Consider the following 72089-nt stretch of genomic DNA (forward strand, 5'->3'; position numbering starts at 1 on the left):
GCTATTCAAAGTGTGTAAAATAATCAGTTAAAAAAGCCAACAATGTCACAAAATTCTCACAAATCTGTGCTGAACTCAAAATTACCAATATTTTCGTCAGATATCTTTTAATTTTTAAAAAAATTCTTAAATACAGAATGGTTCTAGATATGAAGATAAATATCGCAGATTCTGGATAATGATTTGTCTAAATTTTTTGAAGAAATATAGATTCAATTACGAAGAACTGTGGATTCAAATCGAGGCTTAACAGAATCTTAAACATTAGAGAAAATCAGTTAAATCAAACAATAAAACTAAAACATTAGAGGACAATTTACTTTCGAGATCAGTAAATGATTACGTGTGTAAATAATCTGAAACAAAAATAACAGGTGAACACAAATACCAGAATATATTTTTAAATATCTTTTTTATTAGTATTAAAAAAATATTTCCAGAAATGGGAAGTACTTTTTACATAAAAATGAAATTAAATGAACTTCACGAAGAAAATTGATTTCTGTCATCATATGATCCGATCAAATCATGCAGTTGTAGACAACAAAAGAAAGAAAGAATATAATGCAGTAATCGTGTTTTCAAATTTCTTGGGAAAATATGTTCTGCTTAAATATACTTAAAATAAAGAAGGATTTATTTCTTATCATGTTTTGACATTTTCATTAGAAAAAGCGTCGCCATAAAAACATCATATTTTGCAATTTTTTCCCCTATCTGTATACAACTTGAAAAAGATCACGACAGCATATAATTGAAAAATATACAATAATTTAAAAAAAAAAATTCTATCGCATTTATTAAGTTTATATGCACAATGGTAGAAAGCAGAGCAATTTTTCCCTGACGATTTTCGATAATGATCTATAAATTACGCCTTTATATGTTAATTACCAAATTTCATTTGCCAAGTTTTTCTGTTTTGAGTTATCATGATCAGAACCGGAGCGTTAAAAAAAAATTACATCCATTTTTTTTTTTTTTCACATCGAGTGAATCATCAAAATCTCGTGATCAAATTTTTTGATGATGGCAATACTTTCTTTCTTTGTGTTTCATGTGACAAAAGTAAAAAAAAAAAAAAAAAGTGAATAGAAAACTTTTTAAAACATTATTAAACAAAATGAATAGATATATTTATCGAAAATTGCAGGGGGGGGGGGGAAATAAGCTACCGGATGTTGTAAAAAAAAGTACAAAAAATGACGCGCTTTCTTTAGAAGCCTTACAACTACTTCTTTTACATTCTATTTTCCTCGTGGCTTTCTTTTTGAAATAAAGCTATTTAAATCATTCGTAATTAGAACTTGATATTTTTCTGAAAAAAAAAACACATCTATCTCGTCTCTAGTGAATATACATAAAGGTAAATCACAATAATAAAAATTGAAACAGACTGAAAGAATTGCAGTTTTATATACATCGACAAAGACACATGAAATTTAATTAGATGCTTATCATATTTTGGGCACCCTTACAGATAATGATCAAAATATAAAATCTCTGATATTACGGTATACAGATGTCGCCATAAATCTGTGTGTTAATATCAAACTAATTGTATGTAGCCTTTCCATATCAACAAATATTTAGTTGCAGAAAATGAATAATATCATAATTGCGAAACTTTCCTTTGTCCAATAGAGCCAAATCATTCTCACGTCATATTTGTCAATTGTGTCATCCCTGTTTAATTACCTATCGTTCAGAATAAAAGAACAAGAAGAAAGAAAGAAAAGGAGGATAGAGTAAGACAAAATACAATTACATATCGGCTGTAGTTATAAATATATTTATTCACTATTATGTCGCTACAAAAAAAAAAAAATGGCTCAATTAAATGTTTTTTAACGCGTAAGAAAAGATTAATCCATAATGTTCTAAAATAAAATTCATTCAGAATGTATCAAAGACACCAACTAAATTTTTTGAAAAAATACTTAGGATTAGCAAAGAGTTGCTTAAAAAATCCCTAAGACTTGGTGATCTAGAATCAATCTCGAGGAAACGATATTCATTTGAAAATTTTCCACCGGGAAAAAGGCTTAATACCAGAGAAAATTAGCATTAATACAGAGTAAATTAGCATCAATTATAAATTCCTCCAAATTTTACTGTTTCGTTTTTAAATAGCTACGATTCACTTGCCTCTTTTATCTGCATTTCGAAAATATTTCTGTAATTTTTATTAAAAACCAGCCAGATCTTAACAGTAAGGTACGAAAAACGACAATCGCTCAAGCGTCCTTTAAATTTAACTTAAATCGATAATATAGATTCAAAGTGAATATCAGACATCTTGAAATTGAGTTAAAGAATTGTATCTTATAGGGAAATATAAATTAAAGGAAAATTTAAGCACTACGCGGTACTCTATTGCCTATGTCAATATTGTTAGCTAAATTCAGGACCTCTCAAGTTTAGATCAGCTTGATTGGCTTCTCGGGAAACAAGGGGACCTTTCTTTTACCCTCGTGTGAAGATTGCGCATATAGAACAACGTCATTAGTTTAACGAGTGCTCAGATTTTTATTACAAAGGAACTGGAAACCAAGGCAAGACAAATGAATGATAATACAAGTGGCGGGGGGAGGGGGGTCCTGCCTATACCAAGTAACCTAGAGTAACAGAATCCCACAAATGACCATTTTGTTCTTCATTATATAGTAAAAAATATGAGTATACATTTTGGATGCCTTTTATTGTTCGCCCAACTGAAAACAAAATTTAGATACAAAACTGCAATTTTAGTAGAGAGACCACAAGCTAAATTTCATTTATCTAAATTGGTGTCTTTTAGAGATCGCGTTTATATATAATCGAATACAATGACTAACAGATGGTGAACCCGCTTACAGCGTTAACTTGGACTAGATGCATAAAAAACAAAGACATATTAAAAAATTTTAAAAAAATTATCAATTGTTGAAGGCAATGATAAACATTTTTCACAGATGATTTTTTTTTGTCTCAGCGAATTATTTTGCTTTGGAAGCTTGCAATGGTTGTAAGCAAACGAAAAATCGATCAATCATGTATCAGTTAATTAACTATGTTTTCTATTACTAAACGATTAGTTATGTTTTTGGTTACTAAACAAAATACATAATTTAATTTAATCAATTCATCACTTTTAATGAAAATAAATGGAGATTTTACTATATTTTCTATTCTTTCGATTTTTGTAAAATCAGACCGAAATGGTTGTTTTTAAAACTTTTTCAACCTTATTTGTTGCACCATAGTAGAAATCCTATTTCTAGTTATATGCATTTATTTCCGTCTTTTCTATCTCCTAGTGACATCTAGTGTTCAAAATATAACTTAAATGACGACGCAGAAAATAATTTAGAATTTTATTACAAGAACAGAAATATTTATTTAACAGCAATTAAATTTTCTGAATATACAAATCATAATTCTGAAAAATAATTGTTGCCCAAATGATAGAATTCTTTTAAGTTTAGAAAATTTAAGGACAAATACTTCCACGGCAAAAATAAAAGCAATTATTATACACTGTTATTTCTCAGTAAAATGCGTTCTGGTGTCAAAATAAAATTAATAATTCTTTATCTTTTGCTATGAGTTAATGTAAAATTGAACCAGTCTTACATTCTCAGTACTATCTTGTGATTATTTATTTTTTAGAATATGAAGTTGATAAAGGATTGGGTAATTTAGCTGAGTAAGAAAATTTCTTCAACGATATGATAATTTCTTATCAATGTTTCATGAACTTGCATCTGTTTGAGATTCCATGAAAATAACATATTTCATAAAATTTCAATCCCCACGAAAGCTTGAATGAATTTAATTCATGATTTAAAATCCTTCTTATCATGAGCTGGTATAAAAATTATGAATAAAGCCATTTGATTTGTTATTATTTATCTGAATAATAACATAATTAAGACATTATGTAGTTAATGTCAAACGATATACTCAGGTTTGCTTTGAGATTATTTTAATTATTTTATCACTTAAAACGACAACTTTTTTTTTTTTTTTTTTTTTGCATGAAATCAGCTGTGTATCGTTTAGAAATCTGTCTAAAAACATATAATTCTAAACAACAACTTTTTATATAAATTATTTGTGTGTTCGAATTTTTTATTTTTTCAAAAGATTGAATGAATATATTTCCATACTTTTCCGAAAAAATAGTTTTCTTCTTTTTTTGCTCATACAAAACTTTGGTGTCAGCTGATAGACAGATTAATACATGCTTGTAATTAATAATTGCTTACATATTAATATATGCTTATACACCCATTGTCGCTTGAAATTACAATACCTTCATGTCTAATTGTTTAAAAACAAAAACTATTTTTGTATAAAATATTTTAATACTCAAAAATCCTTTAAAAGTTCTAAACGTTTTCTAATTAAAACGGGAATATAAATTAACTAATCAATTGTTAAAAAACCCCGGTTTTTAATTTCCCCCGTAAATCATTATTATTCGGTATATGCTTAAAATTTTGTATAAGAAAATTTCTAAGCTGTATTAGTGTTTAAGAGCAATTTGTTGATATACGGGGGTCTAAAATATCTAATATTTTTCACATAGAAACTAATTTTGTGCAAAATAATAATACACAAAATTCTTTTATCATTTAAAATCTTTATTATTTGCTTTTAATCAAAATTAAAGTGTCAGTTGAACCAGATGATTTTTAAAAATTATCGTTAGCTAATTTTCACCATAAGTTATTGATATTCTATATGAGAACTTCACATTATGTTCACAAATACTGAAGAAAGATTAGAATGAAAGATTGAAAAAAGTTAAATAATTAAATTTTCAATAACAAAAAAAAAAAGATGAATATATTTCTATATTACAAATTAAAGCATTTCTCAGCAACTATATTTTTTCATAAAACTAATTTTAAAAAAAAGACGAATCTTTCATTCTATACTAATTTTTTTTTATTATTATTATTTCCTTTATTTTTAAGAGCACATTTCATAAATTGAAATGGAAAGCACTCGTACTTACTCATAGAAAGTTATACTCAGTAAAATATTTATATTATTAGACGCAGTAGATTCTAACAACAGCTGTATGTTTTATAATGCTCTTTGTAATTTTGTTATATCGTGTAATGCCACCCTTGCATTATAAACACAAATGTGTATGTCATTTGGTATCTAAATGTACTTTGTCCCACGTTCTGATGTGATGCCATGATTTTTTACCTCCGGCAAGTTGCGAAATATAGACAAAAATAAATATTAATAATGCGTTTAAAACATAACGAAACTAAAAACATTAAAAAAAAAAACTGCTGGGTTTTTTTTAAAGAAATGTTTTTGTTTTCCCTTACATCCACGAAAATTTAAAATGAAATTCTGGTTTAAAAATTTAATTCTGTTCTGTCAAAATAATTCATAAAAATATCTGAACGATTTTTTACAGAAAGCGACATTTCATAGCTAATTTCATTTTTTTTAAATGTATATAACTGCTTCAACTGAGAAAAAGGTATTTGTTTTATAAAAAATAAAATATGTACTTTACCCAATGTCTATAAAATTTACTTTTTAAAATTTAATTTTGATATGCGAATATTTATTTTGTACCATTCGCAGTCTCTTGTCATTTATGGGGGAAAAGTATAAAACAAAAATATTGTAGGTTATTATTTGGAAACTGTAAAAGTATTTGATAGCAATTTTTAATAGCTTATTTAATTGGAAAAAAAAAAAACACGAGCTATTTCGAATAAAGAACTTCTTTCCATTTTCAGAAAACTGTGTGCAAACTTTTGTGCGATTTTTTTGGATGCATTGACCGACATTAATGGATTTTTAAAGATCAGAGTGACAAGAGTAACATTTAAAATATACACAAGTGTAAATAAAAAAATCTTAATTAATATTTTGAGTAAAAAATCGGACCGAAAAATTGCACCGAAACTGCACTGAAAAAGAATTATTTCATTATTGCGAAACATTTTTGGAAAATGTCTGAAATAATTCTAGGAATAACTGCTATGTTAAATGATAGACGAATGAAAAAAATAAACAAAAAATCAGAATAATAATAATAAGAAGAAAAACATTCAGAGATATTTTGATATTTTTTTCGTTCAAATACATTTGATTCATAATTCGTGGAACATAAACCTGCTGTTTCAAAACATCTGTTCGTAAAAAAAGGGAGAGGGGAATAAAATTGCCAAAGAAGAATCGGAATGGATTGTCTGTGCCATAAAAATAAAAGAAATAATGGCTCCAATTTTATTTTTCTCTTATCAGAATTCAAAACTAATTCAGAATTTTCTGTAACATTTGTGGCGGTTTGATAGAAAAATTCAGTTAGAAATGTTTCATGATAGTGAGGTTAATAAAATAACAAATTTTTTGGAAGTTATTATATAAAAATAGTGATTTTTGGATTTTTCCAAGTTTTAGGAACAATCAAAATGCTCTAAAAAGTAAGTTATATATTTTTTCATTAGTATAAAGAAAAAGTTGAGCGGTGAAATGAAGAAATGAAGTCAATGATAATACAAAATACTTTATTTCCATTCTAGTTAATAATGTAAATTCAATCCTAATAACTTTGTTTTGAAAAAATGGAACCAAAAGATTTTATTTTAAATTTGCTAATAAGAATAATAAAAGGGAAGAAGAAGAAGCTTGCAAACAGAATTTGAATTTCGAATAAAGCATGTTTAAAATGTTAAAATTGAAATAGAAGTTAATGTGAAAATGTCATATCAATTTTCATTTAAAATTTTAAACATTTAATAACTGATGTCTTGTACTTTTATAGTTCTTAAATAATGCTGCTCAATAAAAACATACACGTTTTAAATATGCAGTATCAGAGGTTTAAACAAAATAACAATAAATTCACCCCTCTTCGTAAAAAAACAACACCGAAAATTTTGAAAGTTCTGAGAAAAGGAACTGACTTATTCAAACTTTTCGAGATAGTTTTAAATTTTATGTATTCATATTTCATAATTCGTAATTATGTTCACATATCAGTTCTGGTATAAAAATTGCAATGTTACTTTGTTGGTTAGATGACAAATATAAAATTGAAATGCATCAGTAAAAAACAAACTAACTTGAAATGAATAATTTTGCTACTTTACAAAGCTACATAATTCTTTTGAAAATATTACACGCTTTGACGGGTAAAACAATTTGTCAATGTTATAGTTCGAATTTCTCTCTTTATTTAAACCCCAAAATTTTAAAATTTTATTCGAAAAAATTTTGATGTATCCTTTTTTTTTTGCATGGTTTAAAATACATTATAAATTTTAATACAGCGCGTTTAAACACTTCAGAACTTATTGAATATATTCTTATTAAATAAGTCTTCAACTAAGAACTAAATTGCCACTTTCAAAATTATCCATATCATCCAGATAGAAACCTATAAATTATGCCACAGTTACATTACTCCCTAATAATTCTATACTTTCTAATTTTTAATGTTACAAATATGATTAAAGATATGAAATGTACTGTCATTTTTCGCTATATAGAAGTATATCACATTTTCATTCAAAACAGTTTCCATAAAAGATGGCGGATAATGTTTTTTAATTATTCTGAAATTATTCATTTCATTTTCTGCTGCTACCTTTAGAAGTACAATGCAAACTTATTTCTTCAAAACTTATTCGTACTATCTTTAAAAATCATAAATAAAAAAATGTTATTTTTTCTCTCATTGCTATGTTTTGTTATTTGCACGGCTCAATTTGGCCCAAGGTGTACATGAATGTCTTACATCATATTTTATATTTTTCCTTATATTTGGCTGATCCGTCTCATCTTCATGTTTGCCAACTTTGTCAACTGAATCTTGATCAAGATCAGAATTCATGTTTTTCTTATATAGTAAAGTATTTGGTAATGTGTTTCTGCTTTTCGAGCAATTCTCTTGGCAATATTTTTGAGAATACATATATTTTGAGTTGGGTTCTAACATGGATGGTGTCGATATTCTGTTTGAAAAAACGAACGTTGAATTATCGACATATCCGTAGAATGGTTTTTGAAAATTCGTAGAATCATTCCTCGAATTAGAACTCGTGCACCATATTGGAAGAGGATGTTCTTTTGCAACTCTATTGCCAGGAAATGGATTTTCATTTCTCTTCAAAATGTGATATTTCGGTTGAAGTTTTTTATGCATATTTTTGTCTTTTTCAATAGAATTATTTGCTTGGGAGTCATACCTTCTCTCTGAATGGTTATTGAACATATGAACTTTATTGTCCCTGAGCGGTAAAGATCGAGTTGAGTTGTCATTGGAAATATTTATTTTTGCTTGATATGACCGGTTGGGTGACAAATAATTTTGCTCATTCCGAAATTCAGGAAAATTTTCGCATCTTGGAGATTTTTTAGTTGATCTTTCTCTGCTTGACTTCGCATTATTCTTTGTTTCACGTCTCCTGACAAACTTAAAATGTTTATCATTATCTTTTTCTAACTGTTCCTTTTGTTCCAACCATATCCTTCGCCGCTCAGCTTTTCTTTGCACCGCTCTTTCTAGCAACCGTTTTTCTTTTTCCTTTTCTATAATCTTCAGAAAATTCGTATAATTCTTTTCATATTCTAATTTTCTACGTTCTGAAATTTTTTGAATGAAAGCATTTAAATCATCTTTCATAGTTCGCATTCTATTTTTATTTTCAATATTACGGGATCGTTCTTCATAAAGTGTTTGAATTCTACATTTTTCGTCACATTCCCACATTTCAAGAGCTTTAATTTTATCAACTTCGTGCTCTTGTTTAAGTAATGGTATTTCTTCAATTCTTTTAGCTCGTTCCATGTGGTTAATGGTTCTTTCTTGTTTACGTAATCTGGTCTGAAATTCTTTCTTTTCACGTCTGGCATATTCAATTTGCTTAGCAAGTAAGCTTTCTGGATCGACAGACGATAATTCATTTAGTTCTGATTTTTCAATCATTTGTCCTAAGTCTGATTTCTTCAAATTCTCTATTTTTTCACGACATATTAGATTCTTAATTTTCTCTTCTTCAAAGATGCGACGCTGATTAGCTCTTTCTTCTGCTTCTTTCTGTAATCTTTGTCTTTCAGCCTCCTCTTCTTTCAGTTGCTTTTCGGCGAATTTCTTTCTTTCTTCTTCTTTTTTAAACTGTAAGTTTTCAAGCATTTCCTTATGCTTCTCAATAATTTTCTTTCGTTCTAAAATGTGTCTTCGTTCTAAATTTTGACTTTTAAAATATTGCTCCCGTAAATGCATAACATGTGCTGCATTTTCAAATTTAAAACTTTCAGGTCTAATTAAATTATTTATTTTAGTTAAGGAGCTTAAAAGTCGCGACAAACAACTTACATTTTGATTCTCTGACAATTCATAGAGTTCAGGTCCATATATTGTACTTCCATTCTGAAATAAACTGAAGCTATTATTAAATCGTAAACTTTTATTAACTTGATCTATTCTAACTGGAATGTTATATTTGCGAGCCAAATCAACAACAAGTCTTTCTACAAAACATGGTTCGTTAAAAGGTACTAAAGAAAAGAACTTTTTAAGGGTAAGTGTTTCATAAATTTTAGACAATTGCGATAGTAAACGAGCAGTTGACACTGTAAATAATGATGGGAAATACTGTTTGTAAACAATTTGGTTATCTAGCTCATTAATCGAATTAATTAATTCTTTCAGTTTTATATTCATATTTAAAGGGTCTACTTCTTTTTCTAAGAGATTAAATAGATTTTGAATCTCAAGATATGAAGACTGAAGAATATTACAACTATTCAAATTTCTGATTAATAATTTTCTTGTTGGTATGCTTGAAAAATTTAATAATGCTGATATCAAACGATGCTTTTTTTCAATCATAGCAGAGTTATTTTCTGTAACTGAGTCTGTATTGTAATCTGAATCAAATGGAATAGACAGAACAGCTAAAACAACTCTCGAAGATAACGTTGATATCTCTGAAATGAAGGTTTTCTTAGCTTCTTTAGAGAATGAAAAATATTGAAAAAGAGCAGCAGCGTGAAACAAGAGATCATTGCCTTTCCAAAATAATATCGAGAGCTTTTCATAGTAAATTGCCATTATTTTATTATTTATCGGCTGTTTAATAATGCCCATCAACAAATGAATATCTTCTGCAACTCTGAAAGCTTCCTGCCATAATTCTAATTCAAGAGCTGCGTTTAACTCTGAAATCCCAGTTTCCAGATACAATGCAGTTATTTCAGAATTTTTATCGTCTGTGAAAAACTGAGAATGGAATTTCTGCAAATAGTTAACATGCATTCTTAAAGAATTACAGAGCTTTCGGAATTCTGATTTACGGAAGTATTTCAAACAAAATTTAAACGCATTTTGAATTATGTAATGATAAAATTTTTCAAACTGAGTATTTTTAAGAAGCTCTACACAGATCCGATAGCATTCCCACATAAATTTAATCCAAGATAACAACAGTATTTGATTACGTTGAGTTTCATCAAAATCAGAAATTTTGGTCAAATTCTCAGGAATCATTGCTTGCTCGAGGGTATGTAAATCAACAAGAGTCATTTGTAAATTATTTTTGAGAGTGATTTCAATCTTACTTTCAGTAAGAAGAAATAGCTTCTTCACTGCGTCTTCCCAGGATTTAATATTTACTCCTTGGCAAATAATTCTATATAAATATAGTCCATCTTTAGCAAATCCAGATAATTTTCGTTCTACACAAATTTCCAGTAACTTGTTGATTATAGCTTCGTGAACATGTTTAAATAATCTATTCTTTCTATTCTTTAGAGCATCATATAAACAATCCATTGCTTCATCTTGTTTCCCTAATTCATAAAGTGCATCAGCTCTTTTAAGAGCATTTTCAGGATTCTGATAAACATTTAACATTTCTTTTTAATTTTAGTTGCAATGAAAAAAATGAAATTTTTCCCCCCTAATACATTGCTTTACCAGAGCATTTCCGTTAAATCATGGAAATAAAAATTCTAAAAAAACGCGGATAGGAATTTTCGTTCACATTTCTTTTAAAATCAGCGAAAAGTAAATGCTACAGAATAACGATTTAGCAACTTCAAAGAGCAGTGGCAGTTTTATCAAGATAGTTTTTCAACTGTATCGGAACGATTTATTATTTATATTTATGTTTCCTTTCGGTTGAGTTGTTTGAAGCATGTTGTTATTGATTTACGTTGCCATTTTTTAAATTAAAAAAAACATGGGTCAGATTTATTTTTTTAATTTAAAACTACAGAATTTAAATAATTTTAATTTTTTTACCACATTTTTATTTTGTAAACAACTTTCAAAACAGGATAAAAATAATTCTTGATTCCGGATATAAAGCTTGATTTCTGGAAAAAATCAAAGATTTAAATAATGTTTTAGAAAATATTAAAGGCAATTCTGTTTACTTTTCCTAAATGAAAAAAAAAAAAAAAAATTTGCAAATAGGAAATTTTTTTTTTTTTTTTTGTAGTTTTGATATTTATTGTAAATTCTAAACCATAAGAATTCTGAATTATATTTCCATTACTGTTCAACTTCAATCACATAAACAATCACAATCATTTCAAATGGAAACTAGAGGGAATGATATTTCGAAGAATTGTCGCATAATCCCGAATAAAATGCTGTTCCCTCCCTCACATGAAAGTGTGCGTGGACTTTAAAGAATTCTACGAATGCCTTGTATGGCATTGGCGAACAACAATTACGAAATATTTGTCTTTGATGTGAATTTGGCATCTTTAATGAATCTATCTGTGATACCTGGCGATTTATTCTTGACATGCTATTGGTAGTACCAGAAATCCGAAATTTGTGTTTTAGAAGCATTATTTTCACCGACTGAAACCAATATTTGGTACAGAACTTCAAATCACATAACAAATGTCATATTTTTATGTCATTTTATTTTTTTTAAGCGTGTGAAAGCACAAACCGATAGAAAATCAATTATTTGACCGATTTTGTTCCAAATTTGATAGATATCTACACTTTAGTTGTTAAATCCATGTAACTATTTTTTAACTATCTAGCACTCCTCGTTTTATAGTTATTGTGTTAACTTATATTTGGACAGCTGGACAGAAAAACTTCATCTGAATGGATTTCAATGGAAATTTGATAGAAATCTCCATTTTTTGTAAAAATACCATATAATAATTTTCATCCATCTAGCTCAAAGAGTTTTAGAGTTATCTTTATTGCAGACAGACAAACATAATACCAAACATGTGTTTTTCGAACTCAGAGAGGTCTAAAGCGTGAAGATTCGTCAAAATCTCGAGCTCGATTTTTTTCGACAATAACAATATGTACTTTGTATAAGAGAATGTAAAAAGTGTCTTAAGCAAATATTACCACCACCAAGAACAATAACAATAAAAAAAACTAGTTTATTATTTCTTATAAAAAAGTTAATCAACATGATATTAAATACAAAAATGTACTGTTTGTTAAATCATAATTATACGTTTAGATTTTCTACAATAAATAAAAGCTATTTAAAGGCATTTTTCGTGTTATTATTATTATTTCGTTTTTCGGATTCGTTTATTAATATACCGGATTATCAAATAGCCACGTTACACAATTTTGCGGACAATTGATAGTTTATTGCTCTTAAAATTTCTGAGAAATGTAAAAATATTTACATTGAAAATATTTTCTTTTTCTTTTTTTTTTTTTTTCTTTTTCAAAAGATTCCATAATCTGATCAAAAAATTAAATTAATTTCGTCTTGAATCTATAATGGTAATTGTTTTGAATCAGCTCAAATCATTTAGCAAATCAATATGTCATAGATTATATGTTGGAAAAAACAGAAAAAACGTCTTTACAAAGACATCATTTGAAATTGATAATGGACTAATTGATAAATAAAAAACGAATTAATGATTTTTTTTTAAAAAAAGATTCATTCGGCCTACAAAAAGAAAATTATTACGACTATATTTTAAGATAAGTTCAATAGATGGCGCTACATTATCAACGAAACTTCCTTGCTTAAAAAAGAATATTCATTTGAAATTTTGAAAAAGATAGGAAGAAAGTTAATAATTAAATAAGTGGTGCCAAAGAACTTTACTGCACCTTCTGTAATTTACCATTATTTTATAAATGCATCAATAGAAATTGATGCAATGTTGTTTATTAATGATGCTTTTTAATTATGTTTTAATGTTTCCATATCTTGATTCAGTTAAAGAGCGTCAAAAGAGACGGAGAGAGAGAGAGAGAACTGTTGCAATTTAATGTACTCTTAAGACAGTTTTTTTTTCCTTGAAAAAAAATTAATTTTTTGTTATATTTTTTAAATGATATAGATTGTTAGAATAGAAATAACTATGAAATGGAAATAACTATGAAATACAATTATTCGGTTATATTTTATATATTTTTTGAGCATTTTTGTTCTTAGTATCTGAACTATATTTGATATTAAGTGTTGATTTAAATATAAGTTAATGAAATTTAGCCAATATTGTATTTTAATCATTTTAAGTATGTTTATTTCTTTATAAAAGTTATTTTAAATCCTGTTACTTTCATCAGCATCCTAAGTTTTCTTACTTCTTTTCTTTTCTTTTTAAGTATATTTATAGTTTGAATTCATTCTCTTTAACCATAATTATTTGAAAGATTTAAATAAAATGTAAATAAAAATAAAAATTTCATTTTTGTAGTAAAATCAAAAATTTTTTAATAAAGTAATATGCACCAACTCATTTATCAAATACAATATTATTGCTTAGTATGTTATGCATTCTAAGCAATTGCATTCATTCTATTTTACACAGCGTATTTACATAACGTCAACATTTCGTATTCAGAAATGAATTCCATTGACACTGTTGGTGTTTCTTTAAATTGTGATTAATAATACAACAATATAATATTCGGCATCATTTAAACTGCAATTCTAAGAATACTATTTACAAAATACATCAGTTGATATGAGTAAAGAGATATTTCGAGCACGAAGATGAGAAGTTCCAGCATAAGTAAGCAGGTTTTCGCCTCTTCTAAACAGTTCAATAAGAGCAGTTAAGACTGGTTAGCCGTCCTATCGCTGACGACGGAACCCTCCTCTATAAAAATCTTTCCTTATAAGAATTTCGTTAATATGAAGCTCGTAAAATGCATCTATTATGCGTAGCCCATCATGGTTATCTCCGGGCTTCTAATCATTACAAGATGTCCAAGTTTATTTGCAAACAGAACAGTGAGAAAAAATAAGTTGCCCTGAAGAAAGTATTGCTCGAAAGTGACCCTCAGGATAATAATAATAATAATAATAATAATAAAAGATGCTAATGATCTTTATATGCTTGAATATTTAATTTAATAATATTATGTTAACTAAAAAGCCTTTTATAATTAATTTACAGATCGCTAACCGTCAATAAAATCAAAGAAAGCAATGAACTTATTTGAATATACACGATTTTTTTAAAAACATATTTACAATAATGCACAACACAGTTTTAAATTTGGAATAACATCGTTTTTATTGCTCTGAGCAGCGATTCAGGCTCCTAAATTAATTTTTTAAAAATTTGTTGCACGGCTGCTCGTCATAACCATCATGTTTCATCAACAACGACAAAGATAAGGAATCACCGATTTAAATAATAACGCTGATTTTTATTCTTTGTCCAAATCACCAGACACAAATAAAAGTGAATTGTCATGCTAAAAAAAGGTATATTTTAACCATCCTCCAACTCCTTTTGAAATCCAGTTCTTTCCTTCACTCTGAAAAGTGTTGGTTGGCTGGCTGTCAGTGTTCCAAGAAGCAATAGTAACTGGAATTTGAGCCCATAAGCAAGATCGTCTGGTTTGTCTAACCCCAACACAAAGAAAGAAGGGAGGATTCGCTTCCCTGACCACAGAAAAGTCGGAACCTTTTTATTTTGACCCCCCGCTCCAGTTAAGTTCTTCACCCCAAACTAGTTTTTGGCACTTCTTCCCGCCAAATTCTCTAGCGCCAGTCCAAAGGTTTGGTGTTTATGGAGTGCATTGCAAAGAAATGCACGTGGTAAAGTGCTCGCTCTTCTCGTAGCTTGATGGATTATTATTTAGCGCCAAGTTCGACAATATAGGAATATTACGAATGCCCCATTAATTGAAGATATTTCAAGAAAACGGATTTGCGACTACGAAGTAAGTGTTTATTATCGTATAAATGTATTCTCCTTTTAAATGATGCATAATTATAGTGATTGTTTATGCTTTCGTAGCAATGGCCGTCTTTTTAACTTTTAAGAAATTTTTAAACCACAATCATTTTGTTGTTGTTGTTTCTTATGGCACTTGCCATGGACAAGCCCGCTGTTACGAAGACAGCGATCATTTTAGTAATACAATATCTGTTATTTACTCAATTGTTTTGTTCTAACTTAATTTTGCTTTTTGACACAAATGATTCGCCTAGCAGCAATAATTGGCAAAATATAATCCACTTGCTTGATGAATGTGATGTTTTTATCCGCATAATATGATGTAGTGAATTTTATATTACTATCATTATTTATTTTAATAAGATGCATTAGTAATTGATGATATTTTATTTCTACATGTATTTCCTATCTTTGCTTTTTTTTAAAAATAGTTTTAAGATCCGATAAAACACAGCTTTTGAGGAAATAAGTTATAAGGTTAAATAAACTACTTCCTTTAAAGCACTTTTAAATTTTCGTAATTCTATTTATATTCTATTGTATATTGATCGATATAGTTTTAATACTTCCGAAATTAAGACAATTCAATTTGAAATTTATATAATTCAAAAATGTAGATCTATTCACTTAACATGGATTGTTTTCAAGAAACATCTTTTGATTTTTGTAGTTGGACTTCGAAATGCGGAGAAGATTTAAAATATTTAAATTATTTTACCTAAAAAATCCAATCATAAAAATCTTTTGTATAATTGTTGGTCATAAAAATTATTCATGATGACAATCGTTTGCATTAATTATTCTTGTTATCCATGCTATTCGGAACTGCCTCATCATTTTTCATTATTATTTTTTTTTGTCATATCTGATATTTTTCATTTCTGATTATTTTCCAAATTCATTGTTACAATGCACTTATGTGGCACTGTGATTATTATTATTTGTGTTTCATTTCATAAAATAATTTATGTAGCTAAGAACAGAATATAATGTTTTATTTTTTTTTTCCTCATTTAAAATATTATAGAATGCACAGTTGTGCTTTTAATGTAAATCTGATATATAATGATATTCTCTTGGAATACTGAATTGTTTTTAAAATATCCATCTAAATATATGAAGCTTGTTAAAATTTTATTCGAATTTATTGGCTTTTTCGAGTTGCTTGCAATAACAACGCTAATTATTGAGGGCGATAGTTAATTTCTTCGATTTACGTTTCTTATTGAAACTATTAAATTGGGAATTGCAATTATACACTTGATATAGTCTCTTAAGGTAGAAATCTCTTTTTCATACTTCTATGTCGTGCTAAATAAAAATATATTAAGTACAGAATTAGATTTCAACATAACCCAAATTAAGACTCCAATCTAAAACAATCCGATTACGAACCGGATAATGTTGCACAAACTTTCCTTTACGTTATTTATACATGTGTGAAAATTAAAATTTATGTATTTGAAAAAATTCTGAAAAATAACGAAGCAAATGTGTTAATTAGTGTCTGTGTTATAATTCAACACCTGTGTAATTTTAAAAGTAGATAATTACAGGTGATAATTGAAAGCTGAATTACCCTCCCTTTCTCATTCTCTATTTTGAATGGTTTTAAATGAATGAAAATTTTTCATTGTTAGAAGTAGTTAATTTTCAACATCTTTTGATTAATTATTCATAAAATTGTTTTTGCATAAGAAAAAAAATAAAAAAATGCTTATGTACGTAAATGCATCGGATAAGACGAAAATAAATTTAAAAAAAAAATCTCATGCAGGAAGTGAGGTATTGTTTGAAGATAGCGGATATATTTATCATGTGTTTTCTGCGTAAAATTTTAATTCTAATATTTAATTAGCAGCATCAAGTTCACACGGTAGCTTTCTTTTCTTTCTTCTTTTTTAATGTTTTAATTGTAGTTATTAACCATGCAGAAGTAAAGCGATTGTACTTGAATTTTTTTTTTTCTAAGTGCTCTTTGCTTTCTTGAGTTTTCATTCGATCGAGTTTTTTTAATTAAACTGTTTAATTTCCAAGGGAAAAAGAGGTGCAAAATACTTGTTCATGTTTGAGATTAATAGAGCAGGTAATACCGACCGAAAAGTAAAGAAAAAAATTTATTAAAAAAGCAATATACTTTTTTATTTTTATTTTCAAGGTTTAATTATTATTGTAAAAACAATTTTATGTTTTAATTTAAAAATTATAAGTCGGTTTTTTATATACATATTATAACTTTTGATTAGCATATATTATAGGAGTATTGTTAGCTTATTTGATAAACGTCATAGAAGTTATTCATAAGAAATGCCTAGAAGTATTACAATATTTTCAAATTTTTTACAGGGTGTATGAAGTTTCGTTTTTATGACCTCAGTTTTTTGACTTGTATGTTATTGTTTTATGACGCATTTTTCGTTGTTAGTAGGTAATGGTTAATCAATTCGCCATTGGTTAATAGAAAAGTTGTATGGAGATTTGTTAAAAGTTACGCCTTTACCTTTTAAAGTTTTACACCTTTCAAATATTATAACAAACAACGAAAATAATAATAAAAAAACTGACGTTTAAAGAGCTTTATTTTCTTTCCTCAACGCAAAGAAAAAATCTTTATGGCAGTCTAGACCAAAAATAAAAGAGAAAAGTAGTATAAAATAATGTAGCCCTCACTCTCGATTAACATATTAGAATATTGAGAAGTTTGCTGTAGATGTGTGATCGTTTTTGAGCGGAGGGTGTAAGTGTAATTCTCAAGGCTCTTTTCCTAGACGTTCAAAGTACATAATGTACTGTAATACAGGCTTTGAGTTATGAGAAACCGATTGAAGTGAGTGCGTGGAGCCGTATGGTTTTCTTTTCTTCTTTCGTAGCTGTATTATATGAAAAATTACCTTTTTGATAATGATAGTTTGGGATGAAGCTTGAATCATTATAATGCAATTTTTCTATAATACCAGTTCTTGAGAACATCATTCTTTTTAGATAAAAATATTTTGATTTTTTTCGCATGTGACACATTACAAACTTTCGAATGTTTTGCATTAAAAAAAAATGAAATTAAGGAAATATGGCTGAATTTCTATTTACAAATTATAATTATTTGGATCATTAGGAGGTCAAAAAAAAAAAAAAAATATCGAAAGAAAAAAAAAAAAGCCGAAAAACCAACTGATACTCAAACTCAAGCAAAACTCAAATTTTTAGCACTTTTCTTTAGATTGCTGTGACCATATGGCTCATCCAACTTGCTTCAGAAATTTCTCAAATCATAGGCAGAAGTATAAGGGCTGAAATATGCGAAATGTAATTAGACAAGCTGGATATAAAAGTCGAATTATTAGATAGAAACCGTTAATCAGCTTGCAAATTCAGAAAAAGCGTTTGAAGTTTGTAAAAACTCATCAATTAAAGACTAATAATGTTTGGAAGAAAGTTATATTTAGTGATGAAAAAAAACTGAGCATTTTTGGCAGTGACAGTGACACCCGTCTGACTGTATTGACAAAGCCTAATCCTGCTTTGGATCCAAACAGTTTACGTCCTACAGTTAAACGTGATAGTGATTCCGTCATGATTTGAGGTTGTCTGGCTTTATAAGGGGTAAGATATTTAGTTCTTATAGATGGCATTATAAATCAAATGGTTTATTTGAATATACTTCTTAGCAATCTAATGGAAAGTACTAAAAATTTGAGTTTAGATAGACATTTCATTTTCCAGCAGGACAATGACTCCAAACAGAATGCACGTAACGTCAAAATGTGGCGTCATTTTTCTTAGTAAACAGCAGTTACAATCACCACCACAGTCCCCCGACATCAATGCCATTAAATATCTGTGGGCCACACTCGAAATAGTGGGTCAAAAACGCAAAATTAAAGGCAAAAATCATTTAAAATAAGTATTGCAAGAAGAATGGTGTAAAAGATCTTCAGATACCACCAAAAATTGATCGAATCGGTACCACGACGTTTAGAGGCCATTATAAAAGACAAAAGACATGCAATTTAAAACTGACATTTTCTTTCTATGTGAGATATTACAACAATTTCATTGCTGTATTCTCAATTTTTTGTGACAAAAATCGGCATATGTTTATTCAAAATGCTTCGTTGATTATTCTTTGTTTTTTCCTTAAATTAAACCATTTCTTATGTGTAAAAATAAAAACATGTTTGCACTTCTCGGTAATGTGTTATTTATATTGAAAGTCGGATTTAACAAGTAAAAAGATGGTGCACTCTCATTTGTTTCAGCCACTGTATGTTCTCTCAATTTTGATCTGACAAGAAGCCAAATTAGAATTTATTTTCCAAGAATAATGAAAATTATTTTTACGCAGTTTAAATTCTAGTAACATCTATTTTGCAGGCAACATTATGATATCTTTATATTTTTAAAAACTTGAATATGCTTTTATGTGCAGTTATTTGTTTCGATTTTTATCGTCTGCCGTCCTGCACACGAAATTATAGAGTAGAAAAATATAAGTGCATAATTTCTTATTTCATTTTCATAGCAAATTTTATTTTATTATCACGGTTTTGGATTTCATTGACGTTTATCACTTACACAGGGACGCCCTGCGGCTATTACTAAGAGTAAATATAAACATTATGAGTTATAATGTCTTTGTAACTGAACTGAATGCATCTTTATCAAAACTATGTAGAACTATGTTGTAACTCTACAAAATAATTTTTCTATTACTTTTAAAATTCACTTAGAATTATTTGAGTAGTTTAGAGGATATAATAACAATAATAATAATAGAAAAAAATAATAAGGTTCCGTTGCTGATTTGTTGAGAGCAAAATTTTTCGAGTTAGAAAGACAGCACTTTCTTACATAAATTTCAACTGGCCCTTGAGACAAATCAAATAATATTCTTTAAATTTTGCGCTCGGTTAAAAACTCAGAAAGAAGGACATTTAAGTTAAGTTAATGGACTTTTAAAAAATCATTCTTTTGTTGGAAATTTGGAAGTAATAAGAAATTAATTACTTTAAAATTAAATCGATGACACTTTGCTTTTAGCATTTTTGCTCATAACGATCATAATTCATTTTTCATTATTTATAGTCTTTTTCGGTATGTTGCATGAAGGCGATAAAAAGCTTTATGAAAAAAAATCTAATGACTAGAAAATGTTTTTTAAATCAAGGTTTATGGCCTGAGGTGGTCATTAACTGTAAAAAGCTTTTAAACGTGGCAAACAACATTTAAAAAAAAATCGCTTGTAAGTTTTTTTTAAAATTTTTTTTATTACTTTTACGAGACAGCAGCTGAAAAAAGAAAGAGTTCCGATGGAAAAAAAAAAATCTACGCAGTGAAAAATGCGCGTTATGTCGGGCTGATTTAATTATGGATGTTAGGAAGTATTTTGGTTATTTTCAGAGGAGAATACTTTAGTTATTGTTCTGTAGGGCGAAAAATTGTCCAGATTCATGCATTTTGCATTAGCTGATGGATAAAAAATCTTTTTTTCTTAACCGTTGACCCATAAAATTTTTGCTGTGACCTTTTTGTCTTTTTTCTTTACAGAGTTATTCAAATCTTATTAAAGTAATGAATTTCTCTCTGATATCTTGAGGGCGATAAAAATTTAGCAAAAGAACGGAAAAAAGTTTCATAATAATAATAATAACTTCGAAGTACTTATTAAAACAAAATAAAAAAAATAACAACAATAAGCGAAATTTCATTTCTTTTATAAACGTGTTAATTAGGAAATGAAACAACGCAAAATAATAGAGAATAAACAACATTCATCCCTAAAAAAAATTTTCACTGTCCCTAAAACAATAAAAACTGGAAAGCTTCAATAAACCATCTAATATTTTCCGATTCGATAGAATCAATTTAAACTAAAAGTTAATAAGAAACTAAAATTTATTTTAAATTAAAATAAAAAGCTGTACTTTTTCTTGGGTCCAAAAATTTAATTACTTTGCGTCTATCAGTGTAGATCAAAATTATTTCACAAATAGCTGAGGAAATTATATTGTATTTTTAAGCATCAACTCTATTTTTTTGTCGGATGTTGTGAGCAATATTATTGCTAAATAATTTAAAATTCTAACAATAAGCCTAATCTTGTCTATCAGGATTTTGTTTATTGATCTGATTGAAAATAAATAGTAAAATGGTTCTAACTAGCTTGTTTAATTAATTTTCTGTTTTATCAAATGTATATGACAATAAGTTTGATATAAAGCAAGGAGTGAGAATAGTAGGAGGGGGCAGAATCTGCCCCCTTTTTTTCTTCTTTTTAATTTTTCTCAAAGAAATCGTTTTATGCTCACATTGGTGACATGTACTTTGCATCTTCCACATATCTGTGATGTCCATTGAATATATTTCATTGTAATTTTAATTGCTTGAGATAATGTGGTTTGTCTTTTTATAAGTTGAATAAATATCACACACCTGTATTTTTCGCATTTTCAATATCCATTCCATAAGAATGTGGAGCAACTATAAATTATTGTTTTAGAATCTATTTCTTGATAATCAAACAATACGTCACGTTTTAAAGAAATTAATTCATGCATTGTATGGGAACTTTTTGGCTAAAAGCATAATCATACAAGTTTTCCGAGAAGCCTTTGGATAGAATATGTTAAATTATGTAAAACAAAAACTTTAAGGTATAAAAATAAAATACTTTTAATTACTTATACTAGAACTGCTGAAGTGAATAAATTTCTGTACGAGATTCTTTGATTGATAGAATACTACAGATTGAATAGCAGCTTTAAATCCTGCAAATTACTGGGAGGCATTCGAAACGCATAATCTTTCAATAACTCACATAAAAAAAAAATTAAGAAACTTAGCTTTGAAAATCAAGAAAAAAATTAAGAAACTTAGCTTTGAAACTATGTATTCTGAGCAATACCAATATTGTGAAATAAAAAGGAACCATGCCTGTAATATATAGGATTTAAGAAATGTCCTTAATCCTAATAACTTTTTTTCACATAATTTAATAATATGTCCTAGAATTCTCGATATTTTGTACTATCTGTCAAAATGCAGAAAGCATAAACTATTGTCTCATCGAATAAATAATAATCGATGCTCCCATTTGATTTATGTCAAGCACGCTGAGTCAATTTTCAATTTTAATGCACTTCTAACTAAAGAAAAATGCGTATGGCTTCATAAAATGAAATAAGGGAATAAGGGTGGTACGTGAGATATGTTTACCATGTTACAGTGATGCCATTTTACATGGCTCTATTTATTACCATTTTTACATGACAGTGGTGTAATATTTGAGAAGTTTCAAAGTATATATGCTCATTTAATTTACTAAGAATGAACTTCGTAATCTAAATAATGTACATAAATTGTAATAATTTATTTAAAGAGAATGCGAGAAAAATTATGATTTATAATAACTATAGCTTACACACAAATGTTGTAATTATTTAAAATCGGCAGTGATGTATACAATCAATGTTGTATAAATAACATCAATCAAGCTGAATTATTTATTAATTATTAAATCCTGCTTTATAAATTACGATTTTTGCCTAGTCAATTTTATCAAGTAAATGTATTACATCACTTCTGTTCTTCGCGAACATCATTTAAAATTTGCACGAACAACGATGGCGGAATTCGAAATTAATCATTCTACGTACGTGTTTTATCCTCATGCCAAACGATCTGATGCGGCGAAAGGGAAATCTATAATTTCCATAAGAGTTGGTTGTTTCAGAAATTCAAGCACTATTTTGGTACTTCCTGTGTGCACATCTCGGAAATTGTCTATGCTTTCATTTCCGCACCCCATGCATTAGATTGAGAGAAATAGGATCTCCATTCATTTGAGTTTCTAAGATATTTGCAGATCCTGGCAATATATTCTGCTTCCGGTATTTGAATTCCCCAGTGAAAAGTTTGCCTTCGAAGAATGTTATCGAAAATGATTTCGTTTATGTTCAGAGGTAGTGAATTTCATTAGTGAGTTATGGATAAAATTGGATATTATGTAAGTTACAAATAGCTGCTTAAGTGATTGGAATTTATTATAGGTGAAAAGTTTCTTCACTTTGCATTTTTAATCTTGATTCTTTATGTTTTGCATTTTTAATTTTTGTTCTTTGTAGTTTCATACATTTTTTTTATAAGAATAATCTTGCATAATAATCATTCAAGAATATTAGTTCTTTTTTATATTTAAAATTAATCAACTGTTTTTGATATAATGAGGTTAATTCAAAAAGTAGAGTAACAAATCCTCCGAGAGAATAATATTTAAAGGATTGATAAATCTTGAAAGGCACAGCTGCATATTACTTTCCAAAATAATCACCATGGCTTTTGAATTAATGTATCGAAAACGGTATAAAAGATATTAGACCCAGATCGTTTAGTCACATAACGGCGGCTATTTTAATTTCGACATCTGTTCTAAAATAAGACTTTCCAAATGCTTCTTCAATGATCCTGAAAGAGGAAAATTACTTAGTGTAAGATGCGGGCTGTATGGAGAGTGTTCTATTACGGTCTATTCGAAAGGCTTTACTAAATTACGTGTAACTAAGGCCGTGTGTAGTGGAACATTGTCGCACAATAATAGAATGCTTCTTGTATATTGCCTTATTAGTCTTCGCACTTCAATAATAAGCCACGTATCTGTTAACGACGCCATCTTCTAGTAAAAATTTTGCAGCGCTACGATACAACTAACTTGGTGACATTTGAACACTGAGATCATCTATTTTATTTAGATATGGAATTGAATACACTCGAAGAAATGGTACACCCGTGAGAGCTTTTGTTACTTTACTGTTTGAATCGCTTACCTATTTTTATATAATGTACTCAAATGCATTATGTAAGTATGCCATTTTTCTTTTTTCCTCTCCCTGGAATTGCAAATTCATCTCAATATAACTATATATTTTAGAATATTAGTTTCGCTTGCTGAGTATTTATATGCATCAAGCTTGACTGTTCAAATTTTTATTTATTAAAAATATCATTCAATTTTTAAAAAAAGTATTCTTCCCAATTATATACTTTTAATAATATGAGAATTATCAAAAGTTTATTAACAATATAATGAATGTAATTATTAAAATTGCTAATTCTTAAAAGTTATTAAATTAACATGCTTTATTTAATACATGATATGCACAATAATTGTACATTCTTTTCTGTTCATTTTTAGGGAAAGATGAAATCGCAAATTTGGTTTAATAAGGAGCGTTTATTTATTTTTGCTACTCCAATTTTATTCTCGCTTTTTTTTTAAAGACATTTAAGCGAACATGCAAGCGTCAATGTTCAAGTTTCATCAAACATTTCAGTGTCTTGAATTTTTTTCCAAAAAACCATGTTTAGAAAATTGCTTCTTTTTTTTTTTTGTTAACAATATAAATTGCTACCTTAGAAGCAAAATTACAGCTAATAATTTTAGAGCCTTTCAATCCTCATAAGTTGCATTCTTTACAAATTATTAATATACATTTTTTTAAGAAGGAAAATTTATTGAAAATATACATTTTATAAGTAAAGCGAAAATGATTGATTTCAATAATGAATTTAGAGGTTGTGAATAATTTTGAATAACATTCTTGACACTGAAGTTGAAACCGTTGCATGTCTTTTCCCCTTTTGCCACTATATATTTGCTTTCTAATATTTCCCAATAATCTTTGTTGGATATCCGAGTTATTCTCTGTATATGTTCTTAAGAATAAGCACTATGCACTGTGCAATAACTTTCAATTTTCAATTCGTATTACAAAGACAGAGACACTAAAAGTAATAACTTTTAACTTTCGAAACTTGATCTGAAAAAATGTTTAAAAAGAAAGAGCAAAAAAACCTTTTGTGTGAGAGAAAGAATAATAAACATAAGCTAAATAAATAAGAATATATTCTCCTTTATGGTCCTAATTCGATTACTAAATATTCGTTTAATTAGAAAGAAATGAATTGATCTAAAGTATATTGCCATTAATAGGTTTTCATTTTCTTTTAATCATAAGACTTCAAGATAAATTTAACAAGATTTTCTAAGTAAAAAAGGGAAATGCGCAGTTTTCACTGTGACATGAAACTTAAGGTTCCGATCATATCGATAGAAGAAAACATTCATGAGAAAATGTTAATGGATATAATGATGAAACTGGGAATTAACTTTAATACGTGCATTTTGATAAGTAGTTGCATTCGCATACAATAAAGAAAAAATTAAATATGCATTTTTCAAAACTATTTAATTACATTATGAGTAATATGTTTCTTTAAAACATGGCTACCTGAAATTTGCACAGAAATCTATGTATATGTAGGTGCAATTTTCAATGTTGAATATGAAATCCGTTAATTATTTGTTGGTTTCCATAACTGCATCCTAACTTAATAATCTGGATCCAAATATCATTTATTCTTCGAAATGGACTATATAAATAATTTTAAAATAAAATGAATATGCTAAATCTTTATTTAGATTTGATTTTTTTAAATAATTCTTCTTTAATGATACTTTTTAAAGGAAAAAAAAATTGAAACGAATTACATTAAACGAATAAAATTTAAAAGAACTGTTTATAAGATAAGAAATAAAAGTGGAACAGCTGTTCCACAAAATTAAAAAAGAAAGAAAGAAGGCAGCAATAATAACTTTGAATTAAATGCTCTATCCAGACCATCTGTTTATTTCCAAGTTTTTCAATTCATCCTAAATTCTAATTAGCTTGTGTTATACTTGTTCTAACACGAATGAATCGTTTTCTAAAGTAATGAGCACATACAATTTTCTTTCACGCTTTTGTCTTTGTTAGAATCGCGTTTTTTTTTATTGGGATTTTTTCAAAAATCAGCAACTTAGTTTTTAGATGCGCGAAAGCTCACGTCCAATTTTTCATATGAATTCCGTTTGAAGCGGGTTTTATTCTTTTTCAATTCAGCAACAGATTCTAAACATTAAATTTCCATTAATGTATTTTTTCGCTCCTTTTTTTACATAAGCAGATATTTGTTTAGAAGAGAAATACTTAATTTCACGTTTTGTAATAAATAATAAAAGACTATTCAGGCAGTTAAACAAATTGTTGAATATATTGTTACGATTAATACCGGTTTTTCAGGCGCATTTAATTAAAACAATATATCACGACGCTTAAAATACAGTTGTTTACATTGCGGGAATTAGCGTATATTAAAAGCATAGGAACAAATGTGGTATTTTCATTACAAATAATTAAATATTAAATAAAATGGTTTAGAGTTAAAATCGTTTAGAATTCGCATTAATTCTAAGTATTAATGTGAATTCTGATTTTCATAAATATTATTAAATTATTTTGACTCCAGAAATCCTTTAATAAAACTATATTAATTTCATTATTTTGTTATCTTATAAAATTAAAAATAAAGTTTGAATTAATTAAAAATTAAGCGAAATTTCGGTGTTTTTTAGTGGTAGCTTCCCCAAATTTTACATCATAAGAATGATATATACGTCATCTTACAATGTAAAAAATATCTTTTTAATGATAGCAATCTTTTATAATTACTGTTATTTTTAATTAACCCATAAAAGTATTTAAACGAAATTTATGTTACAGTAGTGCATTGAAGTCAAACTCACAAAATTTTCACTGTTGTTACTAATATTCAGAGAGAACAGATTAATATTTTCTGTAATTCCGCGCACAACTGTTTTTGGTAGTAAAAAGCGCTGGAAAGTTTTTTGCACAATCTGCCTTCTTGGTGGGGGAGATATGTGTGAATATAAGCTACTTGGTGTCTAATATCTCATTTTATTAGAATATTTTCGGATATTGAAAGTAATCAATGTTTTTCTTGTAATTTCGGGTCAACCAATAGAAACAAACTCTATCTGCAAATATTGAAAGATCTACCATTTTTCAATTGAATAGGTCATTTTTGATTGAAACAACGTCTGTTGAATAAACAAATAATGTGAGGTAATTTTGAGTAATATGATAAATGCTTGGCGGTATTATCCCGAATTAAAATAAATGCATCCTATTATAATTCCGTATTAAAACTTTTACTTAATGGGTACCTCAAAATTATTTGCTAAATATTAATAAGGAGGGAGGAAAAAATATTATTAAGGTTATAAATTGCTATTTATTATTAAGGAACTCATAAAGAATATTCTTGGCATGAAACCTGTGTGAACTTTATCTTAATTTAAAATAATGAACATTTAATAATGTTCATTATTTTAATAATTTTCCTTTTATTTTAGTAAAAGATGCAAATTCTTACTGAATAAAAAAGAATAATAAATTGAATAATATTTACTTTTATGTTTATGGAGTTCTTAAGATATAGTCCGTTTATTGTTAATTGACAAAATTTTTGCTGAAAATCACAAGCGCGGTATTTCACTATTCAGTGCACAGAATTTCTCACCATATAAGGTAGTATTAAACATTTTTTTTAAAATCGATTTTTAAAAAAAATGTAAATATTTTTACTTGTACAAAAAAGTTATATCAGGCGGGGAAAAAAAAAAAAATGCTTGTTCAAAAAAAAAAAAAAAGTAAATTTACAATTACAAAATTTTCTTTCCTATGCTCCCTGGAGTATACAACCTGGAGTTTATTGCCGGTGATCAAAATATGAAAATTTGGCTTGTTTTACCGTGTTGAGTAGGGTTAGTTTTTTAATAAATTTTTTGAAGTTTCGTTGTACGTGTAATTAAGCATAATTTCAGGAAATAAAACAAGGATTTACTTTTTATTATCAGGAATTTTCAAGTGTGTATTCAATGGAATGGTGCATTTCATCAAGGAGTTTTCCTTGCGTTGCTAATAATGAAATTTAATGCGTTGCTAATAATGAATGCTAATTTTAATCGTCTTTTTGAAATCTTGTTTTACTTACAATTAAGAGTTAATTTTATAAGTAAGTAATAATGGAAAATGTTTATAGCATGCCCATTTCTATATAATTTTAGCAAGAAAAGTTTTTTATTAGACGATCCCTTCCATTTCAAATTAAAGTACAGTTTTAGGTGAGATGAAAGGAAATTGGGGAAATATATGGCACAAAGTGCAAGATAATGTTTTTAAAATAGTATGAGTTATTTCTTTATCAAAATCTGAAGTTTTAAAGATTTCACTGAGGAAACCATTAAGAGATCACGCTACATAAAATATTCAAACGAAAATTTTAGCAATTATTAATCTCGCCCAAAAGCGGCTTGTCGATAATATATGTTAAAGCGTATATTCAAACCTATTTATAATTTTTCCATTCCCGGTGTGCTTCGCCATGTTACGTCATTAAATATAAAATCGGCCATTTTGTATAAAGAAAATGCGAAATCAAGGAGAGAACAATCCTTCTGTCTTTAAAAACAAAAATATAATGTTAAAAAAAAAACATTCAGCTGACACAAAATATTAAAATTAAAAAAAAACATTTGTATCAAATGCTTTAAATATATACATATATGTATATATTTTTTTCGTACTTCTCAAGACATTTATGACATTGTTTAAGCACAAAGTCAAATGATAGCTATTAATATTCTTGATGCCATTTCCACTTCAAAAAAAACTTCATCCAGTGAAAATATTGTTTGTGCAATGAAGAACTTAAAAGAAAAATGAGAATAAATAAATAAATCGTTTGTACAATTTATAGTTAAAATAGCAATATCAAACAAATAAATAAACCGTTTGCTAATTGTAACTTAATATGCTTTCGCAATTATAATTAATTAATTGGAAATTAATATTACTCATATATTTCTTTTCGAAATATTTACTCACAGTTACCGTTAAAATACCAAGAACAAACATTGGTTTATTTTTTTAGAACCGAAAATAAATATAAAAAATGTTAAGAGCTTTTCTTATTTTTTATTATTTACTTTATTTTGGGTCTTTTTTTTTTTATAAAATAAAATACCTTTAAGAGTTTCTGCTTTTACAGATTATTTAATTTCTAAAATTAATTGTTTTCTTTTGCATTATTAGAAATGCATCGTGATATTTACTAATGTTTATATACCAACATTTTTCTTTAAGTTATTATGGCAGTAAAAAAATTAAAAAAAATTTCTTAGTAAAAAACAATTAAAAATTAGAAGATTTGAAAAATTGTGTGGCGATATTGTAATGCTTTAAAGTGAATTTTTTTGCCGACTTAAATTTTCAGGAAGGTGAGTTTGCATATTTATTCATACTATTTTTTATCTGTGAAATTTTTATGCAACTTTAGTGCATATATAAAATTGTAGCATTCAAAGTAGAGAAAGCATTTCAAAAGAGTGATTTTTTTTTCATAATATTTTGTGCTTCTAATATTAGATTATCAGCATGAGAAATGTAAATTCACAGATAAAAGATTTTTCTTCGTTAGAAAATTGATTAATGCCTGAAATTAGTTAATTTTTATGTCAATCCATTTATTGCTATTAATATTATGTAAATAACTATGAATAAGTAGGAATGAAATCCTATTTTATTTAATGAAAAATTCTTAATTGTCGGGAATATGAAATAGTTAATTTTAACTAACAACTAATTTTCGTGGATGTATTAATATTATTTTCACATTGCATTTATATATTGTTTTGATTCATAAAGAATTAATAATTCTTCAGATATTTCGTTAATTTTAAATAAGGGGAAGATATATTTATATAAATACAATTACGAAAGTAGGTGAAAATTAAAAAGGTATATAATTTCTACTTAAGATTAACGCATCATTTTTTTTTTTTATTAAAGAAAACATACATGTGTTTGAAATTGTTAGTTGCATGTGAAAAAAATGACATTTTTCGTTTAATAAGTTAGAATGGATCTAAAGGACGTAAACATTTTCTACAAGATTTAATTAAAGATTGCTTTATATTAATTATTTCAAGTAATGTAAATCTGGAAGTAAACGTTCATATTGTAATTGTGAGTTTGCCTTTAAATAAGTTTGTATTTTTTTAACAAATATTTTTAGATAACATAGTTTTCTCAACAGATTTTTTTTTTTCAGGACGACATGGATTGCAACATGCTGCGAGAACAAATGTATTCTTTCGACTTAGATTCAAAATATGCTGATAGTTTTCCTGATGGTCTCAACGAGGAACACCGTTTTTTGCCCAATATAGAAATTCCTATTCGCAGAACAAATAGCCTAGATGATATATCCCGGTTTTATCGTTATTTTCATTTACTTCAAACCAATAAAGGAATGCTATTTACTTGGAAACATTACTTGAAGATTTTACAGGATCAACTAAAAAATTTCGAGACATTGACTATCTTAAATAAAGCAATGCTTACTTTTATTTCGAACATTTCACTTGACCAAACAGGCTATTTTACACCTGAGACAGGATATTCTTCTTCACAAGAAAGGACCCCTTCAACAACTATTCCAAAGAAATTAATTTTTGATGATTCGGAGTGTACTTCGTCAGCAGAAGATGGATCAAGTGTTATAACTGGAAGTAATACCAAGAATATTCATAAATCTCGATTGTTAAAGGTAAATATTTTTTATGATTATTTTCTGAGTTCATTTGCATAAACTTTTTGTAATTCATATGCTATATAGTGGGTTTTTATAAAACGCTGTGTTTTCAAATGTGATCGTCAATTGGAATCTAATTATTTTCAGAATATTTTTAAAAGAATGTTTTCTAGTAAAATTAAAAAAATATTTAATTGAAATAAAAAATGCCAGATCAGTTTCTTTATCGAACAAAACAACATTCTATCGATAAAATTTTGTCAAATAATGAATAGTTTAAGCATAATGGAACACATTTATATTATACTCTTAGAATAATATTTATTAGAATACATTTGTCTTCCATTTTCATAAAATATGTGCTGTTCTTTTTAATTCTGTTAAATGTTCTGTTAAATTTTTTTTATTGCATTTATTGTGATGAATTTGAATTTCTAAGAAAAAAGAAACTAATTCGAATATAATTCAAATCGATTTTGAATGAATGCTAATTAGTTTAAATAAAACGAGTAAACATTCCTAATCCTTCATTTATGAATGAAAATATTTATAATTGGAGGATTTAAACCTTTAGATTAGTTTGGCATAAATGCAATAAAGTATGAACTGTTTTATATCACAAGGCTTAGATTTACATTGCTTTGCCATTTTTTTCTTTATGCTTTAACAGCTTATTAAATTTATATTTTTAAAATACATTTCGATTTTGAAAAACGCAAGAAAATGTAGAAAATGCACATGATTTCAAAAAATTTTCCTTCAAAAGCTTCATATTCAAAAGGTTAAAAGCGGAAGCCTTGGCTAATATTTCCATTTATTTTGTGAATTATATAAAAAGTGACTTTTTAAAATTTTATTTTTTTGAACAATAAAAGCAAATTAATTTTTGTATGATTATAAAACTCGTATTGTATGATCTAAAATGTTAAAAGATTAATTTTCTGACAACCGATATCTTTGAAATTCTGGATTTCGTTGAGTTTTATCAAGAAAGGAGATTTTGAAAAAGAACTGCGATTGCATTTAAGCATTAACTGCGACTGCAATTAATCAGAAAAATAACTCCACATTTTTGAGATTTATTCCCAGAATTCTGCAAAACTTGGTATCAATTTTTAAATAAGAAAGCAATTATGTTCTAAGATTTTTTTTATTTTTAGAATAGTAGAGCATTTATTCGATGTAGAGCGTCAAAGACAAAACAACTTTAACAAGAGAAGGGAGGGGGGACCACCATCTTTGTCAATAAGCAGTGTAAAGTATTCATGAAAATAAATGGATATAATGATTAATTTTGCGGATATTCTGCAACAGTGTACGTTAAACTCTTACATTTCAGAAACTGCATCTTGATATTAATCAGTTTGGTGAAAGATCATTATTTCATGAAAGATAAAATGTAAACGTTCAAACAGAGAGACTTATACCTTAGAAAAAGGGTTCTAAGTGGAGTTGGGGTATTGGGGGGGAGGGGGGGCTAACATTAATGATTACTAAAATATAATTTATTTGAATAAAGCGATGCATATAGTTTTTGTATATGTCCGGAAGCTATTTAGAACTAACGTAACAAAAGGTAAAAAATTAATTATATTATTAATTAATTATTAATAATAAACTTAATTAATTATTCTTTTTTACATTATTTATTTGTTTACAGTTTGCCAGTTTATTTTTCTAACATGTAATTTGTACAATTTCTAGTGTGAAGAATTTTGATTATGTAAACAAGTATGAATAATGTATCAGAATACAGAATTTGCTCGATTTTGTGAATTCTCTTTATCTTCAAAATACAATTCTATTTTTTTTGACAATTTAAATATAGAAGCATTTTATAAAAATAACCAGAAAAAAAAAGTACGAAGCGGCAATAATAATAAAAAAAGACTGCATTGAAAGTTTGAAATGAGTATTCCGATGCATGTGTAATAATCGCTTTCCTTCCAGAAAAAAAAATAAAATAAAAATAAAATAAAAAATGATAATAATGATGATGGTGTCATGTTAGCCAATTGATTGTTTGCTAATGGTAACGATCAAGCCTAAAGTTCGCCAATGGCATGATGTTAATGTATGAGAACCGAAATTTCCTGGTAAATATGCATGCAAGAGTATACAGAAAAATCAAGATGAACTCTCTTGATGATTTTTAATAATAACTGGGCAGATTTTTTTTTTTTTTTGTAAACTATTCAACCGAAAACAATATGCTTAATTTAAATAAAATTCATATTTTTTTTCTTCCAGAAAATCTGTTTAGAAATGAGAAGCTTAGCTCAAAATATAAGCAAGTTTGTTGATGTTATTGGCCATTTACCTGAGAATTGTTCAGAATGTGGTGTAGCTTTGGACATTCAAAAGTACAAGCAGCAGTGTCAACATGTCATCGAAGGTGTTGGAGATACTGTTGACTGTTCGAAACATAACAAAATAAAAGGTACGGAGATCTTTTAACATATTTTGAGATACAATATTTAAAAATAGTTATAAATTTTCTGTTGTAATAGAAATGGAATTACTGACATTTACAGTTTTGTCATGGAACCGCATATTTTAAAATTTAGAATGCTTTAATGAATATCATAAATGCGTTGTAGTTACTTCGTTTATAGCTTCATCTTATGTATTAAAAACAATTATTATTTTTTTACCAAATAAACAGCTATTATTTTTTTTACCAATTTTTAATTTATTTTTTGATAGATTCGTTATAGGAATATTTCCTATTGCAATGTTCTCATGACGCTGTAGCGAATTGAGATGCGCGAGGATAGAACCTGGGACCTTGTGGTTCGCAGTCCAGTAACATGACCACGATACAAAAGCAATTGCTCGGGTAGCGTAGCTGTTAACTGGTTTATAAGCTATTCACTTCTCAATTCGCTACAGCGCCATTTCGGGAAAATTTCTCATATCCTCTAGAACCCAAAATAATCTCTAGAAGTAAAAAAAAAAATATATGCTAAATTTCTTTAATATATAAATTTAAAAAGAAAAAGTGCAGTAATGTATATTGCTGCATATGATCTATTGAATTCCTCTGAAAGAAGAATAAATGTCGCTTTTGTGAAATAAATAATTTTAAAAAATGATCAAAGCGCTTAATGCAGCTGTACTGAACTGAAACTTTTATTTTTTATAAATGCCAATTAATTAATAATTTATTTTTTAAAAGAAAACATTTGCTAATTGAACCTATTTATAATTACTTTGAAGATAAAACTTTTTTAAAATTTGAATGACACATTTTGCTTTGAGTTTAACAAGTCATTAAGAAATGCGATTGTTTCCAAAGGCGGAATTTCACTATTAATCACATGAAAATATACGCGATTTGAAGTATTTGAGTTGTTAGAATGAAATGGAAATTCGTGAAATTTTACATTCTTTTAAAATTGCTACAATTTTTTTACAGTTCAATTTTAAAAGAATATGTAACAATGACATTTTATTTTTGCATGTTGCCTCATAATATTCAATCACACATTTTGCCAATAAAATGACTCAATACCTTCTTAATTTTATTAATATATTTCTCTCAAATGAATAGAAAAAGAATCTTATGGAACACTTTCAAACATAGCTTAACTAGCGTGTATTATTAATCAGCATAAATCAATTTTCATTAAATATATCTAGTTAAATATTTTAAAACAAAGAAAGTTGACTTTTAAAACAAATTTAAAAAAATAGAACCAAGTGATACATTTACCTTGTCCCATTCCTAATTTTTTAAAACGTAGACTGTACTATAAATATACCCAAACTACACAACTTTTCCTTGATATATACAATAAAAAAGAAAAAAATGCGGTTTTTTGAAGAAAAGTTTGGGAGTTCAAACCTATGAAAAGAGTATGTCATTTACTCAGCTTAAATTAGCCATACTAAAGTAATAATGGTGTGCTAAAAATAAATAGTGACTTGGAAAACTTCGCTTTAAAAATAGCTGCATGAATTTTTCTTCGCAAACGATTTATCATTTTGTTGAAGGCTAAAGTATTATAGAAACGAAAAAAATGTCCATCAACTTCTTTTTAGTGCATGTTTGATGATGTCAAGTTGTATTATTTATCTTTGCTTCTTCTGAAGTAAATACACCATTAATCAGCAATAATGAAAGGTTTTGCCATTTATGCTAAATTTTCTGAAATAGCCCGAACGTTAACATAATGACTAAACGAATCAAGAGTTGAGAGTGAAGTTGGATAAATGAAAGCTCTTAATTACTTTTTTTGCAAAAAAAAAAAAAAAAAAGTTTGAAAGATTGATACTTTGCATGTATATATGCTTGCTAATTTTGCCAGTTTTAGGTGTTTTTTCCGTAGTTAAAAATCTACCTTTTTCATTGGAATGAAATGGAAATAAATAAAGGGGAGAATAAATGGAAAGAAATTGATTTAAAATAAACTGGTCTAAATTTCACAACTGTTCAAAAAATACCATCAACCTAAAAGAATAATTTTCATAATAATAACATTTAATTTCCATCAGTAAATGATCTGTTAAGGTTTGCCAATTTGTAACAATTAAAGGAAGGGCGGGGGAATGCCATAATAATAATAATAGCAGTAAACGAGGTATTGGTACGAAATTATTTTCTTTCAAGGCATTCATTCATTTTCTTTTTTCTGTTTCCTTCATGAGAATGGTTTTACATACTTTTATTAATTTGATTTGCTTCATGATTGTGAGATTGTACCTTTGTATTTGATTTTTTAATCAATCGTGATTGTTACGTCATGGCATGCAAGAGCGCCACCTACAACAAATGTGATCTTGTTCATTCGAATGCTGTAACCCGTTGAAAGCGGTTGCACAAAATAAAGACTACATAACGTCATCCGTATTTTCTTCTAATACATCCATTTTTAATCGACGATAACATTGGTCAAAAGCGAGCCGGAGCAAATACCATGGATAAAAAAGTTGAAAAAAGCGATGACCAAGAAGCGGTTTCAGAAAAGAAACTAAATAAACTGAAAGGCTCGATAAAAACTACTTTGAAAAGAATCGAAAGTTTTAATGCCGAAAAGTCAGCTTCCAAGGACATTAACGCAATGGAATTAGAAGTGAAATTAAGGAAACTTGGACAATTGCAAGCACAGTTGGACAAGATATCCGAACAATATTGCGGTATTGAAACGTCGGAAGATATAGAAACCATCCTAGAAGATATTGATCAAATAAATATAAGGATTGAAGAAACAGAGGTAGGTCTGAAATTGCTATTAAATTCAATTAAAGATGAATTTAAAATTAACCCTGTTTCAAAGGATAATGCAGTAACTAAAATCCGACTACCGGAAATTCCATTACCAGAATTTTCTGGAAAAATAGCTGATTTTGCAAATTTTAAAAATTTATTTGTTAATTTAATTAGCAACAATGAGCAATTAAATGATTCTCAAAAGCTGTATTATCTCCGTGCATGCTTAAGAGGAGAAGCTAAATTATTAGAATCGTCTAGTGATAACTTTCAATCACTCTTTAAAGCATTATCAGATCGTTATGAGAATCAACGTCAATTGATAGAATCTCATATATTAGAAATAATAAATTTTGAGAAAATTCGTAGCGAATCTGCTAAAGAACTGTGTGCCTTAATAGACTGCGTTAATAAAAACATCAGAGCGTTAAAGGTTCTTACATTCGAACAAAATAAGCTATCTGATTTAATGCTTGTAAACATCATTCTACAGAAAGTAGATAAAGAGACAAGGAAGCAATTCGAGCTTTCTCTAAATACGGCAGAAATTCCTACATTTGAAAATTTGATGAAATTTCTAGAAAAGCGAAGTTCTTTGTTAGAAAGTATTAACCGTATTCCAAGTAAATACGAACGTCCACAAAATACGAGCATATTTAAAAGAGCGAAAACACTTATAGTTAATAATAAAAATTCCAATGCTAAAGCTTGTATTTTATGCAAAAACTATCACGCACTATTTAGATGCGTTACTTTTCAAAATATGTCTATCGATGACAGAAAGAACTTTGTTAGGAATAACAAATTATGCATTAACTGTCTTAAACCTCACCCGGGGATCTGCAAATCAAAATATTCTTGCAACATTCCAAGTTGCGGTAAAAGGCATAACTCGCTCATACATGATCAGTCAGCTGAAAATCGCGCTACCACTTCAGATTCAAGGGCACGGGCGAGCGAAAGCCAAACAGATGCAGAAACGAAACCGAAACTAAACGTACTAACCGAAGTATCTGCTTTGACGTTGAATCCGAGAGAGACTAAACAGGCGATAGAAGGGAATAAATCAGTTATATTAAACACTCTTCTTATTTATGTGAAAACTGCAGATGGTCGGAGAGTTCAATTAAGAGGGCTCTTAGACAATGCTTCGACTTTATGTATTCTTCGAGAAGATGTAGCTAGAAAATTGGGAATCAAACTAAAATCAATAAAACAAGGTATAACTGGTATAAATGGAATTACGCAGTTTATTAAACACGCTGCTAACATTGAAGTATCAAATCGAGATTATTCATTTTCACACATGGTGAAATGTTCTATTCTTCCTAAAATAACCGATGAGATTCCTGTATCGAAATTAAATATATCTGCATTAAATATTCCCTGTTCAATTGAACTAGCTGATTTCAATTTCCACACACCAGGTCAAATTGATATACTATTAGGAAGTGAGCTATTTTTTGAGATTTTAAAACCTGAGCAACTTCGTCTGCAAAATGGAGATGTAATATTACAAAATACTAAGTTTGGTTATTTAGTTACAGGCATTCTTCCCCAGTTACCTCAAAAAGCCAATTGTTATCTCGTAAGTGAACCAAATTTAGATGAAGCAGTTAAACAATTTTTTGAATTGGAATCATTGCCGGATAATGTTAAAGAAATAACAAAGAGTGAAGAAGAAATTTATTGTGAGGAGCATTTTGTTAAAACCTATAAAAGAGATAAAACTGGAAGATTTATAGTTCAATTACCCATAAAGGAAAATGCCGAATCATTACTAGGAAATTCCAAAGAAAATGCAATCAAGCGCCTAAATGGTATCTGGAATAAATTAAACAAAAATAATACTATGGAAATCTTATATAAGGAATTTATGCGAGAATATGAGAGTTTAGAACACATGGAGGAGATTAAAATTGAAGCTGATAGCAATGTGAACTATTACATTCCCCACCATGTGATATATAAACCTGAGAAAACGTCAACTCCCTTAAGAGTGGTTTTTGATGCAAGTGCAAAAACAAGTGGATATTCTCTGAATTCCATTTTACAAAATGGAAGTATTATTCAGCAAGATCTTTTTTCCATAGTAAGTAGATTCAGAAAGCACAGATATGCATTTAGTGCAGATATTAAAAAAATGTACAGACAAATACTGATCGATCCCACTCAAAGAGACTTACAGCGTATTGTCTGGAAATCAAGTGCTGATGGTCCAGTGAAGATTTACAAACTGTCTACAGTAACCTATGGAACAGTTTCTGCGCCATTTTTGGCTACCAGGACCTTAAGAGCTTTAGCAGATGAGAAAAAAAAGGGCTTTCCTAAGGCTGCAGATGTGATTTGTTCTGATTTCTACATGGATGACATTCTGTCAGGTGATGCAACGCTAGAAGATACTAAAAATCTTCAAACCCAGATTTCTGAACTCCTCGGAAGAGCTGGATTTGAGCTTCACAAATGGGTCGCTAATAACTCTAATTTATTACAAAACCTGTCTACCACATCCTATTCATTTTCGAAAGAACAGGGTGTTAGTTCTGTAAAAACATTAGGTATGTTTTGGGATCCAAAAGAAGATTGCTTTACATATAAGGTAAAGATCACGCCTAAGGACTCTTTTTCAAAAAGGGAAGTGCTGTCAGAAATAGCGAGTCTTTATGATCCACTTGGACTTTTAGGCCCTCTCATTACAAAGGCAAAAATATTTATCCAAGGACTTTGGAAGATAAAATTGGACTGGAATGAAAAATTACCACCTGATGCAATGACAGAATGGAAAAGGTTCTACATAAAACTCTCGGAAGTAAACAACTTCAGAATTCAAAGGTTTATTCTACTTCCTGATGCAGTTCGCATTGAGATTCATGGATTTTCTGATGCATCAGAACGTGCCTATGCTGTTGTTGTCTATTTAAAGTGCTTCACCAAATCTGGACAGTTTAAAACTTGTCTAGTGTGCAGCAAATCCAGAGTGGCTCCATTAAAGTCACTTACCATTCCCCGACTTGAACTGTGTGCTGCGTTGCTGTTATCTAGATTAGTGAAAAAGATAGTTCCAATTCTGCAATTACCCATTGATGTTATCTCATTGTGGACAGACTCTACTATTGTTTTGGCGTGGATCAAGGCTGAGCCCTATAAGCTAAAAACATTCGTCAGCAATAGGGTTGCGGAGATCCAAACGCTCACATCAGATTGTCATTGGAAACATGTAAGTAGCAAAAACAATCCTGCTGACATTATTTCTAAAGGATGCAGTGCAGATGAACTCATAAGAAATAAAATGTGGTTTGCTGGTCCAGATGAACTTACTGATGAACCAGTAGACAATCAATCCATGCAGGATTTTGCTTTTGCTGATGAACTAAAATGTGTTGTGACTCTAAACATTAATGACTCTAATTCAAATTTTTATGATGAACTTTTTAATCATACAAATAATTTCATAAAACTAATTAGAATAGTTAGCTTTATTTTCAGGTTTATTAACAACACTAAAGCTAAGGAGTCTCGTAATAAGATAAGTAAGTATTTAACTACTGAGGAGCTGCAAAGAAGTACTGAATATTTAGCTAGTGTAGCTCAGTTGAGTGAATTTAAATCAGAAATAGATGCACTAAATAAAGGTAAAAATATTTCTAAAACAAGTAAGTTAAGATCTTTAGATCCATTCCTAGATGAAAAAGGATTACTTAGAGTTGGCGGTAGACTTAAAAATTCTGACTTGCCATTTGAATCTAAACATCAAATAATTTTACCCAGTAAACATACATTCACTAAGTTACTTTTTGAGCATGTACATAAAAAATGTCTACATATTGGTGCACAAGGTTTGTTACATCAAATTAGACTACAATACTGGCCCTTAAATGGTAAAGGTATTGCAAGAAAAATTGTCCATGATTGTATTAGATGTTTTAGGCAAAGGCCTAGGGTGTTAGACCAGTTAATGGGAAATTTGCCTTCAGAAAGAGTAACTCCTAGTTCTCCATTTTTAAATTCTGGGGTAGATTTTTGTGGTCCTTTTCAAATAAAGTTTAAAAACCAAAGAAAGGGAATATATTCAAAAGTTTATGTAGCGATTTTTGTATGTTTGTCAACTAAAGCTATTCACCTAGAAACGGTAACAGATTTGACGATTAAAGCTTTCATTGCATCTTTAAAGAGACTCTGCGCCCGTAGAGGCCGCATTGCAACATTGATGTCGGATAATGCATCTAATTTCAAGGGTGCAGCTTCAGAATTAAATCGCTTAAAAAAACTAGTTTGTCAGACTAATGAGACTTTAGCCAATTACCTATCCGCAGAATCAATCCAATGGAAATTTATTCCCCCTTCTTCTCCCAATTTCGGAGGCTTATGGGAAGCAGGAGTAAAATCATTTAAACACCATCTTTATAGAACTTTAGCTAACAGTAAAATAACTATTGAAGAATTTGAAACAATAGTAATTCAGATTGAAGGTATACTTAACTCACGTCCCTTAATTCCATTATCAGATAATATTAATGAATATGAAGTTTTAACTCCTGGACACTTTATCATTGGACGCCCAATAACTTCAATACCTGAACCGGAAATTGTAGACATTTCTGAAAATAGGTTGTCGCGCTGGCAATATACTACCAAATGTGTTCAAACAATTTGGAAACGCTGGAAAATTGACTATTTGAACCACTTACAGCAAAGAAATAAGTGGCAATTCAAAAAAAATAATGTTAAGGTCGGATGTTTAGTATTGTTAAAGGAAAATGATTTGCCTCCTTGCAAATGGGCAATGGGTAGAATTTTAGAGATAATTTATGGAAATGAAGGCAGAGTAAGAGTTGTTAAATTAAAAACTAACACAGGTATTTTTACACGCCCTATTTCAAAAATTTGTCTCTTACCAATAAGGGATAACTTTGAAAATTAAAATAGTTAAGATAGTTGTATATATTGTATGTACATAATAATTGTATTTATATCATGTTTAATATATAAGTTTAATTAATATAAATTTAATATATATTTTGCAATTTTGATGTTCACTTGTAAATATTTCATCTGAATAGTTTATTTGGTTTTAGAAAATGTAAGCTAATTGTATAATTAAATGTGTTTTGAAATCTTGCATATTTCAACGCCGGGCGGAATGTTACGTCATGGCATGCAAGAGCGCCACCTACAACAAATGTGATCTTGTTCATTCGAATGCTGTAACCCGTTGAAAGCGGTTGCACAAAATAAAGACTACATAACGTCATCCGTATTTTCTTCTAATACATCCATTTTTAATCGACGATAACAGTGATGTTGCATAATTTTGAAATTTTTAGGCTTTCCATATATTTACCATGGCATTTAGAATATGACCAAAATAAAGTATCTTAATATTATCACAACTTAGCCACCAATTATTAATTAATTGGTCTTATTCTGTAACAGTATAATTAATTGGTGGTTAATATCAGAAAAAATGGTAACAAAGCTGATTTATAGTAATGAATTAGGATTTAATAAATTTAAAAAATGATGAAAATAAAAAAATCGCTTTCAGTTTCCTAATAACTGCTTAAAAATTTCAAAAAATGTGTTATTCCTAAATTTGATAATTAATAATTTGAACTATTAGTCATAATTTTGTACTGAGATTTGTAGATTCAATAGTTCTTGTAGTAACATAGTTTGGTAATAATTATAGTTCATAAACATAAAATTAATAGCTCATAAACATACTTTGTTTTAACTTGGTTTATTTTATTAGTGGTAATATCCCTACTAAAGAGTAAGTGTTTGTGTCACTAGAAATTAAATATGCAAAATAATCAAAATACAACTTTAATGTCAAATCTTAAAGTTCAATTTTAAAGCGATATTAATTATCTGATGATAAATAAGCCGAACAGTTTGAATTTTTTTATAATTTTAAACAGTCTGAATGAATTTATATAATTAAATTATATTTTTCATATTGGCATAACATGTATATATCATTAGATTTTTTGATATTACATAACATGCAGATTACCTTCAGCTGATTTCCTATTGATGTTTTCAGAAAGTTTATAGACGCTTCAATGTGCATTTTTATAATTATTTAGAGTCGTACTTTCGTTATTCTTTCAGATAAGAAAAAGAAATCTCTCAGCTTCATGTCCATCTCATCGGTTTTCTCAGTGAGATCTTCAAGAGGAGAAGGCGAATTAACTTCCAAGCTGAAAGTGGGAAAAAGCAATACTCCGAAAAAGGGTTCCTTGAAGCACTTTGCTAGTCTTTGTTCGAAATATGTCAGAAGAGTTTGAATGAAGTTTAAAAGAAGAGTTGCTAATGAAGTCTTTCAAATTTTATGCTATCAGTAAAGAATGCAGTTTGTTTTGTTTCGAAGATTGTGTGTATATTTTTAATTTTATTTTACTGATTATCAGTTTTTAATGACGTCATAGGATTAAGTTTAAATGTCAAGAAATGTCAAGAATGTCATGTTAAATGTCCGAGATGTCAAAAAAAATAGAAGAATGAAAGGTATTCTCAATTTCAGCTCAACAATATGCTGGTCTAAAAAATACAATGAGGTTATAACATTGGTCAGCAAATATCACCAAAAAGGCTATATAGATGGCTGACTAAAAACTGTTGATCAAACAAAAACTATTGTTTTATTCCGAATATTTCTCTTACTGTTGCGTTTATTAATACATTAAGAATATCATTACTCAATATTTTGTACAAATAAATCATATCGATTATGAATATATTCCATAATTGGGAAACATTTGAAAAAAAAAAAGTCTTTAAGGGATTGATGTGTTATTAAATTTTGAAGGGATTTTCTTTCATTTCTTTGAACTAACAAATTATTGAAAGATGATTTTCCATGAATAAAATAAATGAGGGGGAAAAAATCCAATTTTGTACTTCAAATTTAATTGCATCAGATTCTATAAATTTTTTTCATTTACTTTTATTTATTTACTTGTTTTTTCTTGTTTTGATTATTAATATTAAGAAATTGAAATAAGATCTTCTGAAAGGATATTACTTTAAAAAAAATCTCACAAATAAAATAATGAATGAAATTCTCATTCCATTCCGAATGATAAGTCCGATGAAATTCCAAATATTCCTGGCGGGATTTCAAACACCACAAAAATTGTTTCAATGTTAAATATTATATTCAGCTATTCTTTGCTGATCATGTAGTATACAAACATTCTTAGCATAATTCAAATACCTTTAAAATTTGATTTTAAATAAGAATCAAAATATAAAGAGCTTTATTCATTTCGAGCTAAGCGGATGAAATTCAAATGATTTTAACATCAAATTTAAAGATTTCTGCAAATTTTGAGTGAGAACTATTTAGAGAAAATGTCGACTTGTTAAATATAAGTTTACATTATAATTGCAGAAAGAGAGTTAGATGAATAAAATATGGTACACAAATTACATCTAAAGATGCGTATCAATTTGGAACCCAATCCGTCAAGGAATTGACTGTCTGTCAATCTGTTCTTTCACAAGCACGTAAACACAATAACTAAAAAAGGCAATGAATTAAATATGTGAAATTTGGTATGTGATTTTATGATCACAACTTCAGTTCTATGACAAATTTTTATTCCAATCAATTGGACAAAAATGCACATAAAATACAGATTCGATTTTCTGGTACTATTAACCGCATGCCAGTGATTAATCGCCAAAAAAATTTCCAAAGACTACACGATAGATTCAATAAAAATGCTAAATTTACGCCAAAGATTAATATTTTGTAACTTTTGTTTGTCACTGCCACAGAAGGCATTCACAGCTTTAACCACTGTCCAAAATTTTGAGAAGAGATTTCAATGTCCCTTGTTTTTTCTTAAGATACCTGTTAAACTGGGTAATAACATTTCACTGAATGCTTGTGAAGGCAGCAAAAATACCGAAATAACCTACATTCTTTCTATCGTGGAATGCTTAAAAAGCATTATAATCTCTTAAGCCATTTATTGCATCTTTATTTTTGAAAAACTAAATTTTGAATTCAAGAATAAGAGTTAATATTAACAGCAAACCTTTCATCGCATTTTCTAAAAAAAAAACTCACGATTAAAATATATCTAATCTTGATCCATATAATCTATACAATTTGGAATTGTTACACACAACATGAATCTTAGAACTAAATCGATTACCACTTGACCGCACGAACGGTTGATTAACTCCTTGATTTCATGATACTTTGTGATAGTGTGTAAACCAGCTAGGATCATCATTTGTGGCAGGCTGGCCTTGATGGGAATAATAGAACTAGACTAGCAGTCCATAGATTACAGGTTTAGTTTTAAAGCGATAACGAAGTATGTTGCCTCAAGTGTATATAAGCCAAGCATGTTCATCTACGTGGTACCTCAAATGCTGTTTGATTACATGATTAATTCGGAAGAGGATGAGAGCTTTTACACAATATATTGCAATAGATTTAATGGTTTGGCTTGGATTAAGGGTCATTTTAAAATTGTTAGTATCGATTAATGTATCTGCCTAGTTTAATGGAAATATATTAGGATTTTTAAAAATTTTGATTATTTCAGATAAACAGTTGCTGCTTGCTTCGAAAGATGTTATAGAAAGTTTTGGTCTACCCCACAACGACCGCCTACCCGAAAGGGTATAAGACCTTGAAGGTCGCCGTGGAGATAACCATTATTTATTTATTAAAAGGCTTACAATCATCGTCAGAATATGGGCGGTAAATAAGGGTATACATTATAATTCATTGACTAAAATAAAATATTTAAATTTAAATAGTGAGCAAACCAAATTCTAGGTTGAGGAGTTCCATATGTATTTCAGGTCGAAATTCATATCTCTTACTATCACAGGAGTGTTTGTGCTCCGGGGAAACCCCGGAATTCCGGGGATTTTGAACTTCGATCCCCGGAATTTCCGGGGATCGTCGTTCAAAAGGAAGTAGGAATAATAATGAATTATTTATTTTGATCTGGGTAATTTTGTTTGCTTTTAAAGCAGAAAACGCAAGGTCAGTGTGTGTGGTGAAAACTTTTCCTTTCTTTCTCCAAAGGCAGTGATAATGCGTGAAAAGGGAGAAAAAACTTCTTTTTTGTTCTTTCCTTATTGCGAGTTATGACTCATTCCCCCGGTTCTCGGACATTCTCTTCTGGATTCTTTTCGGCAAGTAGGCGCGGTAGAAAAAAAAAGGGGGAGACTTCGTTCGACCAGATGTGCGATAACGTGACTCTGGGTTCAAAGGTCTTATCTCTACTGGCGTGGCGCCAATAAGTAGAGAATGGGGATTTTTCGCCGTATTAGCTATTTGTCATTGATCGCTTCGGAACTTTTTTTTCTTCGCTGTGTAAAATTTTCGTTTCATTTATTGATGCACGTGTAAATTTTTCGTTTCGCTTATTGAAATATTTTTTTATTTATGTACGCAAGAGAATTTCATTTAGAAATTTCAGCATATGAAACAGAAATTACCCCTTAAAAATTCATATCTAATTAGTTTTACAGCATTAGATCCAGAGCTAAGAGGTAAAACCAGTACAATATTAGCTTTTGAAAAATTATCATCTTTTATGTCCCATATTTTTAGTGATAATGAAAAGTCAAAAGTAGAAGCTGAAATAAGGTTATACCAGAGTGATATTGATATCACCAAAGAAATGCTCTACACATCTGATGAAAGTGGAAATCAAGTCAAGTGTACAATTGATAAATATTGGTCTAAAGTTTTTAATTTAAAAGATGATTTCACAAATGATTATAAGTATCCTACATTGGCTAAATTGGTCAAAGCCTGCCTTAGCTGCTTCCATGGCCCATTAGTGGAAAGTGCATTCAACTTAATGGATACACTTGTCACTGACTATAGAACCTCTCTTAAGATTGATTCCCTAGATGCAGTGCAGACTATTAAAGATGATTTAATGGCTTCTAAAGAAACCTCATGTGAAAAATATGGCTCAAAAAATCCAATGACTGATCCAATTCACAAAGATCTCTTACTGAATATGAACAGAAGTTGGAAAACATATCAAGAGGACTTAAAAACATGTATTTCAGATGAGTCACCTATAAAAGTCTCTGAAAAACCTTCTACATTAGCAGAAAAGCAAACTGCTTCTACCTCTGCATGTGCAGTTCTCGAGGAAATTTCTTCAACTGTAAATGAGGAAAATAAAAGTCAACCTTCCTGCAATTATGAAGTACACCACAAAAGAAAGACAAGCCCACAAACATCAGAAAATAAAAAAAAAGCAGCAGAAATTAGATAATTTTTTTTAAAAGAATTAATTCAGGTAATTTAAAAGATTTGCATAAAATGTAGTAGTTTATATGTTTGAAAATTTATGGTTATTAATTTTGCAAAAAAAGTAATTCATTGAACTTTTATAATTAGGTCATTCAATACTTCATAATTGTAATTTTTCATTTCTCCCCCCCCCCCTTCTCGAAACTCCAAAATGCCGGTAGTAAGTCCGTAAAAGTTTCAGGGGATTTTTTGGGGTCCCACAAACACCCCTGCTATCATAAATGATGATATATGTTTATCAGAAATGAAAATGGGTGAGAAAATAAGGAATAAAATCGAAAGTCTTTTCAACATCCTCTCTTAGAATTCCTCATATAAGGTTCCTGAAATAGACTGCCAATTTTTATAAATGCATAACAGGAAAACAATTACAGTTAAAAAAAATGGTTCTTGCCAGAAATTCATGAGACGGTTTAAATTTTTCCTCCCACAGTTTTTAGTTTTAGCTCAAAAAGCTATCAATAAATGACGCTGTAGACAGTAAACATGTAAATAAAGAGATACTTGACATTTACATTCGAAATCCTTTAGTAAATAAAAATCATAGTACACTATTTTTGAAATATCCACTATCAGCCACAATCATATGTCGTAATTGGAGAATGAAACTGGTAGACAGTTTCTGGAAAGTGGCCAGTAGAATGGCTGTACTGATTATTTCTTCAATCTCTCTAGGATTTGTCGGTATACTGCATCCTTCAAGTGACTGCAAAGGAAGAGATCGCAAAGATTTAAGCCTGGGGAATATAGTGGCCAGCATATTCCCTTTCCTGGGAAGCACGGATAATTTAAAGCAATTACAAGGTTATCAAAATTGGTCACAAAATCATGCTTAGTGTAAATCAGTGTAATTGCTTTAAATTACCCGTGCTCCCCAGGAAAGGGAAGCATGGGTAATTTAAAAGCAAATACAAGGTTATCAAAATAGTGCTGTAAGAAATGGAATACGTCAGAAGTATGGTGAAGCCTCGCGCCATCTTGCAGAAATCAGGATGTAAGTGGATGGTTGGACTAAAGTATTTCAGTGGTCACAAATTCATGCAAATTATTTTCTTACAGAATCTGCTGTCCGCACATTCATAGAACACTCCTTTTATGGTCGTAACTCCTTCTGAGGCTGCTTATTTTGATTTGCATGCAGGAAGAACGATTTAAAAAAAAAAAAAAAAAAAAGGACTTGCAGTGCCATCTATTCACGACTTTTTGAACTAAAACTTAAAACTCTTGGAGGAAACTTTTATGCCCTGTCACATGAATTTGTGACAAGAATTTTTTAAAAACCTTAACCATTTTCCTATTATACATTCTTAAAATATTAACTATTATTCTACTATACATTCTTAAAATAATAATTCCTTCTGAGGCTGCGTATTTTGATTTGCACGCAGGAACAACGATGAAAAAACAGGACTTGCAGTTCCATCTATCGACGACTTTTTGAACTAAAACCGGAAAATTTTATGCCCTGTGACATGAATTTACGGCAAGATAACACCCTGTATTTACCTAAGCAGATTACTGGCATATTATAGACTTTTATAATGACTGATATTATTATGTTTATATCTAAATGAAGTTAAATAAAGCTAAATAATATTCTGAAGATTATAAATTAAGAAATAGATAAATTTTGTAAGAAAAAATAATTTGAAACAGATTTATGTTGTCTATGGATATAAATATGAAATACAAAACACGCAAAAACAACAAGAAATATAACATACTTACAAAAATATTCGGGAAATACAAGGTGAAAAAAAACAATAAATTAATTAATGGTATTAGGAGAGATAAGTAAAATGATCACAAGAATTTGACAACTGTTTTTTCTTTTAATGAAATTATAGAAAAATGTGTCCGTTTCTCATCGTAATCCATATATAGATAACACCAGTTGTTCAATCTCTTGATCAGATTATCTTAGACAAATTTGGACCATATTCTGTCTCTCCTATTTTAGAGCCACAGTAAGACTTTTTTTTTTCTTTTCGATATGAATAGCAATGCACTTGTTAAAAAGCATAAATAGAACGGTGATTTAAGATTTTTAATACTACCCAGGTAGCACAGCCTATAGCACTATATTGTACGATATTATATAAAATTATTCAATATTAAACATATTGTTTTATATCATAAAATATTGTACAATATATATAAACTACTAGGGCATGACAAAAATCAGGCATCAATTCAGATAAATTTTTTGATCTTACTAACGAATTCAGACAAAAATGTAATATCGATTTGCAACTTTGGCGAAACGGACATCATTTTATCCATTTGATTTATTGGTTTTGAGTTATATATCTCTACATAAAACGCTAATGCATTTGGCATTGAAATCACTCTTAATTACTCATTGTTGAATGGTAACAGTGAAATGTAAACAAACTGAAGTTCGAACTGTGTTTCATTGAATGTTTTTAAAGTTGCACTTCATTCAACATTTAACTTAATTAATTAATGGAATTGCAAAGTTTTATTTCATTACTGGAGAGATGGCTTTTTGTCATCAAAATTGACTGAATAGTCAGAGGTAGAAAATCAAGATGATAGAAATATCGTCAAACAAACAGTTTAACCGAGGATGAAAATAAACTTAATCATGTCAAATTGGTAATCGCTATGCCTTGTAGATGGAAATCGATGTTCATTTCTTTCAAAACTATTATCTCAAAAAAGTGTTATTTTTTTCATTATCTTAAAATTCATCTGATCTTTTTAATGATATCAATCTCATTTTCATACAATTTTTTTTATTAAATTTTAATAATTAAAAAATAAATTTGTAATGGTTTTTTTAGTGCTGTGATAAATCAAGCTCATACACGAAAACATTCAATAGAGTCAACGTGAAAAATTAAGAAAAAAAAAAAAAATCTTTCTTTAAATATTTACTGTGAAGTAAGATTTTCATTTCCGCTTTTGTTTCGTATGCACTTTAATTTTCACGTACAATTTTTTTTAGTAGACTTATAAAAATCGCGTTTTTTAATCCTATGAAATATCGATTGAGTTTTTAAAAAAGTACATTCTTATTAATTGTTTATCAATAATTTGCATAAAAAAAGCAATAATCTGGACGAACAAAGTGATCACCAAAGGCGGCTAATTATTATTAGCGAAGGGAGACAAAAAAATGGACGCAGGATGATCTAAAATGTAGAGATTAATTAAAATTTCATCGTATAATTTTTTGCAGCACTTTCTTCTATTAATGCATAGGAAAGTAATAATAATAAGAAGAATTAAAATTAAATGGTGAAAATTATAAAAGATATCATTTTTTTTGTGAACTTTTTTCGAAAAGACGAATAATACAAGCATTTTCTTTTATACTTCATTAATTGTTTGTTCTTTCGAAAAGAAATATGTTCCCACTTGAAATCAGAAAGGGAAAAATGCAAATTCCTGTTACAAATAAGCTAGTATTTAATTTAAATTAAAAATTAGAAGGGTAATGTTTTCCCTTCTAAATTTGCGATCTGGGAGAAAATCATAGGAAAAAAAGGAATTATTGAAAAGGGAAATTTCAGTCGCTTTGTTTATGAATTTTTTAATGGGAAATTATATTGGATGTATAAAATTGAAAGGAAGTAGAGGAAGCACTTTTTCCATTCAACTCTTTAGGATTCGATCTCACAAGGGAGACTTAAAAACAATGTAATTTAAATAAAAGGATCTGCACTTTTCGGAATAATTAATAAATTGAAGACTTCCTTAACTTACAAAAATTTATTTTATTATCTTTATTAGTCGAAGAAGAAAAGAAATGTCAACATATTTCTTGAAAGGGGCGCAGTTATTATATTTATAGCTTTATCGAAGTGTATAAATTATGATTTTTGTTATGGTCAACGTATCTTTACGGTATTTGCAAGAATGTCTATACATTCGAACTGAGGCAAATAGATTTGACTTCAATTTTATTAGCTTTTTTTATTGCTAATTTAATAATACATAACTATAATTAAGTTGATCTGATAATTATATAAGATTTGAATTAACTATTTTTGAAGAAAAAATTTTAATTGTTGAAAAAATTTAATTATTTGTACTGTCTTCATCTGCATTATTTTCTATAGAGTCCGAAATCTCTGAGTTTCTATTTTGATGAATTACTCTGGCTCTGATTCAGAGTATACATTCATTGCATAAACTTTTATTTCCTTTTTACTTTCTCGTCAGAGTAGTGTAGAGAAAGTATAGTAATCGTCAAAAGATTCGAAATCGAAATTCTGACGAATCTCTACGCTTTTAACCTCCCTGAGTTTGAAGAACATATTTCTGGAAAATGTCCGTCTGTCTGTTTGTGACAAAGATAACTCAAAAACGCTTGGAGCTAGACAGATGGAATTTGGTATACTGTCTTTATATCAAATTTCCAGATTTCTGTCAAATTTTGAGTAAAATCTGTTCAGAGGAAGTCCGGCTGTTCGAATATAAACATGATCAAAACTAAGAGAGCTAGATAGATAAGATTCAGTACACAGATTTAACATTCATAGAGAAAACATCTGTCCATATTTGACTTTCAGAAATAAGTAAACGCGGTAGTTCAAAAATGCAGTGACTTAAATAGAAAAGAAAATAGAAATAAATATAGAAAATTCTGTATCAAAATTTTTGACTACAAATGTAGATTTGCGTCAAAGTTTCATTTCAATCGGTTGAGAAAAGCGCGTCTAAAATACAAATTCGATTTTATAGTACTATTAACCACATGCCAGGGTTTAATTAAAATAGCTCGCCAAGTATCACACGATAGATTCAGTAAAAATGCCAAATTCACGCCAAAAGTTAATATTATATGTCGTAACTATTGTACGCCAGGGCCATATAAGGCACCCTTTGGTCTGACAATTTATGAGAGAGTATGCGAGAAAGTTTTAGGGAGACCACTTCCGCTTGTGCTTATGGATGTTTTAATAAATAAATAAAAAAAAAATGTTGCAACGGTTTAAAACGGTAAAAATCAGGTAGTGCCGTGATTGAATTCCACAGCTGAAAGAGCTTTTTTCTAGAATGCATTCAGCTTCTTTTATGTTAACTTGTCTGCATAAAGTCTATATAAATTTATAGCACTGAAGAATCACACAAGGCATATTGAAGGACAAAATTATTTAATTATTGAAAATACTTTCTTTTTGTGCTGATGACAATGAACATTTTCAGTAAAAAAATGATTACTTTTTGGCAGTTCATTCTAATCCTACTCTTCAACCATACAGAAAGAAAAGCTTCATTCATTGTAGTTTGCTGTTCTTATGAAAATATAAATTAGATTACCAAATTAAGTTTCCATCATTATCGTATTTTCTCCCATAAAATTTATAATAATAAATCAAAATTTTTAAAAATGTTTCCCATTTAAAATGAAAAATTCTACATTTTATCATACTAATAAAGGTGGGATTTAAAAACTGTTTTTATTAAATTTCTTTTCTTTTCTTAAAACCGTAATAAATTTAAGAAATCTTGTAATCGTATTAAATCGTATCATGAGCAAAATTTTATGAAACGAAAGTTTTAAGTTACTAATTTTGGTTCGTTACATTTGAAGATAATCAGCAGGAAATATGAGACCTAATGCACAGTGACCGGAGAATTTGTGTTAGGAAAACGCATGAAGGAAATTTTATGGCTTTAATCACTTCATTTAGGTGATTAAAGCAAACTCGATTTGAACTACCGGTCAAATCACAAATTAGGTAACAGCACAACTCGAAGTATCACTACCTAGAGTTTTTCTCATCTGACGACTATCAAATGGAAAATAAAGAGCAGGGGTGGGGTGGGGGGGAATCGAGAGAAGTAAAATGGGACTGCTATTTCCATTTTTTATTAGATTACTTGAAAACGACACTTTCAACCCTGAAATATCTAACCATTAAATATTTTTTTATAAAGATTGTACCATTAACCGCTATAGGATATAAAATTCTTCGTGAAATGAACATTAACTTTTTATATTTTTCTACGTAAGTATGAGAATTACCTCTTATCAATTTGCGATGGTTTTCCAATAAAAAAAAAAATGTAATTTTCTCAAAAGATGACATATATAGTTAAAGACTTTGCTAAATTAAAGATACTACGTAAAAATATTTACTTTTTTTTTGTACCAATAATAGAAAGCAAGTATGTTATGTACATTTTGAAGGGCCACGACATCTAATATCATGTCTTATTTTATTGACCATGATTCAAAATTGTAATGTCTATGCTCATTTTCCGTCTAGTTTTTAAACAGGACTTTTGTTTACTAAACTAAATTAGTATCAGACAAATATACCAAATTTGCTAATACTGAATTGGCTGTATCATCTGCAGCTTTGGACAATCAAGACCTTCCACAGCCACAAATAGTAAATGAATATTTCCTAAGCGAAATTAGTTTTTTTTCTTTGCCTGTATCCAAGAAGGCAGCTTCTGGCGTTTTATGGTTGAAGGCACTTATGGCCCACCAAGAAGGCACTTTTGTGGTTGGCGTAATTATGTGACCCTGGCTACGAGACTGTACTTACGAATCTTGAGTGTAATCAATGAGAATTAAGAGAAATTGAGAAGTAAGGGAAATTGAGAATTAAGAGAAACTGAAACGAGTCGTGAATGTGATTGTGAATTTTTAAAATTTATTACTTATCCAGGCTAAGGTAAATTTTATGCTTTTTTGTAGGTTTTAAAAATATGGTATATTAAACCTTTTACAATTAAATAATTAATTTAAAAATCTAATAGCACAGTTGTGAATCAAGAGGAATTCTTTGCTATAGTAGTTCGAGAGGATTCTCCATTGGAATAATTCTTCTCGAACATTATGTAACAAATTCATAACATTAACATGAACTCATCCTCTCAGTATATTTCCTAACACGTTTCAAGCGTTCATTGGTGTTGTTCATTAGTAGAACTTTTGGATGCCCATCAACTCAATATAGAATCCTTGACTGTAACATTAGTTTATAAGTATTAGTTTATAAGTAACATTAGTCAATGAGTATGTATCAATTGCTGAAAAAGTCTCCGATTATTTAGCGCAAAAGGAATCTATCGGAATAAGATACTTTTATACCATGTAATGGATTTCGTCTTTTATTGAGGTGAAAAAAAAAAAAACTCTTCGAAATAAATAACTAACTAAATTTAAAATGTTTCCTCATACCATATTCATTGAAGCAGGACAAAAAATAAGGGCCCATGTACAAATTATTTCGGCACCTTACGGTATGAATTTTTTAGGAAGATTCCTTGGAAAAGTATTTTAAAATTCAAAGGAATTTCTTCATGGGGGAATTTCCATTCTGGATTTGAGTCATCGAAGATGAAACCCGTTTTTTTTAGTTTGCCTTCTTTTATTTCTCTTATTGTCATGACTATTTTAAACGTATAATTATAATATTTAATGAATGTATGCACAGCAACTTTATATCTACTCCTTTTTTCTTTCCTATTCAAATTTAAAAAGTTTAAGAAGAAAGCAAAATTTTATGACTGGTAATTTTTTTTAAACGAGAAAAAAATCATTACACTTAATTCTCGTAATTCTGCAAAGAAATATACAAAGTTATTATCATTTTTGCAAAGAATTTTATGCTTCATCATTTTTAAATACTATTTTCAAGATAAAAATGTCTTTTAGAGTAATTTAGGTAAAACTGCAAAATTGCCCCATTTCATTTTACTTTTTTCTTTCTGTCTAGCAAGTGAAACTCATTTCAACGGCTGGGAGAAAATTTAAGAATGTAACTAAAATAATTAAAGCAATAAAAAATACCGTCATAAATTTTCTCTGTATGTCTATAATTTTACTCCTCAGCTATAATCTAGCATTAGAATAATGATTTTTATACAAATTTCGGATAAAAAGTATAAAGAAAGATCTTAATCCATGAGTATTTCCTTAAACAGAGTTTAATCATTTTAATTTATTACTTATATTTTAGCAGATATTTGCAATATTTGCGTAGATCCAGTAAAAGTCAGTAACTTACTTTTAAGTTACTGGCTTTAATTACTGTGTAGTTACAAAAATTTTAATTGATAATTTAATTACTAATAACTGCCGGTTTTGTAGCTTTTTAAAAATTTGAAATACCGTTTTATTATTATAAATATTCATTTTTAAGATCCCATAAATCAAACCAAATCAAATGATTGTAATCAATAAACTTAATCAACTTTATAATCCCCAAGAATCTCGGAATTAATCCCTCGAGGATTAATGTAATTATTCATCGTAATGTTAAACATTTTGTCATTAACATTTGCATCAAAGTTAATTCTTGGATTTGAAGAAATTGTCTATTACTGAATTTGAAACACGTTTTAAAAATCGGGAATATTTTTATTCAGCTGATTACTAACCGATTATGGATTATTTGGTGAATTAAATCGCGCAGAATCGCTGACGATTGGCGAAGGAAATATATTTCTGAGAGAAATAGATAAAAATCCCATTTAAAATCGATTGGTTTATTCATGTTTATATTTTACATGAAAAATGATGCTCTGCGAAAAATGAATGATTACAGACTTTGAAATCTGCATATCTTTCAAAATGTCTACGAGAAATAAAAAAAGACAGTGTAATTTTCTTTTTCAAAGTCTGGGTTCTGTATGAAATATGGAACAGACAGTTGCTTACAAACAGTTACAAAACTGACAAGACAGTCTGAGTCGATACCCTGTTATGATATGTCTCCAAATATATTTTTTATGTACTTTGAATGGCTACAGCACTTATTGATTGTGAAGAAATTTTGTCATAAAATATCAATGCTTGTTCTCAGATATTTTAAATGGATTGAAACAAATGTAAAATAAAATAAGTGTAACTCATATATGGATGAAAAAATAAATTTGCTTTTCAAAAAAAAAAAAATATTTTTAATACAAATTATTGTGCAAAGACTGAGAAATTATGCACTTTTGCATGAATGTAAACTGACTTAAATTATTGAAATTTGGTAAGCAATCTTGTGACTTATAGTAAATTTTGATTTCAATCAATCGGATTCTGTAATAAAATATCAATGATTGTTCTCAGATATTTTAAATGTAATGAGACAAATGAAAATAAAATAAGTGTAACGCACATATGGATGAAAAAATAAATTTGCTTTACCAAAAAAAAATTTAAATACAAATTATTGTGCTAAGACTGAGAAATTATGCACTTTTGCATGAATGTAAACTGACTTAAATTATTGAAATTTGGTAAGCAATCTTGTGACTTCAATTGTAGTTTTATAGTAAATTTTGATTTCAATCAATCGGATTCTGTAATAAAATATCAATGATTGTTCTCAGATATTTTAAATGTATTGAGACAAATGAAAATAAAATAAGTGTAACGCACATATGGATGAAAAAATAAATTTGCTTTTCAAAAAAAAATATTTTTAATACAAATTATTGTGCAAAGACTGAGAAATTATGCACTTTTGCATGAATGTAAACTGACTTAAATTATTGAAATTTGGTAAGCAATCTTGTGACTTATAGTAAATTTTGATTTCAATCAATCGGATTCTGTAATAAAATATCAATGATTGTTCTCAGATATTTTAAATGTATTGAGACAAATGAAAATAAAATAAGTGTAAAGAACATATGGATAAAAAAATAAATTTGCTTTTCAAAAAAAAAAAATTTTTAATACAAATTATTGTACAAAGACTGAGAAATTATGCACTTTTGCATGAATGTAAACTGACTTAAATTATTGAAATTTGGTAAGCAATCTTGTGACTTCAATTGTAATTTTATAGTAAATTTCGATTTCAATCAATTGGAAAAAGGCGTACAAAATACGTATTCGATTTTCCGGTTCTTGTATATTAACTGACTTCTAGCGTTAATCACACACACACACACACACACACAAAAAAAAAAAAAACACCCGCTAATTTCATTTAAAATGGCACAATAGTATCTGGTTTATAGTTTATAACGCTATAATAGTTTCTTCTATTAATTTTATAGAAATATTGTTTTCGTGAAATAAATAATTTAAAGTTTTGTTTAAAATTAATATGGCATTTTGTAAATTTAAAATTTAAGTTTTAGCTGCTTTTATTATATTTGAGATAAGAATTCCAACTAAATCAAAATTTTATTTCTGAATGGTTTCATATGTCAATTCCTTGGAATTGTAAAATTTTATAATAAGAGTATATTGGCCAGGAAGATTAAAGATACAGTTATAAAGTTTGGATAAACATGAAATATGCATAAGATCTTTATTTCGTCTATATTCAAAAATGAAAACTATCTACATTTTTAAATAATAAATTTAAAGAAGAACAAAGGAAGTATGATATTAGAGGAAGGCATATGAAATAATTTGGTGTTGTAATTGTTTAGATACATGTTGAAAAAATTAGAAAGCCACATGATTCCTCCTGAGTGAAATACAAGCTTTATAATAATTTCCCAGCTGGCTATTGGAGAACCTATGAGTGTCCATGTTAACATTATCAAGATGAACAACGCTTTGAAGTTTCTGAGATGGGTTAAGTGTGTAGTTATAATTATACAATTTGTTTCTAATGCTTTCTTTCACATGTCCTATTGGATTTAACTTTAAACAACACACCAGACTCAGGATTCTCTTAGCTCTCAAGATAGTCGGCCTTAAGTGTAATGTTACAAACTTGTGATTTTGCTTCCCAGCACGAATAGTGTCAACGTAAGAAAGACCGTTTTAACGATCAGCCCTGTAGGTGCTGATCGGATGACGCGTCAGTCACCTCAGAGCTTGGCGACAAACTTGGCAACCATTTGGCGACATTGGCGGCAAAATGGATAATGCTGGACACTTCGAGAATTTTCACGATCCATGCAGTAGGAACTGAGATACGCCCTGAAGGTTCTCGGTCCGCCTTCCGGGAGCTATAAAAGGACGGCACTCTCAGGCTGCAGGTCGTCGTCGTGAATTGAATTGTAGTCGGAGTCGCCGACAAGTAATGAGTCTTCGAGAGGATAACGAAGCAACGGCGGAGGGTCAGCGTTGTGTTGAGCTATGGATGAACTAAGCTGTGAGCATCGAGTCCTGCTGTCTACTGTGGGGGAAGCGTCGTGTCGTCTGTAGTAGCCAGTTGTGTGAAGTAGTGAGTCGGCAGCTAAAGCGAGAAGAGACAGGGGAATGTTTCAGCCGTCTGGAGAGACCGTAGAGCGAAGCTTCGAGGAACCCCTTACCTGCTGAATTCTGTCTGGTCGCTTTGTGTGCTGAGGTCGATTACTACTTGTGGGCTACTGTTGTTGTTGTGTGCTGCTGTATGTTCGTCTTGGCTGTAAATATATGTCGTCTTTATGCTGTCCTGTCTTCGTGTAAATAAACGTTGTCGTTGTTTTCTGCTGAGGCTTGCTGATTGTCTTCTCACACCATACACCCACTATCAACCGAGCCCGGCTGTGAAATCCGTAACAGTATTATGGGGATAAACAATGTAAGGAAGAGGAATTTTTAAGAGAAAATTTTTTTTTCTGTTTAAATCCTTAAACAACTTGATGTGAGGCTGCGAAACTTCACACCTGCATACTTCATTATTCATAACTTCATTTCTAAATGTGTGTAAGTTAATGCGGCCATTCAAAATGATTGTCTGCCTTACCTTAATTCTACCAATGTTGTACTGATGAATTTCACAAATATTTTCGAGATTATTATACTTGTTTCGCACCTTGCAGACTGGTATAATCCTCAAAACACAAATAGCATTTATTAGAAAAGAGAATTCCAGTGCCAGCAATTAAATAATGGTGCCTTCAGTTAAATCAATCAAGAGCCTTCAATTCAGCTTGCCAATCGGTATTCAGTTCAGAATGATCTCTATTCCACTTCAACTGGTCTTATTGAACATCCCTTTTTAGAAGACTTAATCTAGTTTAGGTAAGTTTAATTCGGTTTGAAGAAACGCAAGTGTTAGTTTGGGGAGGACCACAGAATATTGAAAAAGGATCAAATGGTGAAAACGGCACTTGAACCAGCATCTTCTCTTTCCAAACTTTCCCTTCGCATCAGTTGGAGGCACTTGATTACGAAAGGTTTAAGGTGCACCAGAATTGCTTACACGGCATTTATTCTGTGAAATCGGGTTTGGAATGGAATCCGAGACATTATAAAGGTGAAAAATGTACTATCATGCACTGAACGCCAATTGCATTTAAAAAAACCACCGATGGCGTCTAAGGGCGAAAAAGGAATCATATTTTGTTCCAGATTTTATTTACTCTCTCTACGCCACTGCCCATACTCATTAAAAAAGGGCGCAATAATATGCATATTTCTGAGTGATTAAGGTGAGTCTATTGCATTACAAGACATTGGTCTTGAGTTTCCAATAAACACCCTTCAATTAAAAGAATGAATATAAAACGTCTTTTTATGGTCGTTGCTTTAATTTTTTTTAACAAATTACGTTACAAACATATTCTATTACAAACATATGTATATATTTCTTTCCATCTTGTGAAAATATTTCATGCATATCCATTTTTTCAAATTATTGTTCCTATAAACAAAATCTTTTTCAAAGAATGTGAAAGTCTAAGGACGAGAATAAAGGCAATCAAACGGCAACAGTGAATTCCTTCAATTTTTCATAGCAACATCTTATTCGTTGATGGGAAAAAACTAAGTTTGGTATATTAGTAATTTGTAGATATTGAAATTTACACACACACACACACACACACACACACACACACACACACACACACACACACACACACACACATGATATTTTAAGCTTATGTAATGATATTTTAAACTCTGATTTCAATTCTAATTAATTTACAAAGTTTTATCTTAATTTAGCCCATAGTAAGATCATTCTCATTTTTTCTGATCCGATTCCACTGTCTCTACTTAATTAATTCAAGTGAAGCTTTATAAAATTGCTGAATCGGCTAAACGCCGACACATTCTTACGCTCCGCTTGAAGGGCTAGTAAAATGTCCAATAAGCACATTCTTTTTTAAAAGATCCCTGTATTTCCCTTAATTGTGATTGACATGCGTCAGAAATACCTATCAGAATCTTAATAATATATTAGCACTGTAAAAAAATATTTTCCCTGTCTATATCTCATGTTGTATAAGACGTGGGATAATTTATTGCGCGCTTCTTCCTGACTTCTTCTTTTGTGCCACACAGAGAGCGGACGTGTCTTGTCCACGCCTTCTTGTAAATAATCATGCCTGCTTCTCGGGAGAGAACAAAACAAACAAAAATACCAAGTCTCTTCACTGCTTGTCGTACCTGAATTCTGCTTCACATAAAATAATGCTAACACATATATATATATATATATATATATATATATATATATATATACTAGATGATGATTTTGAATGACATTCGAAGAATTTAAATAAATCCACATGTGGCAATGGATTGCTTCTTTTCTATGTTCTCGGCAGGAAAGTCTCTCCATATTTCAAGATATTTATATTATTAAAAAAAATGAGGGCCTTTCACTCAAACTTTGAGAAGCAGCGAATTCGTCTTTAAACTATTCTCTGCCAAAGTCTTCAAAAAAAGAATTTCCGCTCACAGTCATCCATTAACTGTCAGAAGAGTGATAAACGATTTATTTTTATTCCCTACCGTTTTCACGAAACTAAATCTCTTCTGTTAGAACAAAAGATGAAAAGAATATAGGAAATTTACGAAAAAATTTGTATGGATTTACGAGCGAATATCATTCCTTTTTGTATTAGGCCTAGAAAAAGATATATTTTAGGAATTCCAAAGAAATTAATAGTGCCTGGAATATCATTAAAATTCATGAGCTTATATTGTATATATGTATTTTCAATTTTCCCCATATCTTTTATTAGTGCACCAGCTAATTATATCCGTCGTTGTCTAGGAATAAAATACTTGCAAGTCCTAAGAATTTTCATTCAGAACCTACTTTTACATAAAGATTTTAATATAGAAAATTCTTTTATCGTCTGAGACATTTTTTTTAATTAAAATGAGAATAGCAATTGAATCAGACGATCTTTTAAAACCAATAGGAAATTAAAAAAAATGAAGGAACGATTGCTCGATAAAGAATTTGATATAATTGAAAAGGCACAATTTTGAATTTTCAGATGGTGCAAATATATTTCTTGAAGAATAATTTGTTATTACATTTCTAATTTAATGAATATATAGTTAGTTTTCGCACTTTGAGTAGTTAACAGTATTCATTTTCATGTCGTAAATAAAAAATGCAATTTTTTTTTGAATTCCGCACAAATTTTTAGAAAGAGATGCGGAACATAGCATTCATAGTTATAACGGATATCATTTACAATGGGATAAAAAAACCCACATACGAATAAAATATTAGGATGTTAGCAGCTTTCTAAAAACAATTCAATTTATAACATTGAATATTCATAGAACAATTGAGAAATGTAATTTGGATTGCTAATTAATTATTAACGAAATAAAGTTTGGGCTACATGTTCATTGACTTGACTCGCAATTCAAACTGATTGATCACTATTTCTTTCACGAGATGGCGCTGTTTTTTCTGATAGTGTTCTTGAGTTAATTCATAGTGGGCGGATTTGTGACAAAATCAGTTAAAAGTTCACAAAATATTTTTTTAGATTTAAGAATATTTAAAATGATAGCTAAGTTGCATAATTATAACCTTATAAATTTTAAGGCATTAAATGATTTCTTCAATTAATGCAACTAAAAATAATAATAATGTTATAGTGCAATTTTAATGTTACAGTGCAAATGCGATTGCGCATATCATTTGATTGCATCGCCTAAGGTTATATTTTCACATTTTTTTTAATTATGTGAAATTATATGAAATATGTAGTAGAATTCAAAAGCAAATTGAGGTAGAGAATTCGATTTGGGGCATTTAGTCATGAATTTACTTCATTCTTGAGAAAACACATGCATTTGCCAGAAATTAAGCTCACCGAAATTTTAAAACCTTTCGTTAATCTTTTCAACGACAATAATATTTTTCCTCGAATCAACAGTATTTAGTTTATTTTTGTGTTTTTATAAACTTTTATTTAATTTTACGGCTTTCCTGCAAATAAGGATGAAATTTAATTAAACCGGTTATTTTTAATTTCTTTACGCACTGGATACTTTTTGCACTTATGTACTCTTGGTGACAATATACTATTTGGATATTTTCAGAATTTAAATTCAGTTATTCGATCAATTTAATTATTTTTTTCCTATACGCTCGACGATTCATAGTAGAAGCCATAATGTTTATAATAATGAATTAGCCGCCATCGACCATATGCTACACACCCACTATATTATTAATTTAGTCATGGCTATCAACTTTGATGAGCTTCATCTTATCACAACAAAAGAAAATATTACTTTAATTTATATTTGCACAAAAGACACGGAGTATTTTGATTAGTTAGCTATACGTCTCAAGATAGAAAAATTAAGTGGCTAAATCGGTCTAGTTGTTGCAGCTGGGAGCTCTATCAAGAATTCATTTTACGATATCTCCTGAAAACAGAGGGCAGGGACTGGTGGACACTGATGATATATCAAAAGGATCTGGAATTTTCTTACAAAATATTAATTGGCAAAATCGATGCAGTGATTATGGTTGGAGGAATTATCAAGGCTTTATGCCTTAATGAGTAAGCTGTGAAGTACTGTTTTTGCTGTTTTTTGGGAAAATGCAGAGTGATATATGACTGATAATTACTTGATAACGTATTTACGTGTCAAGATTTTTTATAATAAATAAAAATTAATGAAACTGGATTACTGACTTGAGCTGGGAAAATTACTCTTTGCTTTTGCCAGTTATTTTAAATATGTAGATTACAAAATAGGTAAAAAAAACTAAATTAAAAAATTCTTTTTAATGATAAAATGCTCTAAAAATTGAGTGTTATAAAATATTTATATTTATAAAAAATTATGAAATTTAAGTTCTAATTTACAATTTTTATAAGTTGAAATGCATTACTATATAAAATCAAATGACTTTTATAATATCGAATAATAAATTATCATGTTAATGGAATAAGCCCAAAAGTCCCTTGACACTTTCATTTTAGAATCCGTTGCGCATTTTGTAGGATAACAAAGGACATGAGGTCGCAATTCTGATGAGACATATTACTTTTAGATTTGTGATTTCAACATTTTCTACAGGACTGTGACAAATGCGAAACGTTTATTTTTGAAAGTGCATGCTTAAAATACTCGTAGCGCATGCAAGACCTCTAAAAAATAATGTAAAATACCAAAAACTAATGCAAAGTTTATGAATACTTTGTTGTAAAATCATTAAGGCCAAGCTACGCATAATTTTTTTAATGTAATAGGAATTCTAGTCACTATTCCCAAAATGAAGACAAAATTGTTACCAGGCATTAAAGTTTTTAATGGCACCATGATCTCATGATATTCGGAACATAACCCTGAGTAAACAGAACAGATATAAGGCTATTAAAACATTACAGGTTCAATGTCTGCCACAAGTTCATATTTAGAAATATTCTAAGGAAATGATGAGCCTCAAATTTTGTATAAGAGAATAAATTCAAAATAAACGCAACCAATATTTCCGATGAGGTAATTGAAAAGCGATTTACCTAAAATCGACTTACATGAAAATACATATAACTTATTTGAATTATCGTCATTAGCATCCAAAAATAATGCTTTCAGATTAGAATAATTATTAAATTAATAAACTTTATTTTTGGAAAATATTCCAGATAAAAATATTAAATAAATAAAAGGGATTTCAGTTCGTCTATTAATTATATCGTTAATCTGAAAAGGTTCTGAACGAAATAAACCGTTAATCATAAATAACGGTTTATTTCGTTCAGAACCTTTTCACATTTCTCCAGTTTTAAACAACATAACGTTTTGTCGAACAGATACGAACTTTCAGAGAAACATGAAAATTCGAAGGATTGTCTGAAATATATATTCAGACACGGCATCTGCGAATAAATAGTGGTTTATTCCCAAACATTCTTTGAATCAGTAGAAGCAGAGTTCAATTCCCTTCGACAACATTCAGAATTCCTTGTTCGCTATCAGACTACGAATTCTTTAAAAGTCAAAGTTCAATAGCTACCGTCTCTTCTGAATAAGTAATAGCTAAAGAGGAGTCTCATGTTAAAGAACGCCAGCTGGTTTCAGTAAATGAAAGTTGATACTGTATCTAAGGGAGGAAAGGATCGGAATTATTAATTAGGAAATAGAAATCTGCAGAGATTTAAGATATGTTGCTCAACAATGCTTTAATGTACAAATGTTTTGGTGTAGCTAAACTGGATGCAAAGAAGTTTTATTTTAGAAATCGGTTTGGGTATCCATTATTTTGATTTTTCAATTTATGTTGTGCTCTGGTTAAAGTATATTATTTTGACTTCCTTTAGTTAAATTAATCCTTATACAAATGAAATTGGAATAATTTGAATTTTACAGTAATTCGAATTACTGATGTTAAAATGTCGTCTGTACTGACAATATTTTCTCTATGTCAAATTTCGTTTGAAATTCGAATCTATTTTGGTTAATTCAAAATCAAAATTAAGGATATTTTCCTTAGTTCAGTAAGTTCATACCGAGTGTAACAGCTTTTGAAAGTGAATAATCTTTAAGGTCTTTTATACAAATAAAAGCTTTGACTGATGCTGAATGTATTCAATCAAAAATCCATAAAGATTTCTAACTTTTAGTTTTTTTCTCATATTAAGGATAAATTATACTGTTTATCTTGATCCTGTTTTATTGTACATTCAAAGTTCTACATTCATTTTATTTGTTTAAATTATTTATTTAATTTTGAAAGAGTTATTTTCAAAATTATTTTAATTTATTTTTTAATTATTGAAATTCTCTAATGCTAAAATGAACTTTTACTACGCTTCTTATTTTAAAAACTATGTTGTTACTTTCTCTTTTAAGTAAGTTGCTGCTGTTTTCATTGTTTTTCTTAATTTAATTTTTTGACGCGTATAATTTTTACTTTAGTAACGCCAGTTTCATAATAGCTAAGTTCTATTCTACTAAAAGAGTAGAAAAATATTTAACAATTCTAAAATTTTGCTATTATTAATACCGATTTATTTATTTCACGTATTAAATTCTTTTCCGTACAAAATATATTTTATAAAATTTCATCTCATTAATCATGAATGCTTAAGCAATTTAGTGACGATACATTTTAAGTTAGTTCATTATTCACAATAAGCTGATAATGGCTTTTAAAATCACTTTGGGAACCAAGTCTGTTTTAAAACTATCTATCTGTAAATATGCTTACGAAAAAGATCCAAGTAAGCTATACAGATAAATTAGTTTCATGGTCTCCATATTAAAATTGTAAGCGTCTTTTCAAATTTTGACAAAATCAATTAAACTGCTTGACTATTCATTTGCCAACGTGAGAAACGATCAGTCAGATACATAATTGCCCACATTGCCCCAAGTCCCAGCAACCCTAAAATATAAAAGTTTTGCAGTGCAAATTTAATTTGCCAAATATTCGAATTTTCCAGTTCTTAATTATTCAATTTATCTTCTTAAAATTATATTCTGAGTAATTTTGCAATCATCTGAACTGTGTACATCTTTTTAACATACGAGTTGCAATTAAATATTGACTGACGAAATATTCCAATATTCTAATTATTAAATGTCAAATCTAGTGTCTAAAGATCTTTGTTATTTTAGAAAACGTCCGGTATTTTGCAGCATTTTATAACAAAGGATTTGGAGTGGAAAATTGATTTACTAAATATTCCGATTCAATAAAGAAATTAAAAGTTAAAAATTAAAAAAAAAGGTGAATTGAAGAAGATAAACATAAATTAAAGAAGAATAAAATTAGTGAAGATAATTTAATTTTGAATTCTTATTTTAATATTCTGTTCTTGATGTTCTCCCATTTGTCAATGTATTACGTGAGGTTACAGAAAAATTCTAAGAAAATTTTTCTGTCATGCAAAGGAACAGATAAAAATTAAAAAAAAAAAAAAGTGTTTTGTTAGATGTGATATGTTTCTGAATTGGAGTCAAACAAAGGGGAAAATAAAATAGTTCTATTAAATATTTTTAATACGAAAAGATCATAATCTTTGCAAAACCAATTTCTGAAAGCAGGAACGAACAGCTAAAACTGAAAGAACATTTTACAGCACTACAATCTTTTCAAGAATTCAGTTACAATACATCTTCCATTAATTGTTCTTTTATCCAATTATCACAGTCGTTTACGTTAATTGTGTAAACATGGAGGCTGTCAGCCACAAAGTTTGGTTTCCATCAGCGACTGGATCCTTATTGTCTCATTTCAGAACAATGTGTGTTTGCTTTCCTTCGTTGAAAGACATGAAATTACATAATTCGGTTTTAGATGGCTGCAGGAGGGTTGCATAAGGGGTATAGAATTAAATTTTCTCCACCATAAGTTAATATCGCAAATATTTGCTGCCAGATAATGAAGGAAATTTCATCGAAGATCCAGGGGAAAAAAATGAATAGAGAGATAATAGGAACAACCTTTGAAAAAAATGAATAGAAGATAACAGAGAAAAAAAAATTAGTTAGATGTTTATTCACTGAATTTCCAAACAGAATATGTGGAATTTAAAATGATTGGGATCTTGTAAAAGTGGGTAATAGAAAAAAAATATCTCAAAAAGAATTAGAAATGTATGTGTTTTTTCATAACGAATTTTATTACTAGGAATTTTGAATAAGGTTTTTTTCTTATTATAAAAATCACTAATTTTGGTTCATTGCTTCACAAGAACAGAAAATAAAATGTGTTCTTTGGGTTCTCTGAAATCTATTGCTTGAGTTATCATTTATCATTTTTTCTCTTATAATAATTGGTCCATTACTTCACAAAAACAGAAAATAAAATGTGTTCTTTGGGTTCTCTGAAACCTATTGCTTGAGTTACCATTTATCATTTATAAAAATCAATAACTTTGGCCCATTATTTCACAAGAACAGAAAATAAATTGTTTTCTTTGGTTTCTCTGAAATCTACAATTTGAATGACTGAAATGTTTAATGTTTGAACCAAATACTTAAAAAAAAAAAAAAAAAAAAAAAAAAAAAAAAAAAAAAAACCTTTTTTTTTTTTGCTTTTTAAAAAAAAATTTAATGTTCTGCATGGCAATTTTCATACCAAGAATTTAATAAATTAACTATTTAATATACATTTAATTAAATAGAGTTGAAGTTAAGTGGTTATAAGCACACAAAACTACTCCACCCCGCCTAATTAAAGACATTCGAGGTCTCCATCCACCATTTCTGTACCTACTCGGGTGACGAGAACAGACCACCATGCCGAAAGCTTCTTATCGTCATATGAGGTGCCCCCTGGTGGGAAATGAAGTGGTAATAAAAAATATTTCACACGGCGTCTCAGCACCAGGTGTACAAACTTCTCCAAGCTTCTAGGAGGAATGTGGTAGACTTAGACAATTCGCAATTACATAGCACAGTTGGGTCAGAAATGCTTGCTAGAGACGGTAGATGGCGGTGCTCATGTTCTGATTTCCCGAGCGTTTTCTAGATTTCCTTCCCTTTTCTTCCTCGAATTTTTTCATTTGTCCTCATTTTATACTGTTAATTAGCATTTTTAAAATTTTGTATTTTATATTTTTTGGCATTTTAAATCGTACAAGCTTGCAATTCCAACCGTAAGATTGATACAGCACGACCAAATTTGACTTTTGCGCCATGAAACTCACTAACTCCCAGGTGGTTCCTTATCTCCTCATTTCATAACGATTCATTTATACAATTATGCCGTAGCTATCGATATTGAATAGAGCGGGAGCATTAACAAGCAATGAAGGCAGGTATGACGTCAACAGATTCAAAAGTTTAATCCAGTATGCATACTTCATGTGAAGGAAAAACTCTCCCCCCCCACTTTCCCACATATGCATATCGATTATCGACTTTATTATTACTTTTAATTAAATGAAAATAATTTGACATTCACTTGCTAGTTCTGTTTTTTTTTTGGTAGGTGAAAAAAGCATGTTTGGATTGAGTCTCCAAGTAAAATTTTTATTATCGTTCGAATCAAAGTGTGATAAATCCTGAGCAAACTGTAAAGTGCTTTTCAAAATTTTGACATGAATTATGCATTTTTTAAATCTAAATTTTGGGTCTACTAACATCAGCTCTGACATCATACCTACATCATTGGTAAATGATCATGTTCTATTCAATGTCATATTGATAATTATGACGTCAATGTTTATCATAAATGAGTCTTGATATGAATGCAGATATGAAGTTTCTCTGAGGAAAAGTTCGGAAATCCCGCACACGTGCAACACCATCTATTATGTCTGAAAAAGATTTTCGATCCAGCATTGCGAATCACCTTAGATACACCCTACCTCTCTTATAAGTTTGTAATCCTGATGCTGACTGAGACATGTATATTTACTAAGAAAAAATATTTATAAGGATTTAAAAGTCAATGAGCACACTGAAGAGATGGAGATAAAAAAAATTATTAAAACAAGTCAAATTTTCATGTGCCAATAGAATAACTTAGAGGGTGCGGCTGTTTAGTGTGCACATTGTTTCATTTATAACGCCTAATTAATTTAACACGCATTTCTTCGCATGGGAGACATTCAGCTTTTGGTTTAAGAGACACACAACAACTGATTCGGTGTAAGAATTTTCGCTGTCTCAGTTGATGTGCGCAAAATGTGTTATATTTTTATAAGAAATCTGCAATCCATGTACCACTGTTGCAAAGCAAACAACACTATGAGAAGTTTTTGGGAAATCAGATCTGTTTTTTTGTTTTGCACTTTTTATTTTCCCTAAGTTTATACCCCCCGGGGGCACCTCGAAATGAGGATGAGATGCTTCCGTCATGGTGGTTGGATCTCGCCACCCTGGTGGGTACATACACTAATAGGTGGGGGATCTGACTCCTCCCATCGATGACGGGACGTACTTCCTTCGGGGAGGATTGTACCGTGGCCGGTGGCGGCCCTTAGACTCAACCACAGTTCCCGCCAATGTTGTTGTTGCGGAGGTCCGGTCATTCAGTTTTTATGGTTTAAATCCGTGTGCCTTCGTGGCGGGTTGGAGAGATAGATGGCTGACTTTCCCTAAGTTTATTCGCTAAATTTTAAATCTCCCTGAATTTTGCTTTTTTTAAAAGTCTGATATAAACTTTAAAAATAAATAAAAGCACCAAATTTTAAACTTTTCTGTATTTTAATATTCAGCCTAAATTTTTCTAAGATTTAATTATGAAAAAATTATTATAGCACGCACACACGCAACAGTGATGATACTTTATTAATTTTTAACACTTACTTCATGCAAAAGCATTAGCACTTATGACATGCAAAAACATTATGACAGCTTTTCAAATTTAAATTTTTGTAGAAATTTATATATATTTAAAACTATAAACTATTTTTAGATATCTACCAACAAGAAATGATTAAAGTTTAAAATGACGCTGTAACACCAGAATAGAGCCTATGAAATTTACAGATAGTATTTGAAAGCAAGCAAAAAGTCCATTAAACGAAGTCCGCCCTCCCCCCTTCAAAAAAAATCCATGCAGATCACGTTCCAGCCTCCTTTTAAAATAGTCTAACGCGTATTTACTTTTAAATAACTGGTCGAAAAAGCACTTTTCTACAGTTACCGGAATATGCTATCATTACAGAAAGTTTGCGTCAGCAGTATATTCGAAAACCTTTTCTTTTTTATGCAGTATCGTTCCTGCTACCTTCTGGTGATTTGTAGAACTCGAGGTCCACTTTAAAAGTAGCCGTAGGCAAACAGATTTTTTGGTAGTAGCATTTTCTTTCCATATTTAGATTGATTCTCCGATATCTTCCAAAGAACAGGTAATAAATGCTCAGTTTTGATATCGAACGTATCATGCTTCGAGTAACATTATTTTCTATTCTAATAGTATTCGAATTTCCTTTAGATTTCAGAAACTCTGAAGTTGGCTGAGCTTTGTCGAATATTATGACCAAACTTTGAAATAAAACATAGTTTAAAAATTTCATAATTATATATTTCTAAATTTTAAATCTCTTGCATCAGTTTAAATTCGATTGTCAATGAATTATCAGATTTTAGATATTTCAAAAATTTAGGCAAGATAGATTTCTTTGGTTCACTTTGAAAATAATATATATATTTAATGAAAAATTTTATATAAACTCTTGAACTTTTAATTTCGCTTTATTTTATCATGGGAGGCATGTTATGAACAGGGAAGAAGCGATGATAGAACTGACGTCTGTTTACATCGCGATGTAACAGCGAATTGATAGAAATTTTTTACTTCATTGATTTTACTATGTGATTTTGATACGGATTTCTTTGACACGTGTAGACTAAAGAAAGGGAATCTTAGGTGTCTTTAAAGAAATATTTAAGCAGTAGGGATATTTATCCCTTCGCCCTGAGCTTGAGAAAATACTAAACTGTCTCAGTTTACTTGGTCCAGGAGAAAGTAAAAATGAGCCTAATAGTTTCTTTATTCGTCTAGAGCAAAGTATTTTTGCATTCTTGTGTTTACAGATAGACATAATTCTAAAAATGTGCCTTTCGAGCCTAAAAAGGCATAAAATGTGGAAATTCCTCAAAATCTCGGGTCCAATTTTCTGATGATTGCTATACTCTGTCTCAGTATACTTGGTCCAGGAGAAAGAAAAATGAGCCTAATAGTTTCTTTATTCGTCTAGAGCAAAGTATCTTTGCATTCTTGTGTTTACATATAGACATAATTCTAAAAATGTGCCTTTCGAGCCTAAAAAGGCATAAAATGTGGAAATTCCTCAAAATCTCGGGTCCAATTTTCTGATGATTGCTATACTCTGTCTCAGTATACTTGATCCAGGAGAAAGTAAAAATGAGCCTAATAGTTTCTTTATTCGTCTAGAGCAAAGTATTTTTGCATTGTTGTGTTTACAGATAGACATAATTCTAAAAATGTGCCTTTCGAGCCTAAAAAGGCATAAAATGTGGAAATTCCTCAAAATTTCGGGTCCAATTTTCTGATGATTGCTATATTCTGTCTCAGTATACTTGATGCAGGAGAAAGTAAAAATGAGCCTAACAGTTTCTACAAGAAAAAAGAAAACGGATCATAATGTTACTACGACATTTCTCATGAGCATAAAACTGCTCTGGGCTCTGAGACCTACAGCTGGTTCTAAAACACCTCCAAAACATAGCAGTTTTGAAGAAAAATATTCCCATTTCGAGAAGCGAGCGGACTCAGTGAATGATCATTCATCACGGGGGGCCCTGTATTGTGACGGGACATTTCTCACTAAATACGATCTGCACGAGTGTCAGGTCGGTGCGGGGGGTTATTACTTCCCTTCCCCTGTCCCTTCAAGACGGGAAATGAGATTTTCTATCGAAGGATCACAGCGAATAGGGCTACTGTACACGGAAGTTCAGATTATGTGCGGGAGAAATAAATTTCGTGTCTTTATGTAGTTTCGGAATTCATCAAAGGTTTTGGGGGGTACGCGGCTCGAAATATGTCGTTTCTGAGCCTAGATTTTCAAGATGAATAATATATATTTCTGAATGCGATTAAGGAAAAGAAGAATATTTATGGTTTCTCAAGGTATTCCCGTAGAGATAGAAATACATCTACAAATAAGGGTTGTAGAAAGCCCTGTTATATCATAAAGAAATGTTGAAGAGTATGTTGAGTATCAAAGAGTATGTTGTTTTGTTATAGATATTCAATCAAATATATAAATATTAGATTGAAAATGTTTTTAAAAAAAATCAATTTTTTATTTATTTTTGTAAAGCCATTTTTTTTTATATTTTACTTACATGACCATGAAATTAGATTTAAACAAATCTATGTAACTCAATTTTTGAAAGTTCATGCCCAACAATCTCTTTCGTTATTTCAATTACACGATCAATTTTTAATGAAGCCAGAAGACAAAATGTGTGAAGGTGACATAGAGACTTAGAGTTGGACTCATATATATATATATCCATACACAGAGAGACAGACAGAGAGAGATATATATAACAGTTATAGATCTCCTCGAGTTAAAAAAAGCACATTTTTGGTTAAAATGTGAGTTAAAAAAACATTTCGGTTTGCCTATCTATCTGTGGCAAAGATAACTCAAAGATACTTTGGGCTAGACAGATAAAATTTGGTATACTGTCTTAATACAAAATTCGTAGGCTTCTATCAAATTTTCAGCGAATTCCGCTTAAAAAGAAGTCTGTCCAGCTATTCGAATATAAATTAACACGATAACTACAAAACGAAGAGAACTACACAGATAAAATTCGATATACAGAATTAATGTCTATAAGCTAGACATCATTCAAATTTTGAGCCAAATCGAACAAGGAATTGACCGTCTGTCGGTCTGTTCTTTCAGAAACATGTAAACCTGATAGCTCAAAGACACAATGGCTTAATTATATAAAATCTGGTGTGGGACTTTTTGACTGCAATCGTAGTTTTGTGACAAATTTTTATTTCAATCGGTTAAGAAAACGAGTCTAAAACACAAATTCAATTTTTAGGTATTATTAATGGATGCCAGGATATAATCGCGAAATAACTCGCCAAGGTTGGCACGATAGATTCAGTAAAAATGCTAAATTCACGCCAACAGTTAATATTTCGTAACTAGTGTACGCCAATGTCATGCTTTTCATGGCATGATAAATTTTTAGTGAGTATGCGAGAAAGTTTTAGTAAGGCCATTCCCGCTGAAAGATAAAGAAACTGTAAATTTTATTAAAATTTTTAGAGATTTTCATTATACTGATTTTATTTATACTGCAGTTAGCTACAATAGGAAACACGATCCACGATTAAAACCAACAAAAGG

At 29.3% G+C, this 72089-nt stretch overlaps 2 protein-coding genes across 7 annotated transcripts; one reads left to right on the forward strand and one right to left on the reverse strand.

Moving 5' to 3' along the window:
* The first annotated feature begins 6308 nt into the window (after positions 1-6308).
* On the forward strand, positions 6309-42581 carry LOC129965423 (uncharacterized). 6 transcript variants are annotated; one of them, XM_056079281.1, is made up of 4 exons: positions 6309-6446; positions 30187-30684; positions 32920-33109; positions 41996-42581. In XM_056079281.1, the coding sequence occupies exons 2-4, from the start codon at positions 30193-30195 to the stop codon at positions 42169-42171; spliced, it is 858 nt and encodes a 285-aa protein (XP_055935256.1). In that variant the 5' UTR covers positions 6309-6446; positions 30187-30192; the 3' UTR covers positions 42172-42581. The 6 variants fall into 6 exon arrangements, with proteins under 6 accessions (XP_055935256.1, XP_055935254.1, XP_055935251.1 ...); XM_056079279.1 differs by lacking the exon at positions 6309-6446 and adding an exon at positions 14779-15163 and having other exon boundaries at positions 41996-42580; XM_056079276.1 differs by lacking the exon at positions 6309-6446 and adding an exon at positions 23038-23182.
* Positions 7706-9160, reverse strand: LOC129966396 (eukaryotic translation initiation factor 3 subunit A-like). Its single transcript, XM_056080820.1, has 2 exons — positions 8683-9160; positions 7706-8556 (listed from the first exon to the last, which is right to left on the reverse strand). The coding sequence occupies exons 1-2, from the start codon at positions 9158-9160 to the stop codon at positions 7706-7708; spliced, it is 1329 nt and encodes a 442-aa protein (XP_055936795.1).
* Positions 42582-72089: the final 29508 nt, after the last annotated feature.

Source organism: Argiope bruennichi, chromosome 4 (assembly GCF_947563725.1).
Source record: "Argiope bruennichi chromosome 4, qqArgBrue1.1, whole genome shotgun sequence".
NCBI lineage: Eukaryota > Metazoa > Arthropoda > Arachnida > Araneae > Araneidae > Argiope > Argiope bruennichi.

What these genes read in the sequence shown, in the direction of transcription:
- LOC129966396 (XM_056080820.1), bottom strand. Translation starts at nt 9,160, where the DNA reads ATGCTTGAAAACTTACAGTTTAAAAAAGAAGAAGAAAGAAAGAAATTC. An exon ending in ACTTTATGAAGAACGATCCC is followed by an intron (nt 8,557 to 8,682) that starts GTAATATTGAAA and finishes TGAAGATTATAG; the next exon opens with AAAAGGAAAAAGAAAAACGG.
- LOC129965423 (XM_056079276.1), top strand. Translation starts at nt 23,162, where the DNA reads ATGGATAAAATTGGATATTAT. An exon ending in TGGATAAAATTGGATATTAT is followed by an intron (nt 23,183 to 30,186) that starts GTAAGTTACAAA and finishes TTTTTTTTTCAG; the next exon opens with GACGACATGGATTGCAACAT. An exon ending in GAAACATAACAAAATAAAAG is followed by an intron (nt 33,110 to 41,995) that starts GTACGGAGATCT and finishes TTATTCTTTCAG; the next exon opens with ATAAGAAAAAGAAATCTCTC.